We start from the raw sequence: 72089 nt of genomic DNA on the forward strand, positions 1-72089 counted from the left end.
AAGAAAAATTTTGTTCATCCTTTTTCATCTTCTTTTGGTCGAAAATTCTAAGGAAGGAGGAAGGAGTTCTTGCTTCATGTTTGGTTTGGAAGAGGATTAGGAGGAGGTTTGGCCATACTTGTATCTAGATCAAGGTATGTTTGAGGTTGTGCCATGAGATTCATGCATGTTTTTTTTTGTTGCTAGCTTGAGTTCTAATTAGCCCATGGTTCAAATCTTTGCTATGTCATGGGGATGATATTCGGCCTAGGTGGATTTTGTGTTAATGCCATTGCATGCTAAATATGAAGCTTGTTAATGATGCATGTGATGGTGGATTGATGATTCTTAAATCTCCTTTTTAGCATTTTTGAGTGAGCACATATGTGCATTGGTTGCTAGATGGAGAAGAATCGGCTAGCAAGTTGTGTGCTAAGGCCGAATATAATTTTTGTATATTAATGAGTAATGCATGTGTTAAATTGATGGAAAGGGAGAGGATGCTTTACTAGTGTATATATGTGTGTATTAGCCAAGATTTGAACTTGAAACAAAATGGTGTTTAGTCAATACATGTGACCATACTTGTAGAATGTATTAAGTGTTGCAATCGGCCCCAACATAGACATGCATATTCGGCCATAGGAAGGAGATTGGTGTTGCATGTATTCGGTCAGAGGCAAGCATATTGATGCTTTTGTCTTGGCTTAGAAAATTCGGCCAAGGGGGAAAATTAGCCAAAATGTTGAGTTTGATTCATGATTCCGTACATATGTGACTTTAATGTCTAATGTATAAATATGGGCTAAGTGCCTTGTGTTCCTCTTTTCGATGCTCAAATGATTAAATCAATTTATTTGTTTAATTAAGCTCAAGAGCAAAGGGGAACTAAATCCGATAAAGGGAAGGAAAAAGTGGTCGAATAGCTATCGGAATCGTTCGACAACATCTGAGGTAAGTTCTTGAGTAAAAGAGCTTAAATTATGATTTGATTAGATCATGTTTTAAGCAAATCAAAATCATGCTCTTTGTGTGTGGCTATTGAGCCGAAATTGCAAGAATGATAAGTGTCTTGTGTTTGAGTTTTGCTAACGAAAACGAAATACGAATGTGCCATGATTTATTGTTAAATGTGCATGGTTATTTGAATGATGTCCGGGCTAAGTCCCGAAGGCTTTGTGCTAAGTGACCATATCCGGACTAAGATCCGAAGGCATTTGTGCGAGATACTAATTCCGGGCTAAGCCCGAAGGCATTTGTGCTAGTTACTAAATCCGGGTTAAGTCCTGAAGGCATTTGTGCGAGTTACTAAATCCGGGTTAAGTCCCGAAGGCATTTGTGCGAGTTACTAAATCCGGGTTAAGTCCCGAAGGCATTTGTGCGAGTTACTATAACCGGGCTATGTCCCGAAGGCATTTGAACAAGTAGCTATATCCGGTTAAATTCCGAAGGTACGTGATTTGGGAATGAATGATCTTGCTGTAAAAAAATTTTAGTTAATACGCTTGAAACATCCCAACATTGAGGTATGTTTCGTATGTGCTTTGAATTAGTTGAGCCCTTACAAATAAGTATTCGCTCAATTGATAAATGAGCTACCGGCCTTTGGCTAAGTTGATCTTTGTGTATGAATAAAAGGGTTGGTAATGTGAAGTAAGTATGATATTGAAAATTGTGCATATGAAATTATCCGTTTAGCTACATGAATGCTATACTTTTGTTGTGCTGGAATCCCTTGCTCAAAACTTACTAAGCATAAATTGCTTACTCCGTCTCCTTGATTCTCTGTTTTATAGATTTTGGTTCTCCAGCTATCGGACTCGGGATTTTGAAGTCGAAGTCGCCCACACTATCAAAGCCCCCCCCTTTTGGTACAATTTTGGTTGAACTTCGAAATGGCATGTATAGGACTACCCTTTTTGTTGGGGGTCATGGACCCTTTGGACTTGTATAATTTTGGATAGCCATGCGAAAATGGCTTATATATGTTTGAGTATAATGTTATAATCATTTGGTATGGACATGGTTATTGAGAGGTGTGGATATGCTTAACAAAGATTGGCCATGGGAATGGTTAATCACTATCATAATTTGTGCTATTTATGCTAAAAGGGCTAGTTGAATCATGGAAACTATGAAATAGGTAAAGTCTACCTTAAAGGCAGATGCTGACAGCAACAGTGATGTAGATTTGGAAAATCACTAAAAATATTAGGAAGGGAATTAAATAGTGAATAAATTATGTAAACGAACCTTGATGAATCTATTTTCATAGGAAAGTAACGAAACGGTCATATGAACAGTATGTTAAGAGATATTCAGGTTCTCGTGAGACAGGGCCAGAACGGTTTCTAGATTTCCTGTTCCGACTTTGGAAATTCATTATAAATTAACCAGAGACAATTAGGAGTCACGAAATATATGTATAGATTCCTCTCTGAGTCTAGTTTCTATAGAAACAAACGGCATCAGCATTGAAGCTCTGTGCAGGGAGATATCCAAGTCGTAATGCGCAAAGGGCAGTCTAGTCAATCCCTGTAACATGGGAGACTTTGATTAATAAAATGTACTAATTGGCCCAACCAAAAATTCTAGAAAAAAATATGTAGATGGGCATATGAGTCTAGTTTCAGGGAAAATTTACGAAACTAGATTCCGAGTTTCTGAACTCAAGATATGATTTTTAAAGCGACTAGTACGCAGATTGGCAGTGTCTGGGAAATTTTTTTATAAGTGGTTTAAAGTCTGTTAACACCTCGTGTTCGACTCTGGTGACGGTCTCGGGTTCGGGGTGTTACATTTGATTGGTATCAGAGCTACGGTTTAGTCAATTCTAGGACTACCGTAATGCGTTGGGTCTAGCTATACATGCCATTTTATGTGATTATTTGATAGTGTGGTGATTTCTGACAATTGTAAATGTGTTTATTTATAGTAATGGATCCCGATCCCGACCGAGCGATAGCTGATGATCTTGAGAGTGTAGCGCCTGCTCCCGCACAAGGGACAGCGCCGGCGGACTCTCAACCTAATGCTAGTAACCCGAATGATGAAGCTAGACAAGCTTTCTATAGCGTGATGAATGATTGGTTCAACCAATACATTCGAACTAATACGGCTGTTCCACAACCTCCATTCCCGACAAATACCACCCCCGCACCTACAATACCTCCGGTAACTGACCAAATAAGGTCAAATAAGCCCCCAGTTGACAGAATCTGAAAACATGGGGCTACTGAATTTAAAGCTACGGATAGCGACGATGCCGAGCAAGCTGAATTTTGGTTGGACAACACTATCCGGGTACTCGATGAGCTATCTTGTACACCCGATGAATGCCTAAAGTGTACTATCTCCTTGCTACGCGATTCTGCCTACTATTAGTGGAGTACTCTAACTTCTGTTGTGCCCCGAGAGCAAGTAACTTGGGAGTTTTTCCAAACTGAGTTTCGGAAAAAGTATATCAGTCAGAGATTTGTTGATCAAAAATGGAAGGAATTTCTTGAGCTTAAGCAAGGTTCTATGTCAGTTACTGATTACGAGTGAAAATTTGTTAGACTTAGTAGGTACGCTCGGGAATGTGTTTCGTCCGAGGCTATCATGTGTAAACGCTTCGAGGATGGGCTGAATGAAGATATAAAAATATTCGTGGGCTTTCTTGAAATACGAGAGTTCGTAGTACTTGTCGAGCGAGCTTGTAAAGCCGAAGAGCTTAGAAAAGAAAAACAAAAAGTTGATGTGGGAACTGGAGAGTTTCGTAAAAGATCCTCGGGAAAGTCTCTTCAACAGGCATCGAAGAAATTTCGAGATGATGTGGGCCGGTCTAGAGGCACTTCGGGCCTTTTTAGACGAGATCGTGATCGACCCCCTGTGGGTACACGAGGCACTTCGGTCGCCAGTGTTGGGAATGAACGTCGAGATAGAACGAAATGTCGATATTGCGGTAAATGGCATTCGGGGAGTTGTAGATTCCCTGACCGCTCCTGTTACAAGTGCGGATCAGTTGACCACTTCATTAAAGATTGCCCGAGGTTGTCTGAACAGAATGTAAATTAGAGTGGGAAACCGGGTGCTACCACTGCTCGAGGTAGACCATCTGGAAATACGGGCAATGCTAGTGGTGGTCAGAGAGGATCTAGAGATGCTACGACCAGATCCGAGGCTTGTGCGCCTGCTAGAGCTTATGCTATACGTGCCCGCGATGATGCTTCTTCGCCTGATGTTATTACCGGTACTTTTACTCTCTTTGATACTAATGTAATTGCTTTGATTGACCCCGGTTCTACTCACTCTTACATATGTGAAACCTTAGCATCCAGTAAGACTTTACCTATTGAGTCTACTGAGTTCGTAATTCGGGTGTCAAATCCCTTGGGTCGTTACGTGCTTGTCGACAAAGTGTGTAAGAAATGTCCCCTAGTAATTCGAGGTTCCTGTTTTCCGGCGGACTTGATGCTTTTTCCGTTTGATGAATTTGATGTTATTCTTGGTTTGGATTGGTTGACCGCACATGATGCGGTTGTGAATTGCAAAAGCAAGACTATTGATTTGAGGTGCGCAAATAACGAGATGATCCGAGTTGAGTCTAAGGGCTTAAAGGGGTTGTCAGCTGTAATATCCTCAATGTTGGCCCAGAAATATGTAAGAAAAGGGTACGAAGCATACCTTGCGTATGTACTTGATGACAAAGAATTAGAAAAGAAACCCGAATCTGTGCCGGTGGTTTGTGAATACCCAGATGTTTTTCCTGAAGAATTACCGGGTTTACCACCTGTTCGGGAGATAGAGTTTGGTATTGAGCTTGTACCTGGGACTACGCCGATTTCGATAGCTCCGTATCGTATGGCACCAACCGAGTTAAAAGAATTGAAAGCTCAGTTGCAAGAATTGACGGATAGAGGTTTTGCTCGACCAAGTTTCTCACCTTGGGGTGCACCAGTATTGTTCGTGAAAAAGAAGGACGGAACCATGAGGTTGTGCATTGACTATCGTCAACTGAATAAAGTGACGATAAAGAATAAATATCCGTTACCGCGTATTGATGATTTGTTTGATCAACTGAAGGGAGCCTCAGTGTTCTCAGAAATAGATTTGAGATCGGGCTATTATCAGTTGCGAATTCGAGATTCAGACATACCCAAAACTGCCTTCAGAACGAGATATGGTCACTACGAATTCTTAGTGATGCCGTTTGGACTCACTAATGCCCCTGCGGTATTTATGGATTTGATGAATCGGATCTTCAGACCATATTTGGATCGGTTCGTAGTTGTGTTCATTGATGACATCTTGGTCTATTCAAGATATGAGACCGAACATGCTGAGCACCTGAGATTAGTGTTGCAAATTTTGCGGGATAAGCAGTTATATGCTAAGTTCAGTAAGTGTGAGTTCTGGTTAAGAGAGGTTAGCTTCTTGGGTCATGTGGTATCCGCATCGGGTATTCGAGTTGACCCGAGCAAAATTTCAGCCATACTTAACTGGAAGCCTCCAAGAAATATTACCGAAGTTCGGAGCTTCCTGGGGCTCGCCGGTTATTACCGACGATTTGTAAAAGTTTCTCGATGATAGCCACACCAATGACGAAGCTACTTCAAAAGGATGTTAAGTTCGAATGGACGGAGAAATGTCAGAAAAGTTTCGATCAACTGAAAACTTATTTGACTGAAGCTCCAATTTTAGTGCAACCCGAATCAGGCAAAGAGTTTGTCATTTATAGTGACGCATCCCTACTTGGGTTGGGTTGCGTATTGATGCAAGAAGGTCGAGTGGTAGCCTATGCGTCGAGACAATTAAAGCCACATGAGAAAAATTATCCGACCCATGATCTTGAACTAGCTGCCATCGTATTTGCTTTAAAAATATGACGACATTACTTATTTGGTGAAAAGTGCCATGTATTTTCGGATCACAAAAGTCTCAAATATTTGATGACTCAAAAAGACTTAAATCTGCGACAAAGACGTTGGCTTGAGTTGTTGAAAGATTACGAGCTTGTCATTGATTACCACCCGGGAAAGGCTAATGTGGTTGCGGACGCCTTAAGCCGGAAATCATTGTTTGCTTTACGAGCGATGAATGTGCACTTGTCTGTTCTACCCGACAATGTGTTAGTAGCTGAATTAAAAGCCAAACCATTATTGATTCATCAAATTCGTGAAGCCCAGAAAGTTGATGATGAATTGGTTGCAAAACGGGTTGAGTGTGTTCCGAACAAGGAATCGGAGTTTCAAATTGATGATGATGATTGTTTGAGGTTCAGAAGTCGTTTGTGTGTTCCAAGGAATTCAGAACTCATTTCGATGATTCTGAACGAAGCCCATTGTAGCCGAATGTCAATTCACCCGGGGAGTACGAAAATGTACAACGATTTGAAACGTCGGTTTTGGTGGCATGGTATGAAACGAGACATCTCCGACTTTGTTTCGAGATGTTTAATATGTCAACAAGTGAAAGCAGAACATCAAGTGCCTTCAGGATTACTTCAGCCGATCATGATACCCGAGTGGAAATGGGATCGAGTCACAATAGACTTTGTGTCCGGACTGCCATTGTCAGCAAGTAAGAAAGATGCGATTTGGGTTGTTGTCGATAGACTGAGTAAGTCGGCTCACTTTATCCCCGTGCGTACGGATTTTTCATTGGATAAACTAGTTGAATTGTACGTTTCTCAGATTGTGAGATTACACGGGGTACCTATTTCTATCGTGTCGGATAGAGATCCGAGATTCACCTCACGATTTTGGAAGAAATTGCAAGAAGCTTTGGGTACCAAGCTGCATTTTAGCACTGCTTTTCACCCCCAAACCGATGGTCAATCCGAGCGGATAATTCAGATACTTGAGGATATGTTGAGATGTTGCATCCTCGAGTTCAGTAGTTCATGGGAACGGTATTTACCTTTGATTGAATTCGCTTACAACAATAGTTTTCAATCAAGTATTAAGATGGCACCTTACGAGGCTTTGTATGGTCGTAAATGCCGTACACCATTGTTTTGGACCGAGCTCGGTGAAAGTAAAATTTTCGGAGTTGATTTGATTAAAGATGCCGAACAGAAAGTAAAGGTAATCTGTGAAAGTCTGAAGGCAGCCACAGATCGTCAAAAATCGTATGCGGATTTGAAACGAAAAGACATTGAATATCAGGTGAGAGATAAAGTGTTTCTTAAAGTTTCGCCTTGGAAAAAGGTACTCAGATTTGGCCGTAAGGGCAAGTTGAGCCCGAGATTCATTGGGCCGTATGAAATCTCTGAACGAGTTGGTCCGGTTGCGTATAGATTGATTTTGCCCCCTGAACTTGAAAAGATTCACGATGTCTTTCATGTTTCGATGCTTCGACGCTATAGATCTGATCCATCACACATAATTAGCCCATCAGAGGTTGAAATTCAAGCCGATATGAGTTATGAAGAAGAACCGATGCGTATCCTAGCTCGTGAAGTGAAGGAGTGGCGAAACAAAAGGGTTCCGCTAGTAAAGGTGTTATGGCTCAAACACGGGATCGAGGAAGCTACTTGGGAAACCGAGAGCTCGATGAAAGAACGATACCCAAACTTATTTACCGGTAAGATTTTCGGGGACAAAAATTTCTTAAGTGGGGGAGAGTTGTGACAGCCCAAAATTGACCCTAGTCGGGAAGTGGTTTCGGGACCACTAAACCGAGTCACCGAAATGTTCGAATGTGATATTTATGGTCTAGAATATGTAATTATGAATGTGTGAAAATTTCAAGCTTCGATTTAGTCGATTGCATGTGAGTTTTAGTAAATAGGACTTATGTGAGAAAATTTTGAAATGTGATAGGTCAAAGCATAAGGACCTATTAGTGCATATTGAAAAAGGGGGGACTTGCATGTCAATTTCCCCCCTCTATTAGTAGTGGCCGGCCATGACAAGCATGGTAGACCAAGTGTGATGGGCAAGAACATGTCATAAACATGTTGAGTTAGTGTGTCATGGGAAGTATGATAAAATAAGGAGCATGGGCATAAAATAATGAAAGGGAATATGATGAAAACAAAAAAAAAAAGTGTGTGGTTGTTTCCCCCCCCCCATTGCCGTGAGTTAAAGAAAAGAAAAGAAAAATTTTGTTCATCCTTTTTCATCTTCTTTTGGCCGAAAATTCTAAGGAAGGAGGAAGGAGTTCTTGCTTCATGTTTGGTTTGGAAGAGGATTAGGAGGAGGTTTGGCCATACTTGTATCTAGATCAAGGTATGTTTGAGGTTGTGCCATGAGATTCATGCATGTTTTTTTTTTGTTGCTAGCTTGAGTTCTAATTAGCCCATGGTTCAAATCTTTGCTATGTCATGGGGATGATATTCGGCCTAGGTGGATTTTGTGTTAATGCCATTGCATGCTAAATATGAAGCTTGTTAATGATGCATGTGATGGTGGATTGATGATTCTTGAATCTCCCTTTTAGCATTTTTGAGTGAGCACATATGTGCATTGGTTGCTAGATGGAGAAGAATCGGCTAGCAAGTTGTGTGCTAAGGCCGAATATAATTTTTGTATATTAATGAGTAATGCATGTGTTAAATTGATGGAAAGGGAGAGGATGCTTTACTAGTGCATATATGTGTGTATTAGCCAAGATTTGAACTTAAAACAAAATGGTGTTTAGTCAATACATGTGACCATACTTGTAGAATGTATTAAGTGTTGCAATCGGCCCCAACATAGACATGCATATTCGGCCATAGGAAGGAGATTGGTGTTACATGTATTCGGTCAGAGGCAAGCATATTGATGCTTTTGTCTTGGCGCAAGCATATTGATGCTTTTGTCTTGGCTTAGAAAATTCGGCCAAGGGGGAAAATTAGCCAAAATGTTGAGTTTGATTCATGATTCCGTACATATGTGACTTTAATGTCTAATGTATAAATATGGGCTAAGTGCCTTGTGTTCCTCTTTTCGATGCTCAAATGATTAAATCAATTTATTTGTTTAATTAAGCTCAAGAGCAAAGGGGAACTAAATCCGATAAAGGGAAGGAAAAAGTGGTCGAATAGCTATCGGAATCGTTCGACAACATCTGAGGTAAGTTCTTGAGTAAAAGAGCTTAAATTATGATTTGATTAGATCATGTTTTAAGCAAATCAAAATCATGCTCTTTGTGTGTGGCTATTGAGCCGAAATTGCAAGAATGATAAGTGTCTTGTGTTTGAGTTTTGCTAACGAAAACGAAATACGAATGTGCCATGATTTATTGTTAAATGTGCATGGTTATTTGAATGATGTCCGGGCTAAGTCCCGAAGGCTTTGTGCTAAGTGACCATATCCGGACTAAGATCCGAAGGCATTTGTGCGAGATACTAATTCCGGGCTAAGCCCGAAGGCATTTGTGCGAGTTACTAAATCCGGGTTAAGTCCCGAAGGCATTTGTGCGAGTTACTAAATCCGGGTTAAGTCCCGAAGGCATTTGTGCGAGTTACTATAACCGGGCTATGTCCCGAAGGCATTTGAACGAGTAGCTATATCCGGTTAAATTCCGAAGGTACGTGATTTGGGAATGAATGATCTTGCTATAAAAAAATTTCAGTTAATACGCTTGAAACATCCCAACATTGAGGTATGTTTCGTATGTGCTTTGAATTAGTTGAGCCCTTACAAATAAGTATTCGCTCAGTTGATAAATGAGCTACCGGCCTTTGGCTAAGTTGATCTTTGTGTATGAATAAAAGGGTTGGTAATGTGAAGTAAGTATGATATTGAAAAATTGTGCATATGAAATTATCCGTTTAGCTACATGAATGCTATACTTTTGTTGTGCTGGAATCCCTTACTCAAAACTTACTAAGCATAAATTGCTTACTCCGTCTCCTTGATTCTCTGTTTTATAGATTTTGGTTCTCCAGCTATCGGACTCGGGATTTTGAAGTCGAAGTCGCCCACACTATCAAAGCCCCCCCTTTTGGTACAATTTTGGTTGAACTTCGAAATGGCATGTATAGGACTACCCTTTTTGTTGGGGGTCATTGACCCTTTGGACTTGTATAATTTTGGATAGCCATGCGAAAATCGCTTATATGTGTTTGAGTATAATGTTATAATCATTTGGTATGGACATGGTTATTGAGAGGTGTGGATATGCTTAACAAGGATTGGCCATGAGAATGGTTAATCACTATCATAATTTGTGCTATTTATGCTAAAAGGGCTAGTTGAATCATGGAAACTATGAAATAGGTAAAGTCTACCTTAAAGGCAGATGCTGACAGCAGCAGTGATGTAGATTTGGAAAATCACTAAAAATAGTAGGAAGGGAATTAAATAGTGAATAAATTATGTAAACGAACCTTGATGAATCTATTTTCATAGGAAAGTAACGAAACGGTCATATGGACAGTATGTTAAGAGATATTCAGGTTCTCGTGAGACAGGGCCAGAACGGTTTCTGGATTTCCTGTTCCGACTTTGGAAATTCATTATAAATTAACCAGAGATAATTAGGAGTCATGCCATATATGTATAGATTCCTCTCTGAGTCTAGTTTCTATAGAAACAAACGGCATCAGCATTGAAGCTCTGTGCAGGGAGATATCCAAGTCGTAATGCGCAAAGGTCAGTGTAGTCGATCCCTGTAACATGGGAGACTTTGACTAATAAACTGTACTAATTGGCCCAATCAAAAATTCTAGAAAAAAATATGTAGATGGCCATATGAGTCTAGTTTCAGAGAAAATTTACGGAACTGGATTCCGAGTTTCTGAACTCAAGATATGATTTTTAAAGCGACTAGTATGCAGATTGGCAGTGTCTGGGAAATTTTTTTATAAGTGGTTTAAAGTCTGTTAACACCTCGTGTTCGACTCCGGTGACTGTCTCGGGTTCGGGGTGTTACAATTTAGGTGTGATTGGATCACCTCGTGAAGTAACCATTTTAATAAAAGTTTAAATTTATTAAAATGGACCTTTTTTTTTGTCTACGAACTTTAAAAACGGGTTCGGGAGTCGGTTGCTCACGAGGAAGGGTTAGCACCCTCGATGCGTCCAAAATTGGTACCTTAGTTGATTATTTAATGTCTTTATGCCGAAATTTGAAAATTTGAAAGAGCCAATTAAAATACAATCCATTTTTATTGATGTATATTTAAAAATCGTTTAAGTAAATTTGAAAATGAGTTAAAGACCCGCTTATTCCAAAGTAACGAAATGTTACACCCCGTAAGTTGGGACGCGATATTTGAAACTTTAGAGGATAAACTTGACTTTAATTTTTATTGAAATTTCATAATTTAAAATTAAAGGGAATATTTCACCATTTAAGTATAATGAGAAAAATCGAAACCCCGTAAGTTAGGGTACGACTTCTCGAATTACCGAAAACGCGAAATGTTGCCTTATATCAGAATTTCTTTGATTTTGAAGCTTAAAAAGGGTACTTTTCTATTTAGGTTTAACGAGAAAATCGAAACCCCGTAAGTTAGGGTACGATTCCTCAAATTACCAAAATGCAAAATATTACCTCATTTAGCAAAATTCCATTTTGAACAATAGCGGGTAATATATTTGAAGGTTTGCATTTATCTTACTTAGAATAAAACAAAGCAATCTACGTTGGACAACTATGTTGGGTTTAATTTACTATATAATGACGAGAAATAACAATATCATAATAAACATGGAATAATGATACATGGATAAAATTACACAAATGTATGACAATAATATGAAAATACGAGTAAACTAATTATGGTACATATAATAGCAATAATCACACAATGTATACCATTTTTAATATTAACATTAACAATAAAAAAACAAAGCAAAATATTATGCAAAACAATTTAAAGTAAATAATAATTTAAAATAAATAATTTACAAGAACAACTCAAAAATAAATAATAAAAGGTTTCAAATAAACAACATATAAAAACTTAAAGTGAATAATAATAGTTTAAAACAAATAAATGAAAGACATATAACAGTTTTTTTTTTTAAAATACATATGTAGGAATTTAGAAGATTATGTACATATAATGGTTTAAAAATGAATAACATATTAAAAGAATTATAAAAAAAGCATGTAAAACAGTTTACAATAAATGATAAATAAAAAATTTTAAAACAAATAATAATAAAAGAGTTTTTAAATAATAATAATAATAAATTAAATGGACTAAGGATGATACTGAAATCGAACCAGAATTTAGGGGTCTAAACTATAAATAAATAAAAGGTGTGACTCAGGACTGAAATGAAGTAAGCGCAAAAACATGGGGGCAGATTAAGAAACGTAAAATAAGGAACAGAAAGGATCAAATTGAAAGCGTGCGACAAAGCGGAAGGACCCGCAGCGCAAATATCCCTTTCACTTTGAAAATACGCGAATCCCTTGCCATTCGAGTCAGGTCAAACTGGGTCCCCCCAAAACGACGCTGTTTTGGCATCTGGGGGGCCAAATCGAAACGACGTAGTTTCGCTTTCATTATTTAAACCCCCCAAAATTTTTTTACTTTCATTTGCACTCCTTTTCACCAAAAAAAATAATCAAAAAATGCTCTCAACCTCTCATCTTCTCAACACACACATTCGGCCAAGACTCCGGCGACCGCCGTCGCGCCAGCCACCGGCGAAGGCACCCCCGTGCGCGGTTGCCAGAAAATTCAAAAAAACTCTCCTTTTACTCCTTTTTCAGCCTAAGTTTAGATCCAAGGGTTAAAACCCTGAAAAAGAAAGAAAAGGTCCGGTACACGCCCCTTATGCCCTCTCGTGTGCCTTTTTCGAAGCTTGAGCGAAAATGCAAAGGTTTTCCAGGGCTTGCGCGACGGTGGGAACCTCCGGTGACGGCGACGTACAAAGGAAGCGGGTAAGTTTCAACGCTTCTCCTATTTTTCTTTCTTATTTTCGTATCTAAAAATGAAAGAATAGAATAAAAATAAAATAAAACTTAAAACAAAAGTGAAGTAAAAATAACCTTTAGAAAATTTTCTATTCTTGATTGATATTATTTTTTTGAAAGAAAAAGCAGAAGGAGAAATATAAGCAGTGCTTGGGGCTTTTATAACCCGATTACAAACGCTTTAATCTTTGTTTTGTTTTTTCTACATTGTTTTTTCTTTGTTGTTGCGTGTTGCCTTGGTCTTGCAGGTGTCAGACGCGTGGAGGAGCGGGAGCGGCGCACATGGTGGTGGCAGGCGGCGACAGAGGCTAAGGGCAGGCATGCGGCGCCTAGGGTTTCTGCCTTTCTTTTTGTTTGGCTGAAATTGTTTTAGATTTTGGGCCATTTGGGCTTTAGGGTTTTGGTTTATTTGAGCATTGTAATTTGGGTAGTGGGTTTATTTTTGTTTTGGGTCTTATTTGTTTATTTTTGGGCTTTTAGCCCGAGCAAAAATTGGGCTACTACAAGAACTTTGAAAAATTTTGCAAATTAATGTAATCAATTAAATTAATTATCCCGTTTTTAATTATCTCAAGCAATAAGTCACTTTCCTAATTAAAAGAGAGATTAAATAGGAAGGAATTTTAAAGAAAAGTAAATATCCGATCTAATTTTTTTAATAATTTTATTATAGATTTTGATCCTATTTTTTTTAATATAATGATTAGAATTATTCATAACTCCTCTCTAATCCTTAAATAGAAAGATAATATGTTTCAGCGCACTCGAATTTACATCCTTCTGTACTAATAATAATACTCATACGAATCGAATTAAAACTCAATCCACCTTATTTTTAAAATAAATTCAGATTGCATGAAAATGGAGGTACAGAGGCATGATGGCATCGAAAGCGAAAACATTTTGCGCCTCACTTTTGCTTTTGGGAGAAGTATTCGCAACCTTTAGCTTAAAAAAAGAAAACTTATTTTTGTGATTTAAATTTTTTTATTGTCAAATAGATCCAATATTACTATCATATCAATCTAAAACAATATATTTAATATTTATTGAATGATTGAAAATTTTTACATAAAATAAATAGCTAAAAATATTTAATATACATTAAAACTTAACATTCATAATTTATATAAACCGAAAATGAAATATGACAATTGGATCATTAAAATGTTAATTATCCAAAAAAATACAAAAAGTGTAATTGGATCCCTTCTCTTTTCAAAAATTTAAATTTTTTAAGCACATTTAATAATCTATAATTTAAAAAAAAACGATGGAGTTTTTCTATAAAAAGTATAGAAAATGTCAAGTAAATAAGTGCTGTTTATTATAATTTTTTAATTATTTTATTTCTTTTAATATTATTTTAAAGATTTGCCTTTAAAATTTACATTTATCAAACTGTCTAATTATATTCGCTAGTTAATTTTAACTAATATAACAAACAAAATTTATAATTAAATTCAATACTTAATTTTTCATCACTTGTTTTTTTTTAATATTTAATTTTTCAGTTTATCAAATAATATCTTACCCTCATAAAGTTTGATGAAAATTTCAGTAATTTATTTATTAAATTAATTTTAAATGAAATGTCCAATTTTCTCTTTATTAATTAATTATTATTTTATTTTTTATCTTTAATTTATATATTCAATAATATTTTATTAAAAATAATAATAAAAACTAATTAGAACAATACTTTAGTTATTATTCAACTAAATTATAAATCACATTATATACTAATACATACTTCTACATTAAATATAATGTATTTTTAATTAATATATGTATGCTTCTTTTTTTTATAAATTACACATACAATTATAAAAAATACATTCGAATAACTATGACCAGAATTAATCATTATAGAGCATGATCATAGTAATAATTGGAATATACCTAAACATATACCTAAATAAATATATAGGGTCAACATATAATGAGGCATAAATTAGAACAAATATATATTAAGAACCCACACATAATTTATATAGAGTGAGAATCCAACTTGAGATCTTAAAGTTCATTTGCTATAAATTTATTTTAAAAACGGTTATTAGTGACAATTATATTTTATTTTTGTCTTCTCATTTACTTTTTTATTTTATGTTTAATAGTTTTTTTAATGTAAATACATGTTAAAATTTAAATACTTAATTAAAATATTAACTTTATAATGATTTTTTTAATTTTAAATTTTAACCAATTTTTTGTTAGAATCTTTTAAATAATGGTAACTAATTAACTTTATATAAATTTTTTAATGAGTTAGTCTTAATATTAATATATAACTGAATTGAAATAAATTTAAAAGAATTTATTTTAATTGAAGATAAATATATTTTTTATCAAATAAGTCAAATATGTTAAATTTTAGGGTGAGTATTTGATACATTGGCAATGTAATTTTTTTTATTTCACAAGCAGCTTTAAAAAATTGACATGCATTTAAAAAATATATATCTATTGTTTTAGGGTGAGTATTTGGTATACAGGCAATGCATTTTTTTATTTCACAAATAACCTTAAAAAATTAACATGTCTCTTTTTTTAAAATATTTTTTTATATTTTACTATAGCTTTATAGGATACTTGTCAACCCTTAATTTTACTTATGCAATCTAAAATCTCCACTAGTAATGTATCAAATAATTTTTCTATTTTTTAAATATTTTACTATACCCTATAGAATACTTGTCAACCCCTAACTTTGCTTGTGGAGTCTAAAACCTTCACCGACCATGTGCCAAATAATTTTCTATTTTTAAAATATTTTACTATACCATTATAGGACATTTGTCAACCGCCTAACTCTCTTGTGGTGTCTAAAAACTCCACTAGTAATGTACAAAATATTTTCCCTTAATTTATAGTATTTCAATATATAATTTAAAATAGATAAATGAATAAACTAAACAAAAAAATACATAAATAAATAATAACAACCATATCATTATTATTTATTTAAAATTGTAAATACATCTTTAGGGTTTATGAATTTTAATTTAAACAGCTATAACTGAGAATTCCGAAATCAAATGTTACATGTATTTTACAAAAAAAAAAAAACATGAGAGGGCAAGTGCTTGTTTGTTTGTTTTTGCTTTTTTTTTTGTAATATATAAGAAAATGACATGATAAGAAATCAAAATGCAATATATATATATTTTAATTTTATAAGTAAAGTTAAAGAATAGTTTTACTTCCCATATATAAGTAAAATTATAATAGCGATACGATTATAAATAATATATCTAAATAATTATAAACAAAATCAATAATTATAAAACATGATTGAACTCATAATTGAAAGAATATTCAATCAATAACATACATTATAATACTTATATAAAATATTCTTTTTAAAAAATCCATACATAAATTACCTAGAATGAGACCAAAATTTAAGATTTCAAATAAAGACGATAATAGAGCAAGGCAGGGATAGATTTTGCTAAATTTATCATCGCTTCACAATTGGCATACTCTGTTCCACCACCCGTCCTGTTTTATACGAATGTATAATCTTAAATATCACTACTACTTCCATAGATGTTTGATGCATCCATCTCCACCCCACTTTGCTCCAATTTCATTTTTGTTACTTATCTTTAATATTTTCAATCTTTTTAAAATGTAACAAATATTTAAACATAGAATATCTTGATGCGATCTTGTACTCATTGGTTGATTCGAGTCGCTTGTGTTCCCGATCGTAAAATTAAGAAGTATAGGCTTAGTTCTTAGAAGAGTTGTAAACGAACAAAGTTGGCTTGAAACAAAGGGATTTTTAATGGATAGAGATGGTAAAGATAGGTTTGGCTTAAGGCTAAAGAGAGAACCAATATCATATGGTAATATTGACCCAGTTCTTATAGTAGCTCTTAAGTTGAAAATGGAGTTGATAGCTTAACCATGACCCACTATCTATAAGAGATAGGAAGCAGTCGGTATAGGTTGAACGCCACATTTCAAAGAAGTGATAAGTTTAAGAAGAATCAGATTGACGCCACAAGATAAAATTGATAAGTCAATTTGAGTCAAGAGAGAACAAAGAGAGTTGAACACTCACAAATAGTTTAAAATTCATCAAAGGTTCAAAAGTCCTTCCAAATGTTTACAAAATAACTATTTATAGGAAAATATAAAAGAAGATGAATGGCCAACATTCAGCCATTAATGTAGTTCATGTACACAAACCATACAATGAACCGAATGATTCATGAACTCCCTTAAATGCATATAAATGGATGTTCGCTCCCCTTTGATGGTTCATGGACGTTCTTACCTTGTATTGGCATGTATTTGGACGTTTATGCACCTCATTGAATGATTTCATGTATGAACTTTAACTTGAAGAGTCATATTCTTCCTCTCTTTGTTGTGCATAAATTCTTAGTATAGAAGAAAGCTTCAAGTGCCTTTAATTCCTCTCTTGCAGATTCATCCTCTATGATGTTCAGCCTTTAATTCCCCTTTAATCCCTCTTGGTCGAATGATAGATGCATGGGACATGCATCTCATTTACTTGAGGCTTTAATGCGTCTTGAACACGTGAATGGGCAGTTTGTATTTAGCTGATTCATCCCCTAATTTCGATGCATGTATGTGCTAGTGTCACGGGGCTAGACCTTTCGTCTCACAATCCGTGCGGCCTTAGGCGATCTGTTCGTCCAAACTCGCCCAAGTCAGCCTTAACTCAAGTGAGGATTCTTTTAGAACTCCTCCAAGGCACCAAATTGAAGAGCAGAAGTGATTTATGCCAAAAGAATAACAAAAAAGTGTTGAATCGTCGGCACCCCTACGGCACAGCGGAAAAATTAAAAATCGGCGACCCTAACCACGGATCCATGTGTGAGGAACGAATCGGGGTGATAAAGGTTACGAAATTACTGAATGTTTATTCTGAGTAGACAGTGACACCTTAACAACGAGTAGTCTGATCTGCTGTCGAACCTAGTCGCAATCTATCTGACCCCGGCCTCTACGTAATCCACCCAGTTGGTTATGAATGGAAGGAATCCCCAAAATAGTTTTAAAAAGAATTTTCTTTGACTGCTGCTAGACATAATCAAAAGAAAAACGAGATTCTTATATATCTATTTTTTTAGGGTTTTAGAAATTAAATAAATATAATAATATTTTAAACCGAAAATTATAATTACATTAATTATAATATAATTTCGGTAAACCATATATTTATTTAAATATGAACCAAAAAAATCATATTCTCATTATGTGTACAACAATCTTGTACATATAATGTGTTCGATATTTGATTACCCAATTAAATTAATTCTATAATTAATTTAATTCATGTGACAACCAAACACAATACCAATTATGTTTTATTCCGTTCATTTCAACTATAGGGTGTGACCCTGTATGTTCTTATAACGTTAGCAGTAATACTAGAATGATTCCAATGTTACAAACAATGAGTGGCATCTAGCAATGCATCATTGTTACCTAAGTCACAAGAAATCATGATTCGACATAACCTTTTATAATTAACCTTTTATGCAATAATCCTTAAGTCCTTTATCTCTGGATTGGACACAAGTCATGGAATAGTCACACTTGCATAGTCCATTCCATGTTCCTTGATATCTTAAGTAGACTACGATATACAAATAAGTATGACATCTCATATCAACTTATTTGAGCATGGCCATGCATTTCTAGTCTCACTTAACCAAGTGGCCTAAGATATTACTCCCATTATGTAGGTGAGGCTTATCCTATCTCGATCAACCATATCCCTCTACATAGATCATGGTATATCCAACATCAGCTTTTATAAAACAACTAGTTACGGCGTACGTTTGACTGTATCAAAATATACAACTCATGATGTTGGGATTATGATGATCTCAAGTCTAAGGATCATATACATATTAATTACTATGAGTAATGTTGTGACAATTACATAATAATCCAAGACACATACTCATAACGGGTCAGTCCAATATGTTGTTATCTAACACACATATTCATGCATTGATTTTGACATTCCATATCAATGACAACTCTTTATCATCAATCAACTACATGTTAGTCTTAATGCATTATCGTTGTCCTATCCAACAATAATACTTGACTAAGGAACTTTTAAGAATAATCATATTATTCTCAGGACATTATTATAAAATAGTTTATTTATACACACAGAAAAGAAACTGAAATAACAATGGTAACGCCTTATATTAATAAACATGATAAATCAAGTATGTTATTACAACCATCTCATGATTGATCTTTGGGCATACTCTAACACAAAGAACAACAGAAAGAACACTCGCAAAGTGTTTGAGTAAATGCTCTCTATTTCTCTTATTCACAAAGAATAATGAAACAATGAATGGAGTGAGTACAACTGAGGGGGAGGCTCTCTATTTATAGTTAAGCTCCCCCAAAATCGACGGTCAAGATACAATTACATCGACGGGCGAGATTAACCATATCCTTTTATTTTAAGGATTTACAAGATATGCCATATCAAATCTAATCTAATCTTTACAAAATAGGATTCCCTCTATCTTCTAATATTAGTTGCCATATTAGCCTAAGTTACATTTTCTTCCTTATCGGGCCAACCAGGCTTCAATTTGACAGGCTTCTTCAATAACTCTTTGAATCGGGCCAGTTCTCGTAGGCCAAATGATCCCCATATGAGCAATAGACCCCCATTGGATGTATTTGGTGCGATGGTCACGAGCTTTAAACTACGACCCATGACATTCTCCTCCACTCATTTTCGCAACATCCTCGTTGTGACTTCCGAACGGCACTGACTTGATTCACCTCGGTCTCGTCTCGACGCCTTAGCCTTTCCTTTCCTTCGGGACTTTTGCCTCAACTTACGTTGTTTCTTAACTCGAACCATCCTATTCGTTTGTATATCTCGATGGCAAGAAGTTATGTCACTCTCTTGTCCACATTCTAACTCACTTGAATAGAATCCTCGTGATTCGCCACCATTGGCTTCGCTTTGCCCACAGTCTCTCGGCCTCTTTGCTCAAGAACTTCGAAAGGGCCCCCTACGTTCTTGTCAAGTTAACAAGTTAGAATGCAAAACACTATCACAGTGTTCGGAATGTACCTTCGCATTTACTCTAGTCAACTGTCCCACATGTATCACTTCTTTTTCCTTGAAGTCCGGTGCACCACCCACCTCTCCCATAGGTGGAAGCCTAGTCGATGACTTGGCCAACTCTGGCGCTTCACTCAACTTGAGCCTCATTGGTCCCAGCTTCACTATTTTCATCGCAACTCTTTCCTCTAAGTCTGATGACAAACTCGTCTCTTCCTCAGGTGGAAGCTCCTCCGATGCCTCACCAAGCTCAGATGTTGCCTTTCTTTTGACTCCGGCTTGCTTTGGATAGTTCCGCAACTCATGCGGACCACGACACAAGAAGCACTTTACTCACTTCTTTTTGCTCCTCTTTGCCCTCTTGGCTTCGGCTTTTCCCTTGCTCGAACTAAGCTTCTTGGGCTCCTTGTCTGCTCTATCGTTCCCCTCGATGACAGACTTCTTCGGACACTTCCGCAACCTATGCAGACTATGACACAAGAAGCACTCCACTGGCTTCTTCTCACTTTTGGCCTCCTTGGCTTCGACTCCCCTTGCGCTCGAACCAAGTACCAAGGCCTTACTCACCGGCTTCTCCTTAAGCGCGGATTTCTTTGGACACTTCTTCAACATGTGTGGACCATCGCAGAGAAAGCATTTCAACTTATCCCTTTTCCTCTTGGGTTTCTTCTTCCCAACTTGTGGTTTCCTATTACCACCATTGTCGCCGTTGCCATTTCCATCAACAATATCTTCCTTGTGATCCATTTCACGTACGCCCCTTTCCTCGGACTTGGAAAACCCAAGCTTGTCTTTCCCTAGACTAAGCTTGACCACGGACTCAACTACCGTCATGGCTTCCGACAGCTTTTGGGCACCTCTTTGTTCCACTTCCTGTATGACCCACGGCTTCAATCCATCCTGAAAAGCAAGCAATACCTCTCTTTCGGTCACCTCTGAAACTTGGAGCATGAGTTCCTTGAACTCTCGAACATACTCCCCTACTGTGCCCCGTTGCGTTATCCCTTGCAACTTTGCCCGAACTTCTTCCTCGGTAAATTTTGGGTAAAACTGTTCCTTCAATTCGCATTGGAACTTTTGCCACGTCCCAATCTCACTTTGCCTTTTATCTGTGGTCCTACCTCGCCACCACAAAAGCGCAATATCAGTAAGAAACATTGAAGCAATGTTTACCTTAACCGCATCATCCATGATGCCTTTGGCACGGAAGTAGTTTTCTATCCTTCATAAGAAATTGTCCACATCGCATGCAGACCTTGTACCCACAAACTCTTTCGACTTCGGGACATCCTCGTTACTGAGTGCTGCATTTTCCACTCATTTCCCCACAGCTGCTCGACACAAGGCCAGCTCTCCCTCGAGCTCCTATATTCTTGTGTTCAAAGCCCTCGTCGTGGCCATTATTTCCTCTTTCAAAGCCATCATCATGGCCTCGAGAGCATCATTCCTTTTCGACAGCTTATCCCTGTGTGAATTAAACAACTCGTTTACCTTATCCATGGTGGAATCAAGAGACATCTTTACATAGTCTCTAGACTGCTCCTTCTAGTTTGCTATGCGATCCTCAACCCCATCGAGTGCCTCCTTTACATCCTCTATGGATCCCTCGAGTTTACTCACACGTACCTCTACTACCGATAATGTCTCCATCAAAGACTTCCTCGCCCACCTTTGTTCGAACTTTTCTTTCGACATCCCAATGGTGCCTTCGAACCAATAACTCAGATATCACTTGGTTCGAACCAACAGCTCGGATACCACTTGTCACGGGGCTAGACCTCTCATCTCGCAATCCGTGAGGCCTTAGGCGATCCGTTCGTCCAAACTCGCCCAAGTCGGCCTTAACTCAAGTGAGGATTCTTTTAAAACTCCTCCAAGGCACCAAATTGAAGAGCGGAAGCGATTTATGCCAAAAGAAAAACAACAAAGAACAACAGAAAGAACGCTTGCAAAGTGTTTGAGTAAATGCTCTTTATTTCGCTTATTCACAAAGAATAATGAAACAATGAATCGAGTGAGTACAACTGAGGGGGAGGCTCTCTATTTATAGTTGAGCTCCCCCAAAATTGACGGTTAAGATACAATTACATCGATAGACGAGATTAACCATATCCCTTTATTTTAGGGATTTACAAGATATGCCATATCAAATCTAATCTAATCTTTACAAGATATGATTCCCTCTATCTTCTAAGATTAGTTACCATATTAGACTAAGTTACATTTTCTTCCTTATCGGGCCAACCAGGCTTCAATCTGACTGGCTTCTCCAATAACTCTTTGAATCGGGCCAGTTCTCGTAGGCCAAATGATCCCCATCTGAGCAATAGACATCCATTGGATGCATTTGGTGCGATGATCACGGGCTTTAAACTGCGGCCCGTAACACTAGTACATTGGCTGAATTAATGAGCTGCTTATTCATGAACTTGAAGCATGTATCTTGTGGATTCAATGTGTGACATTTAAACCGTACAAGCCCCTTTTGGAGTGCATGAATGGAAAAATTCGACCCTCTTGAATAATTGCATGTATGAACATAATTTAATGCTGCCAATTAAATGTGGAACTCCTCCCCTTGCTTCTATCCATCCTTGCACTTTGTGAATGGCTATGAATCTCTCCAATTTATGACTTGCATGAATACATGAATTCGGTTTGATGGATGGAGCTTAAAAAGCCAAGCCTTGCCCATTCAAATAGCCACCTTGAATATTACCCGAATGTGCATGTAGTTCATTATTGATGCTTGTGACGCATGAAGCTCCTTAAATACGTTTGTGCCACACGAATAGCTTGAAGGAAACTTCCTAGCAGCAGCCAATGTGAGCAACCTGTTACACATTAAAGAGACGAGTAAATGTCACATTAAACAAAGTTTGACACACTTTAAATATGTAGGAAATTAAACAAACATTAAAGATGTCCGAATTTAAACATACTTAAAACATGTATTAAAGATGTCCTAAACTATGACATAATTAAAACCCTGATTAATGTTGTTCAGATTATGACATAATTAAAAACTCATATTTATGATGTTCAAATTATGACATAATTAAAGACTCAAACTAAATTAACTAAAGTAACTAAAATGGTTAAACATCCTTATTTTCCAGCAACCAAATTAACAAGCTGAAATTAAAACTTCATTTTGCACTTGGGCCCCTCGTGCTTGGGCCAATTCCGATGTCGTCGAATTGTATCATGACATGATGCGGCCGTGCTCACATCATGTCTATAATACGTTATACATTGTTCTATTTTAATAGTTATAATAATTTTATAAAGTGAAGCGGGGTGAGATAAGACAAGCAATTATCATAATCATTTCATATCCACCGTTCAAAAGAAAAAGTCCACCCGCCCCTCCTCACATCTACTTTAAAAAAAATCGCTCCATTAATAAAATAAAACAAAAAATGATACAAATAATTGGTATAATTTTTGTTTTCAAAAAAGCGCTTGATTTATAAAAGATATAAAGTAGTATGGGGTAAGTACGTGGCGCCTAGGTCTCGCAGTTGGAGCACTAACTATTTTATACCCCAAGGCATATTCTTTAGAATGTACGCTTTATTCCCCTCCTCTTCTCTTTCTCTTTCCCATATCATATATTTTATTTTTATTGCCTGCCCATTTCTGAACTTGTGTTTTTCTTTGGTAGCTTAATATATATATTTTTTGGGACTTACTAACTTATATTTATAAAGTTTATTTGTTTGTATATTTATATGATGTTTATGTTACTATTATCATATTATTTTTATAACATATAGCCATTTTTTTTTTGTTTTTACTCAAATAGTGGATGTCAATTTTAATACAAATTCTTAACTTATAATCGAATTAATTAATGTAATTTTCAAGCATAAAACAGAGCAAAAAAATCTTGCGGAAAAGACAAATCAACCTAAAACTTTCACAATCAAAACAAATTTGACAGGTTAAACCTCTTTGTTATATTCAAATTTCCTAATCAGATTAAATAATTAAATTAGACAATTTAAATATATTATTTCAATACAAAATTTACCAGCAACAACAATATTTATATTTTTAAGTTAAAAAAACAGTATTTATAAACGAAAATTTGTAAACTGAATTTCAAGATTACGTAAATCAATTACTAACGAGATCTTAGAATTTTAAAGACTTGGTCCGGATTCCAATTGCGATGTATAAAAGTTTTAAATTATGGGTTACTCAATTAATTAAAAAAATATTATTTGGTGTATTTCATTTAAGTGGTTTTCCTATTTAAAAGTTTTTAATTAAATTACTAGTTGTTTAAAAAACATTCTTACAATAAGTTCCAAGCGAGGATTCAACGGTCGGTAATAACAAAAAAATCATATAATATCGATTTTAATAATAAATAACATGAATAAATTTTTTAAAATAATTTAATGATGAAATTATAATTTTTTAATTATTTCAACGAAATAAAAATTTACCCGCTTACTCCAAAGTGTTTTTTATTGGAAAATATGTGTTCCTAATCATAAAAGAATAGAAGTTTTAAAGCCCAAAAACCAACCAGTGAGTTCCATGGCGTTCCCGTCCGTCGCTCTCCTTTTTCACTTTTCGTACTCAAGCTTCTCTTTCTACATAAAAGAAATTAAATATAAATAAATTAAAAGAAAAACATTTTGTTGGATTATATAAGGAAACCATGTTCATGTTCATCTCCAATCTCCATCTTCCTTTTAACTCCCTCTCCCTCCACTTTTAACCACCACCTTCCTCTATCCGCACTTTTAACTGTCGCCGCCGCCCCACTCTGAACAAAACCCCACATTTTCATTCATGAAAGAAGACAGTTATAATACCAAACTAAGCCTAAACCAACAGCCAGCTGGTAGCCAACAGATGTGCAGAACCATAGAAGAAGATGCCCTCGCCGTTGACCACCACGTCGACATGTCGTCGTCGACTTCAGATGACCTCAACTTGATTCCTCCTTTGAACTTTGCTATAGTTGACAATGGCATCTTCAGGTCTGGTTTCCCTGATTCTGCCAACTTCTCTTTTCTTCAAACGCTTAAGCTCACCTCCATCATGTAAGACCGAACTTTCTTCTTTTTAACATGCAAATTAATTCTTTTCTACTTTGAGTTAAAAGGGTGTCCTCTTTTCTCACTCCTTTTTTTTTTAAATGCTAGATATCTGTGTCCTGAACCATACCCAGAAGCCAACACTGAGTTTTTAAAGTCCGATGGAATCAAGCTTTTTCAGTTTGGAATTGAAAGTTACAAGGTAACACTTTCTTAAATTTCGCTTTGCAATTTAAGCTTTTGATTGCAAATCTGATGATGGCGTTTGATCAAATCATTCATTTAGGAGATATTATATATAAAAAATGCATACAAGCTATCATTAATTCATTAGCAAGAAAAGGGAATTCTGGTTCTATATGCTTATGAATGCTTGGGAGTTTGATTTGTACAATTAGGCTTATTTGATATGATACAAATGGTGGCCCTTTCCTTTTCGGGTGTTAAGAGTTAATGATGAGAAATGCATTCGAGAAGGTGCTCAAACGTTTTGCTGTAAATTCCTTGAAAATTATGGTTGGAATATTGGAAAGACAGTTAATTTTTCTTCATTTCCTAAAATTTTAGTTGTTTAATGAGGAAAATATTTGATGATTTTTTATTAAAATTCTGAATTGACTAATTTTTTTAGCTATGCATATAGTCATAGATGGTATTATCATGATTTTCTATTAAAATTTTCCAAATCTTGCTTGAGATTCAAATCAAAACATTAGTGATAACTTGTGCATGTATTTTGAGATTGGAATATAGTTTATATATTCATTTGTGAAGAAATTGAACTCTAATGTGAAATTTTCCTGAATGAACCATAATACGAATCATTTTAAAGTCTAGCCTCTTTCTATGAATAAAGTGAACCTCTAAGAAGTAATAAAGCCTCACGGTTATGTTTCCTCTTTCATGTGAATTTCAATCTCTGAGAAAAGCAATCAGGAAGTAGAAACTGCGCCTTGGTCATGCTTTTGGCGTTCGTGATTTGTTTGAGCATGCAACAGTAGCTATAGCTTGGTGTGAATTTCTTTTTGTTTGTGTGTGTGTGTTTTGGAACATTTGTTTACTAAGCCGCAAGTAAATCCGAGTAAGTAATGGTATACTCCTTTGTGCTTCAATATTTGTAAGATATCAAGTCACTTGTTTTTTGCTTTGCTTGTTATATCGCCTACTGCCTTTTCCGTTTTCTTTCAAGTATCTACATCCAACACCAAGGAAAAAAATTGAACATTACTCATATTGGACATGTATACGTCTTTGACACTCATCTCTAAGTTCGAGCCCTATGTAACTAACATAGGTCATTATTAAAAAAAAAAAAAGACACAAAACAAAACAAAAACCTAGTAAATCCCGCTCTAAATTTAACAACTTGTTGGTGTTGTCTTTAAGTAGGTAATAATGACCACAACCATGGAACGAGGCCTCTTTTATCATTAATGCAAGATTAAGTGATGAAAAATTTTTGTATTTTGAATTTTTGATTTTACAAACTTGTTAAGCCTCGCCATCTGCTTTACATTTACTTTATAGCTAATGGAAATATTATAGTTGGCTGTCAATATATCCTTCTCATCTTTAATACCCTACCGGGTTATTTGTAAAACTCGTTTCATTTTTCCGTGTACTTCTTCTCATGTCAGTGAATTAGTAGGGTCGTATCTGAACCGGGCTTGAATGAATAAACTTCTGTTTTATGTTTGTTTGCTTAGTCATGTTTGGTTCATGTTCCTTAAGAATTTTAAATTTGTTTTTTTTTTGTTTAAAATTATTTGTGTTTTTGTTAGTTCATTTAAGTTAAATAGATATGTTCTTGAACATTAAACCTACATATTTGTAAACATGTTCACGAATAATGTTCTTGAATAATAACAATAAATAAACATACATTTTGTTTTTTTAGTTACAAATAATTAAATATAAATATTAATAATTATATTATAAATAAAATAAATACTCACACAATAATATTATTAATTTATATAATAATTGAATAATAAACAAGTTTTAAATAATCTATTAAAAGAATATAAATGAGCTTATTCATAAACATAAATAAACTGAACAAGCTTTGTTCGTGTTCAATTCGTTTAGTAAACGAATTTCAAAATCTTGTTCATTTATTTAGTTTGGTAAACGATCAGAAACCAAACTATTCTTTGAACGTTCTATTTATTTACAACTTATGAATCACCATAGTGCTAGAGAATAACTAAAAATATACCAATTTCAATCCTAAAACAAAATAAGATAATTACTCTAGAAAGGTGGTAATTGGTAAAATTATCTACTGCAGCATGAGCTTTACACAATTGTTGGAAAAAGAGTCCGTTTGTATCATCACATCACATGTATCCCCGAGGTTGCTGAAATTGCAATGAAGCTTACTTCCTCATAGAAGGTTAAATAAAGTGCAATGCAATGTAGGCTATATTATACTGTGATTGTTTAAAGCGATCGATATCTTCATGTCGTATGGCTTCTAGTTGTGGGTTATATATATATATAACTAGAAGCAGTAAGTAGTGATACTGTGCTACTTTGACTCTTCATTTTTCGTAAGGTATTTGTCTTTGATGCTTTTGTTTGATGCATATCTGGACATGGGTATATAAGGATATGGTCTTTCAAAAACCCTTCAAATATATCGAAAAATACATTACCTGTTTTCAAGTAGCATAGCAGTGATGAACGTAGGAGTGTTGGTCTCGACAAAAAGGATTCCATTTAGTTTCTATCCTTCACCAGTTAAATGTCGAAAAGCTCGGTTCTTGCATGGAACCTACTTTGAAATGATGTATCCAAAGATAGAAATTAACTAATATACACATTTCATCCAGGAGCCATTTGTAAATATTCCAGAGGATACGATTCGTGAAGCTTTAAGACTCGTCCTCGGTTAGACTTCATCTCTAGCTATTTTAAACGTGGTTCATTGGTTTCAGGACTTCTAATTTTGCCTTCTCTACTATGCAGATGTTAGGAATCACCCAGTTTTAATTCATTGTAATCGAGGGAAGGTATGTGCATGTTGGTTTTTTTCCATTGTTTCATACCTGAGTTCGACTGGTCAATACCATCTGAGACTCATGATATTGCTTTGCTTTATTTTCCAGCACCGAACTGGTTGTCTGGTTGGATGCCTGAGGAAGTTGCAGAGATGGTGTTTGTCATCCGTGTTCGACGAGTACCAAAGGTTTGCTGCCGCAAAAGCTAGAGTTTCGGATCAGAGGTTTATGGAGTTGTTTGATGTTTCTAGCTTAAAGCATCTGCCAATGTCATTTTCTTGCTTGAAGAAGTAAAAGAAAAAAAATGAAACCCCATGTAATTGAACAGCTTGTGCTTTTCCTGTGGTTTGCAGCGGAGAATGCTCGGTCCTGCATAGGATTAATTAGGAGAAAAGGCGATGAGTTCCGGAATAGCATTTCGTCGGTTAGGGAATTCTTCTGCTTCTTATTATTATTATTCATCATTCTGTTTTCGACACCAATAAAAGGGGTAGCTAGAAGAAGCAATGTCCCACTGCAATGTTGTTTGGTGTTTCGGATCTCCGTTCCGATCTATTTCTTCTGTTCTTTACTTGTTTGCCATGGCGGATGTAACAATTATCAAGTAGCTATTACATCTCCTTGTTTATTTGACAGTTTTTTAGACAAATTGACTGTGAACTTGAATCACCATCATTGCAGGTTTCGATTAGTGAAAATTTTACCTGTCCAATATTCGGGTCCCAAAAATCTAATTTATCATTTAAAGTATAATAAAATGATTTTATTTCAGGTTTCTGGATTGGAGTTATAGGTCTTGAAATTTTTGTAATTTAAATATTGAAGTTGTTCATGGATATGCTGCTTCTTCCCTTTTACATTTTGATTGCATGGGTTAGTGATGGTGGATCTCGTTACTCATGTGGCGGTGGCAGCGGTTAAGGTGTTTTAAGGTTTGAGTGAGCTTCGGGTTTAATGGGTTTGGTTGTTAGTGTCTCATGCTTTTTTGTATTATTAGGAGTTTTTAAAAAATATTTTAAAATATGAAAGTGGAATGAAGTAAATGCCTTCTTTTCCAAAATAAATCATTAATTATTCTAATATTTCAAACTAATTGATTAATAACATATTCAAATGTTTATTCATTATTATTTTTATGAATGTTGTTAGTGATTTTACATGTAATATTGGTTCGATGGTTAACTAATATTAATGTAGATGACAATTTATATCAAAAGATAATCATGAGATCATGATAAGCAAGTGATTTAGGTTAGAACTATTATGTTGACTATAAATCTAATTCGAGAGATAGTTTGTCTTGACTATCGAAATTCAATTGACTCCCACGATAAAGACATGGATGTGATTGTCTGGACTAACAACACACTTGAATGGACCCAAGATTAATTAATCTTAAATTCATTTATGGATTAAATCTCGTGTGATGTTTGTTGTGTAACTTACCTTAATTATGAGCAAGTAAATGACTATGTATGTATGACTCATATATACTTTGATGTATTGATAGTCAATGCATCTCAAAGTATTAAGCAAAAGGTTGACATATTGGGTATATGATTATGTATGACATAGCTTTACTTATAAATAGTGGGATTATAGCTCAAATAAAGAGTTAATAGTATCCTTTCGAAAGCATTATATGGATTATGAAAAATAAACATGGTCAATGGTCATTTTTTGTGACAAATGATTTAATCATAATTGGTAGAGTAATGATCATTTTCATAATAGAAGATATAATGGAAACCTTGAGATAAAAGTGATTAAATTAGGTGGACGGATATAGTCTTAAGGAATTACAAATATCATATGAGGGTAACACACAAATAACAAGATTATTGAACTAAAACTTTATAACATATGTAGCTCTTGTAATGGTCTATAATTAGGAGCTCAATCATGACACTTTTAGTAATTTGACTCTATGACTAAATAACTATGTAGTTAATGGACAAAGAGTTAAAACTTAATTATATGTTATTGTATATGTCAAATCGGTCTCTTTACTAGCCCACTACAGCTTTGTATTAATTGCATGTAAAACTATAAACTAAAGGATAAACCAATTGGTGAAATAGATTGTATTAATTACATTTTCTTAGAAAGGAAAGAGTTTACTTTGGGTTAATTTAATTTTTTTAGATTGTTATTAAATTAGAATAATAAATTAAATAATTGGATTTAAATTAAAAATTAAATTAAAAGGTTATTATAGTTAATTTAATTTAAAATTGAAATAATTCATAATTCTAATATGGCAAATTGATGTGATTTTAAGGGAATTTAAATTGGATTGTGCAAAATATTTAATTATGTAAATTAAGTTTAATTTAATAATTAAAATTGGTTGGAGGTATTATTTGTTAATGGGTTTGTGTTTTAATCTAATTCAAGAAATGGCATCTAGATCCACATGATCGCCAGCTACCATGGCCTAAGTCTGCCTAACGGAGGTATCATGAAACTCCCAAGGAAGTTGTTAGCCTCCCCTTATGTCCCAAAACAACTAAAACTCCTCCAATTTGATTTTTTTAGGTCTCTCAACTAAAACTAAGCTTAATAGAATATACACATTGGGATTACTTACGGAGATTTATTTAAGTAAAATATCCAATAGTCAAATAAATTTTACTTTTTAGATCTTTTTCTAGATTGGTGAAAGAAGATAATTATAATAATTTAGTAATTATTATTCAAGATTCAGTGTTTTTTACAAGGTGATGCGCATTTTAAAGGGGGAATTATGCAAAACTTTAATTATGATTATTTTGGTTTGTTTTGTGTCCGAGTTTCATATTGGAGTCCACTTTGTGAATTTGAAATTAGAGAAAATTGTTTAGTTGAAAAATTGAAGCTGTCAAACTTTGGTTCGGATTGTTCGAAAAGTCCAAAGACCTCTTTAGAGGCAATTTACATTTGAATTAATCTCCCCATGGCATTGGACCTACTTGTGTCACGAGGTTAGATCTTTCGTTTCGCGATCCGTGCGGCCTTAGGCAATCCGTTTGTCCAAACTCCCCTAAGTTAGCCTTTACTCAAGTGAGGATTCCTTAAGAACTCCTCCAAGGCACCAAGTTAAAGAGCGGAACCAATTTATGCCAAAAGAAGCTACAAAGAACAACAGAAAGAGCACACACAAAGTGTTTGAGTAAATGCTCTCAATAATCTCTTATTCACAAAGAATAATGAAACAACGAATGGAGTGAGTACAAATAGGGGGAGGCTCTCTATTTATAGTTGAGCTCCCCCAAAACCGACGGTCAAGATACGTTTACATCGACGGACGAGATTAACCATATCCCTTAATTTTAAGTATTTACAAGATATGCCATATCAAATCTAATCTAATCTTTACAAGATATGATTCCCTCAATCTTCTAAGATTAGTTACCAAATTAGACAAAATTGTCATATCTTCATTATTGGGCCAACCAGGCTTCAATCTGACAGGCTTCTCCAACAGCTTCTTGAATCGAGCCAGTTCTTGCGGGCCAAATAATCCCCATCTAAACAATAGACCTCCATTGGATGCATTTGGTGCGATGGTCACGAGCTTTGAACTGCGGCCCGTGACACTTGCACACATATACTTTATTTGATCAAATTTATTGCATTAGATATCACGACTTAATCTAGTTTAATTTTTTTTAATGTCTCGCTATACTACTTAACCATGTTCTTCTAAAATGATTTCTAACAATTTTGTATCTAATTATGAATACTTAATTAGATTTTATACCTGGCAATGCTCAAACTTTTTTAAAAAATTAATTATTAATTAAATATTTTATATTTTAATATTTTGAATCTTCAAAACTGGGTGGTTGTTCAACATACACTTCTTCATTTATAAAACCATTTAGAAAATCATTTTTAACATCCATTTGATATAATTTGAAATTATTAAAACATGCAAAAGCTAAAAGCATCCTAATGACTTCCAATTCTAGTTGTGGGAGCATAAGTTTCATCATAATCTTTTCCTTCCTCTTGAGTATAACCTTGAGAAACAAACCTTGTTCCTCACTATGTTACCAATCTCATCTAGCTTGTTCCTAAAAACCCATTTAGTACTTATACTTGATTTATTACAAGGTCTTTCAATTATGGTTCATACTTTACTTCTTTCAAATTGATTTAACTCTTATTGCATAACCAATATCCAATATTCATCATTTAATGCTTCTTTGATATTTTTAGGCTTAATGTATGAGATAAATGTAACATAATTACACGTATTTCTAAGAGAAGATATAGTAGTTACCCCTTTGGATGGATCTCCCAAAATCTTACTAACCTTCATATAGTTGTATTCCCTTGGATGATTGACTCTACTTTCCTCTAGAGTAAGCTCCTTTTGAGCATTTTGAGTTTGTTCATGTGTCTTCTGACTTGATGATTGATCCACTTTCTCATTATTATTAAAAAAATTTGCATTATCATCATCATCAATAGAAGATTCCTTTCTAGGAAGAAGGTTAGAGTCATTAAAAACATGGATAGAGACTCTTTTAATACTAAAGCTCTTTTATTAAAGACTCGAAAAGCTTTAGAATATAAAGAATAATCAAGAAAAATTCCTTCATCACTTTTTGCATCAAATTTGAAAAGATTATTTTTTCCATTAATTAAAACAAAACACTTACATCCAAAAGGATGAAAATAGTTAATGTTAGGCTTTTTGTTTTTGAAAAGTTCATATGGAGTTTTTTTTTCAAAATAGGCCTAATCATTACTCGATTTACAATATAACATGTAATGTTTGTGGCTTTTCCCCAAAAATACTTTGATAAAGTATTTTCACAAAGCATGGTTCTAGCCATTTCTTCTAAAGTTTTATTTTTCCTCTCAACAACTCCATCTTGTTGAGCGGTTCTAGGTGTAGAAAATTTATGGCTAATACCATTTAAGTTGCAAAAATGATCAAAACCAAGATTTTGAAATTCAACTCCATGGTCACTTCTAACATTTGTGATAGCATAATCTTTTTAATTTTGACTAATTTTTGAAAATGTGATGAATTTATTTAAATATTCATCTTTGGTACTTAAGAAAAAAACCCAAGTAAATTTAGAATAGTCATCAACAAGCACAAATCCATATTGTTTTCCACCTATGCTAGTTGTTCTAATAGGCCCAAAAAGATCTATGTGAATTAGTTGTAAGAGTCTACTAGTAGATACATCATTAATAGGTTTAAAAGATACTCTTTCGTGTTTGCCTTTAGTACATGCATCACAAACTTTATCTAAGTCAAAATCAATTTTTGGTAGTTCTCTTACTAAGTCATTTTTATATAGTTTATGCAATATGCTCATGCTAGCATGTCCTAATTTCCTATGCCATATAACCAAGAAGTTTTTTCATTCTTGGCTATGAGATAAACATTTTAACTATGTAAGTCATCTAGATGCACCATGTATATGTTTCCTATCTTATGACCTACAAGCATAATCTTATTAGATACAATGTCAATGACTTTATAACCATTTGACTAAAAAATGACTTTTAGACCTTTATTGCACAATTGACTAGTACTTAAGAGATTATTCTTAATACGTTGACATATAAGACATTTTCAATTAAGATTGAAGAGTTTTTACCAATAGAGCCAATTCCTTCAAAGAGTCCTTTGGGTTGTCACCAAATGTAACTTCTCCTTCACTTTTTGGTTTTAGATTGATAAAGTGGTTATTGTCACCGACCATATGTCTTGAGTATCCACTATTTTAGTACCATGAATTTGTACTTAAATTGTCCACCTTGAAGTAATGCTCCTTTCCCTACAAACATAGAATTAAATTTTGGTTTTTGGTACCCAAATTCTTTTGGGTCTATAAATATTAGTTCATAAAATTCTTCTCCCTTTAGGTATCCATTTTGAAATAGCATTTTGGTCTTGAGTAGCACTAAGTCCTTTAGGGACCCATATACTCTTAACAAGTTTTCCCTTATAGAATCTTGAGAAACTTCTATGTTTATAGTAATTAAAGCTAGTTTTAACAAAGTTTTATTTTGAATTTTCTCCATTCTCAAATCTTTTTGGTAAAACTTTTTTAGAATGAGGTTTTTCACTCTTGAGCGACTCAAGTTGCTTTTGATGATCATCATGAACTTTGGAAAGTAAATTACACAAGTCATAATTATTTTTCTCAAAATCATTTATAATAGCTTGCATATCATTTATTTTACTTTCAAGTTCATGTTTGATTTTAGAGAGTGAATCATTCCCATGTTTTAATTTTGAAAATTTTTCCTATATTTTGAAACCATTAATTCAAACTCGAAGCCTAGTTCATCATAGGCATCTTGTAACTCATCAAAAGAATACAAATTTGAAATAGATAAGTTATAAGTTACCCTAGAGTCTTCTATGACCATAAGGAAAATATTAGCTACTTCATGCCCCTTTTCATCGAAAGACTAATCATCACTCAAGGAGCCGTATTAACCTTGAGTTTTTGCTTTCTAGATCCCTTTTTCTTTCATTGAGGACAATCAAATTTCAAGTGTCTAGGCTTCTTGCACTTATAGCAAATAATGTGATCTTTCTCCTTGGTTGATTCAAGTTTCAATCCTTCATTCCTTTGGAATCTTTTACCCTTGTTGGAATCTTCTACCCAAGTTGCAAACATGGCCATCTCTTTATGCTCATTCACATCATCACTTTATTTGATTTTTTCAATTGTTGTGGATTTGAGGACAATACCAACTTTCTTCTTTTCAACCTTTTCTTCTTCGAACCTTATTTAATTCTCATATCATGAGTGAGTAAAGAACGAATCAAATCATCTAGTGAAAGTGTTTCCAAGTTCTTTGCTTATTCTATGGTAGTCACTTTAGCTTCCCATGACTTTGGTAAGCTTCAAAGAATTTTTATCACCACTTCTTCATTATGATAAGTCTTCCCATATGACTTGAGCTCATTGATAATAATTACGAACCAATCGGACATAGCCTTGATATCTTCCTCAGGCTTTATCTTGATTGTTTTATAATTAAGCGTGAGAATTCTAACCTTTGACTTCTTGACTTGGCTTGTTCGCTCATGAGTGACTTCAAATTTATCCCAAATTTCCTTAGAATTGGAAAATGATGAAACTCTACTATACTTTTCTAGACCAAGTGCACAAAATAAAATCTTCATGGCCTTGACATTTAGTTGAATACTTCTACTATTCTCTTCATTTCACTCCTTACTTTTCGGTACTAGAAGCTTTCTTTCTTACTTAAGAGGTATGGAGGGACTATCCATGATGATATCCCATACCACAAGATCATTGGCTTGAATGAATAACATCATCCTAATATTCTAATATGAGTAGTTGACGCCGTTGAAGTAAGGAGGCTTGGAGATAGATTGAGATTCTCCAAGAAAAAATTATCTGCATGTGGACGTCATCTGTTGTAGATTGATTTGATGAATGTTGAGCTACCTCGAGGATCTTCTCTTGGTTGTTAGATCATTTTTAGAGACTAGCTTTGATACTAATTATTAGCTAGATTAATCAATCCGTTGATTAATATTATTAGCATGTAATGCCTAATTTAGTGACTGTTAGAGCTATCAATATCGATACCGAATAGAAGGTATCGATACCGTATCGATACTTGATAAATACTTTGAAAGTCAGAATACCAATTCCGCATCGAAAAAGGTACAGGTAAAAGTGTATCACTATCGATTCTCGAAAAATTTTATCGATACCAAGCAAAAGGTATCGATACCGTATTGATACTTGGTAAATACCTTGAAAAACAAAATGCCATTTTCGTATTGATACCGAAAAATGTATCGATAAAATTGTAAATCTATCGATACTTAATTAAATCTATCGATTCTTGACAAAAAGTATCAATACGAAATCGATACTTTTTGGCTTGGAGCATTTTTAACTTGTTTGAAAGATGTTTGAAAGTTTTTTTTTAACTAACTTGGCCTTAAAAGATTTTCTAAGTATAAGTTCAACAAATTTTTCTTTTTAGATATCATTTGAAATAGAATTTTTGTCAAGTTTGGTTTAAAACGATTTTTATTAAAAAAAACATCATATTTGTTATATCAAAATAATTTGTCAAATAAAGCTTGGTTCAACGAAATGAAAAAATACAAAATAAATACCCTAATATATATAGATAAATAATTCATACAAAGTCTGTTGACATGTGGAATCAACAATGAGGAGTCATAAAGGAGGACGTGGTGGTGTTGATAGAAATCAATTCACCATGTTTGGGCAAAGAGTCGGGGTGTGTTGAGAGTGGAAGTAACAAGGTAAAAGTTGAGAGTAGAATGGTAGGGTGTAGGAAAAAACATTGAAGCATCGATCATTTCTTTATCACCTTGGGAATTATTTATAGGCGAGGTCTCGTTTTAGGTAGCATTAATGTGGCAGATCTGTTATCAGACCATCATTGTAGGACACGTGGGGTGGATGTCCTCGATGACACGAGGATGTTTGTGATGAGATGTATTTTGTCATTCATTCTGATTCATGGTACAATATGGTTGAACCCACGTGGGGTTTGTGACCAAAAGGATCATGCTTTTAATAGAAGATCGATTGTTTATAGGAACAACTGGTGGTATCCTCTAGGAAGGAATGGGTGGCTAACTTCCTTGAGTAGCTCCCTCCCATCTAGTCGGGCAACTAAATTGGAAGGTGAAGCTTTTGATGGCCTTTCGATCCATTAGAAATAGGGGTTCTCCTCAAATGACCTGCCATTGTGTCACATGTCCCAAGTTAGGGAACTATCTGGTCGAGTAGCTAAATTAGAAGGTAAAGCTTTTGGTGGCCTTCCTATCCTTACGAATAAGGGGCACTCTTGAAATTACCTACCATGCTGCCACATGTCCCAAGTTGGGGGAGGCATAACAATATTTATTTCTTAAGTTGAGAGGGAGGTTATTAGTGGCCTCTCTAGAGACAAACTTTTTTTTTATTTTTCATAGGAGGGGTAGCGGTGGATGGTGAAGATCATTGGTATGACTTGCTATGGAAAATGAAAAGTCATCATAAAGCCTATGGAATCTTTCCATAAATACCCTTTGAGGACTATTTCTAGGGAATCGAGGTAATGATGATAAACAACCTACATCAACATGTGTTGAAATGCCATTGGTTCCTGGACTGTTGGTGGGACAGTGTGTTTTGAGGATGCCTCTATATATTTATCAAATGTTCCTCGTTTGAAATCATTTTGTTCATGCAATTATTGAAGTTGTCTCTGTGTTTTTCCTATACGGGTGTGCCTTTTCTTTTTAGGCTTCCTATTTTCTGAGTTCTTTGCTTGATTTTCATAGTGGTTTACTATTTTTCTGGGCCATTTTTGGTTTGATTTTTGGTCTAATTGTTCATTTGGGGCTTTGTTCTAGTGATTTCTAGTGCTTCTTTTTAAAAACATAGCCAAAGGTGGTGGAAGATTTGGTAAAACTCCACCAAAGGGTGGTGGTTGCTCTAGAGATGCCCTATCAAGAGAGGTGGTGACGGAACAAAGGGTTATTGTTAAGAAAGCCAAGAGGATGGAAGACAAGATAGTGGCAAGCCTTAGCTATTCGTGTAGTACAAAAAATTAGAAATTCATAGTTTGTTGAAGTGTCCCAGGTCGACTAGTAAACACTATAAATATGACTTTAGCATTCCGAACTATAGTGGTGGGAGGCCCAACTTGTACCTCATGTTATTTTTTTAAGTGGGGTTCATGTTGGAACTGATGCCTTGAGTGTAGTATATTCCTTTGTAAACTTGTAATTTTTTCAAATAGATTGGTTAATGAAAAAAATGGTATTATGTGGTTGTATTGTAATACAAAAAGACAGCTTGTATTAGTAGACAAACCTAAAAATGTCCTTAGTTTAATTTGAAATGGGCAAATTGATTGAAAGACTAATATGTCGTCTATTAAGTCCAATTGGGGAGATGTTTTGTCTTGGGCATCAGAGTGGATGACTCCTAGAAGATAGAAACATATATATGACTGATTGGAGTAACAATACATCAGACTGGACCCATGAAAAATAAATCTTGAATCTGTTTATGGATTTATTCACTTGTGACGTTCATAGTGCTACATACCTAAATAATAAGTGGATGACAAACTATGTATGCATGACTTGTATACTTTGATGTAAGTAAAAGCCCGAGTTCAAATAGATAAGAAACCGAAAGCTAATGTGTTGGGTATTGACTGCCTTCAGATGTACTAACGTCCAGAGTGTGAATACTACAAGCTAAAGATATAGATTTGAGGCGATGTTCGCAAGTATAAGGGTTAGGTTGTAATATAGTTTTACAATGAAGTAAGTAAGTACTCCGAGGATCATACCCAAGGGAGTCGAGTACTAAATTAAAGTTAACCTAAATACAAATAGAATTAAATAGTAGTTTAAATAAATTATATTACGATAAGACATAAAGGAAAGATTTTTGGGTTTTTATAAATAAGGAATTAAAAACTTCATAAATAAAAGGGACTTCGAAAAACTAATTTCTAAACTCAATTAAATGAAGACATGGGTGATTAGCTTGCTTTGGTGATCATAACTAATTCCCATTTCGGGTTTCTATTCAATCAACTAGTTGTTACCCTAGCAGAATCTCTCGATCTTCCACTAAACTAACGAGTAAGCAAGAACTACTTATCTCTGGACCTCACAGTCCAGATCGGTTCGGGACTAAGGTGTTTAAGGATAGGCCATACCAATTTTAGGTTAGTTTCTACCTAAATGACTTCCTAGGGTCGTCAAACCTAGGGTTTAAGTTATTCCTCTCCCGAATAGCTGATCTGCTAAGAAAACCCTACATAACAATTAATTAATCACTCACCCACTCGCTAATCCCCCATAAGAGGATTAATTCCTCATGGAATTCGTAAACATAATAAACTTGATAATAAAGATATGCATGAAAAATAAATCAAGAATAAAGTTTAAAGAATCCTGATTGTATTCGATTGATGAAGTGCAGAAATCCTCAAATGTTTGATTGCGTCTACAAATCAAGTTCTCTGAATAACACAAATGAAAAGAACTGAATAGAAATCTAAACCCTAAAAGAAAGAAAAAGAAATTAAAAAATAAAAACTAAAAACTAAATTACAGGGAAAAATTGAGAGTCTAAAAAGCTGTCCCTAACAAGTGCTAAATGAGCTTATTTATAAAGTTATGGTTGTCGTCGACCTCAAACCTAGGTCAGCTGGCGTTCTTGTGTTAAATATTTGATTGTGCAGACCAAAATTCCCCTGGCTCATAAATGTCTCATGTACAGGGTTGATGTAGCGACACCCTTGTGCCTGTGTCGCGACATCAAATGCAATATGCTCATACTCAAGGTAGCTGTAGGGGTGTGCTGCGACATCCTTTGGCTCTATCACAACACTGAAGGCAGCCTTGGAATTCTTGTGCTCTGGTGCGTATGTTGCAACATCAAACTTTCCGCGTTGCAACACAACGACCAGTATTGAGTTTATACGCCCTTTGATGGTCTCCTGCACACTCACTAAGTATATTTGTAATAACCTATTTTTCAATGGTGATGGAACAATGGTTTTGAGACCACAAATTTTCATTGTGTCAGCCTGTAAATATTATTTATAGAATATTTATGGAGTTATTAGAACCGTATTAAAATTTGGTTAAGAAATTTTAATGTTTAGATAGCTAATTAAAAAAGGACTAAATTGTAAAAGTTGTAAAACTTGTTAATTATTGCATTTGGATGATTTAATAGCTTAATTAATAAATGTGGGAGGACCAATAATGCAATTAGGCCTTATTAGTAAATAGTGGATGGTAATGGGGTTAAAAATCAAAGAAAAATTTAAAGAAAATTGATTTAATGGCAAATTTGTAATCAATTCAAAATTAATAAAACAAATTGAAACAAAAGGAATTTCTCTTCATTCTTTTCTAAAAACCACCATTGGAGACCTAGGAAGCTTTGGTCATCTCTTTTCCTTGCATGGTATGGAAATTGACTTGTTTTCTTGTAATTTTTGTGTTTTTGAGATCGTTGCAACTAGGTCCAGCTAACTTTTACCTTCGTTTTTAAATATGTTAAAAATTTTGGAAGTTACTATTGATGAATCTTGGTTGCTTGTGACGATAATTACATGTTTGAAGCTTTGGTTATAATTTTTTGTTGTTTTGTGAAGTGATTTTAGTTAGTTTTTAATTTAAGGATTAAATTGTTAACATATCAAAATTTCAAGGTTTTGGTGAATAAGAGGTATTTTTGGAATTTTTAAGCACTTAGAATATTCGGTTGTAGTCTAATTTTTAGAGAATGGTCAATTTGATGATTTTCGGGTTAAAAGACTAAATTGCATTAAATGTAAAAGTTTGGGGTAATTGTTTAATTTTTAAAAATGAAAGGGTAGAAAATGTAGAATAAATTTGAATATGACTTGTAAGCTAATAATTTAGAAATTTTACATTTTAGATCAAGACCCTATTGATTTACGTAAAAAAGGAAACATTACAGAATAGTCCCTAAACTTCTGCAACTATTACAAGATAGTCCAGGTAAGTTTTTCCGATTTATAATTTAATATTTATATGAATTGTAACATGATATAATGTGAATTATTCGATTTTAATTGTTTAATTGATGTTATAATGTTGTTGGAAAATTATTATTGAAATTCGGTACTTGGGCCGGATGAACTTGAGATAGAGTATGACTGAATGATGATATGTTAAGAAGGGGTTGGAGTGGAGATTGATATGGTGTAATATATGTTTTCCCAAGTATACCGAGGTTCAACATTTTTTGTGAACTCCCGTGTTATACTATCCTGATCTAGCGTGTTTCGGTTGGATTAGCTCTTATGAGCAATTGGCATGTTATCGGGTGGATTAACTCTTATGAGCATTGACATATTATCAGGTGGATTAGCTCTTATGAGCGACTGATGTGTTTTGGTTGGATTAGTTCTTATGAGCGATTGGCATGTTATCGAGTGGATTAACTCTTATGAGCAACTGGCGTTTTCGGTTGGATTACTTGTGTACTCGTATCTGTAAGTCATTCATCAGGGCATAAATCATTGTATTATAACATATTTAATGATTCTAAAAGAGATGATGTGTTTGAAACCTTGAATTAACTCGTTGTGGATATATATGTTTTCCTAGATATTATTGTTTAAGCTTTGAATTGAATTATGAAATTCACTGGTTTGATATTGTGGATGAAAGGAAACAATTGTTGTTGAATGATTTTTGATTGAATTGTTATATTTACATCGGTAAGATTTATCGTTTTTGTACAACGAACTTACTAAGCTTCAATAAGCTTACTTGTGTTAATTTCTATTCTTGTAGATACTTTTGAAGGTTGGAAGATTGGATCAATACTCAAATCGCATTATCCATCCATTTTTGGTAGTTTTTGGAACATTTAATTTTGGATTATATGGCATGTAATAGGCTTGTTTTGATCTTACTTTTGTTTTGGGTATGTATATATGTAAAGAGTGAACCTAATTGCAATTTGGTATCATGAACACCTTTACATGATTTTGATGTTTGCTTGACAAAAGTTTAGATAATGACTTGTTATGGAATGTGAATGAATAAAGATGTTTTTAGTGCAAGTTTATAGTACATGTTATATTGAAACGTTGTGATTTGAGGTGCCTATGATAGACATATTGGTTGAGTGTTAAGTTGTGTGAATTGACCTGTTTTGGTTGAGGATTCATATTGTTGTATAATTGTGTATACTTGTGGTACCAATGAGGGTACATTGGTTAGGCACTTAGGATGGTTGATTTAGCATGTTTTAAGCTTGTTTAATGTCATTTTGAATAAGTCTAATGGCTGGTAAATGGATTATTTAGGATCCAAGAAATATTGAAAAGGTAAACTTGGTGTTTAAGGTTCATTTTGGTACATATGGCCTGGGACACGCCCGTGTCACTTGGCCGTGTGCCACACACGGTCTTAGGCACGACCATGTGTTCTAACTCAGTGTGTTACACGGTCTAGCACATGGCTTGCGACACGGCCTTGTGTCACAAGTCAGAGAGCTACATGGTCTGGCACATGGCCTGCGACACGACCATGTGGCTCAACTCAGTGAGTTACACGGGCTAAGACACGACCGTGTGTTCTTATTTCGTAAGTTACATAGCCGTGTGTCCCCTATTTTTGAAATTTTTCATATTTTCCTAAAATTTTCTGATTTGTTTCAAATTAGTCTCGAATTGCTTCTAAGCTATTTTTAAGGTCTCAAAGGCTCGATTTAGGGACCAAATGCTTGTGTTTGATATATTTTGAATGAGATTAAATGATTGAATATTATGTTGATAAATGTTTTTTGATTGATCGGTAATGCTTCGTAACCCTAATCTAGCAACGGAGATAGGTTAGGGGTGTTACAATATTAGCTCACCCTTAGGCCTCATTCAGCCCCTAAGGTCAATAAAAGACTCAAATAACACTTTTTATTGAATGTAAATGAAATTATATAAAGTCAACTAAAATGTAACAAAAGTGCTCGTATTCAAGCTCCTTAAACACGAAAAGTAGTTTAATTTGCTACACCAAATTACGACAGATCAGGTATACGACTTATGCAGTATGTAGCGTTATTCAAAATAGTTGAATTCTTATCCTGAGTCATGGGTAAATGATATCCTCTCATTGGCATTACATGGTTGATAAAAAGTAGACGTGGTTACGAGTTGTTAGTCTTTGTGATGAATGACTTGATTAATACTTGATAGTAATTGACTTTTCATTAAGGAAAATGTAATGGTTACCATGAGATAAAATATGATAATATTGGGAGAACGAATATTATCTCAAAGAGATTAAGGATATTCTATGAGGGTAACACACTTATGACAAGGTCATTGGACGGGCACTAATCGAGTTGCTTTCGTAATGGTATGCCGTTAGGGAGAGCTTAGTTACGATACTATAGTGAAATGACTTTGTGACTAAATGAGTTTATAATTAATAGACAAAAAGCTGCAATTTAATGATAAATCATTTGGGCCTTAATCGTATATGTCCAATCGGTCTCTCTACTAGCTCATTGAAACAAAAAATGAATTGCATGTTTAATCAAATGAAGAGAAATGTATAGAAATGGAGAAAATGGGGAAATGGGAATTAATTGAAAATGATTATGGTTTTCTCCAAAATAAAAATGAAAATGGAGAAATGGAATCATTTGGAAATGAATGTGGTTTCTCCAAGATGAAAATGAAAATAAAAATGAAAAAAGAAAAGGACTTGGAAATGAATTTATGTTTTTCGAATTAAATAAAGTTCAAAAATGGAAATAAATCATTTCGTCATAGTAAACCCGTTTAATGTAGAAATATTAAATATATTTCCTAATAGATTCTTTTATGGTATAGTCGTCATGATTTTAAATGAATTAGAATTAGGTTGAGAAGATTATTTAATTGGAAATAAATATCTTTATTTTTGGAAATAGAAAAAAAATACTGGGTTGGATTGAATTATAAATTATTGGGCTAAAAGTTCAAGAAGTACTTGTAATTGAACCCAATATGGGTGAGGCCCAAAAGCCCCTCATGTTAAAGGGAGGGACGACAAACCCTAGTATTATTAACTAGGGTTGTAGCCTCCTATACTTCTCGTTAGACCAGGAGTTCATTTTTCTAGTTGAAATAAGCTTCTATAATTCAACAAGGGTTTTATTTCTTATTCTTATAAGGACAATAAACTTAACTTTAAGATATTGTTACTTTGATAAAAAATAGAGAGAGTTTTAATCTCTAAGTATTAAATCTAATTTTTAGAATAACAATTTTGTTGATTTCTATTGAGAAGAGATATTTTGTTTTTCACTCTAAAAGTAAATAAAACTATTTGTTATTTTATGCTTGGTTCGAATTACTCGAGCTCATACTCGAAGCAGTTCGTGGTATAAGGATAGCTAAGAAAGTCATTCAGTTGAAAGCCAAGAACGACAAGGATCCGTCTAGCCGAAAACATAGGTGCACTTTTTGTAAAGGGTTTATTGCTATAAATATCACAAACTGACTCGATTTTTAAAATTTTTATTTTTTGCTGTACAAGAAAACTATTTTCGAAGTGGTTTTTTTTCAACAATTGGTATTAGAGCCATGTTGTGCTATGTCTATAGTATAAACTGAAAACAAAATTCTCTCACTTTTTCATGTGTGATTAATTTTGATAAGATGTGACATTCTTGTAATTGTATGCATGTTTAAGAGAATGTATGCGAATAAACGTATGATATTATTTTATTATTATGCACGATAAGGTAATTTTGCTAAAGTTGTGATTCCTAAAAAATTAAATGTAATTTATTAATTTATTGGGAATGTATATTCTAGATCGTGGACTATCATCTCCACACAGGATTTAAATTTATTATTCTAGAATAAAAACGGATATAGAAATTTTGTAACCTAAATTTTTTGATGGAACTCGGAGAACAAAGACGCATCTAGACCGACCGAGATGATGCAAACCTGTCCCAACCAAATTGGTGCGAGATCGATAGTGGTCTGAAAGTAGGAGGTTGTTGGTGGTCTGGCGGTGGCTAATGGTAATCCGACGAGGACGACGACATGAAAACAACAATGGAAAGATGATGACGATGAAAATGTGAACTAGTACCACAATAGATGTTTATGGTGGCAAAATTGGAGACCCTAAGTATGCTTTTAGGTGAATTTTGTAATTTATATTTTGTAATTTATTTTTCTAGGATGGAATCATGAAAACTTTAATTGTTCAGAGTCATTTAAATTTTTAAGATTTTATTTATAAGATAAGCATGATGATATTTATATTACTATGAATGTATGTTCATGCACATGTATGATAAGCATGCTATATAGTTGAGGGAATAATTCCATATGTACTTGTCATGCATATATTGATCATTCATGTTGAAATTGGATATTAAAAACCTTGTATGTTTTTAAAATATTGAGTGGGAGAAGGTCCCTAAACAATACTTATGATCTCCATCAATGGTCTCTTGTGATGTCATGACAATTTAACCACCCCACAATAGGATTGTCATATGGATCTCACTAAGGACATTACCAAAAAAAAAACAACTAGAACTGTCTTCTTACCGTATGATAGTTGAAACGACCTTTGTGGTAGGTATTATCATGCGATATAGGAAGAAATTTTGTCTTCAAACAGGACAACTGGTCATAGCATGCTTGTAACACCCCGAACCCGAGACCGACACCGGAGTCGAACACGAGGTGTTAACAGACTTTAAACCCCTTATAAAAATATTTCTCAGACACTGCCAATTTGCGTACTAGTCGTTTTAAAAATCATATCTTGAGTTTCACAACTCGAAAATCAGTTTCGTGATTTTTCCCTGAAACTAGACTCATATGCCCATCTAAATATTTTTTTCTAGAATTTTTGGTCGGGCCAATTAGTACAGTTTATTAGTCAAAGTCTCCCATGTTACAGGGATCGACTACCCTGACCTTTACGCATTACGACTTGGATATCTCCTTGTACAGGGCTCCAATACTGATGCCCTTTGTTTCTATAGAAACTAGACTCAGAGAGGAATCTACCCATATATGGTATGACTCCTAATTATCTCTGGTTAATTTGTAATGAATTTCCAAAGTTGGAACAGGAAATCCAGAAACCGTTCTGGCCCTGTCTCACGAGAACCTGAATATCTCTTAACATACTATCCGTATGATTGTTTCGTTACTTTCTTATGAAAGTAGATTCATCAAGGTTTGTTTACATAATTTATTCACTATTTAATTCCCTTCGTAATATTTTAGTGATTTTCCAAATCTACATCACTGCTGCTGTCAGCATCTGCCTTTAAGGTAGACTTTACCTATTTCATGGTTTCCATGATTCAACTAGCCCTTTTTGCATAAATAGCACAATTTATGATAGTGATTAACCATTCCTATGGCTAATCCTTGTCAAGCATATCCACACCGAATGATTATAACATTATACTCAAACACATATAAGCCATTTTCGCATGGCTATCCAAAATTATACAAGTCCAAAGGGTCCACGACCCACAACAAACGGGTAGTCCTATACATGCCATTTCGAAGTTCAACCATAATTGTACCAAAAGGGGGCTTTGATAGTGTGGGCGACTTCGACTTCAAGATCCCGAGTCCGATAGCTGGAGAACCAATCTATAAAACAGAGGAGCAATGAAACGGAGTAAGCAATTTATGCTTAGTAAGTTTTGAGCAAGGAATTCCAGCACAACAAAAGTATAGCATTCATATAGCTAAACGGATAATTTCATATGCACAAATTTTCGATATCATACTTGCTTCACATACCAACCCTTATGTACATACACAAAAGATCAACTCAGCCAAAGGCCGGTAGCTCGTTTATCAACTGAGCGAATACTTATTTGTAAGGGCTCAACTAAATTCAAGCACATACGAAACATACCTCAATGTTGGGATGTTTCTAGAGTATTAGCTGAAATTTTTACAGCAAGATCATTCATTCCCAAATCACGTACCTTCGGAATTTAACCGGATATAGCTCCTCGTTCAAATGCCTTCGGGACATAGCCCGGTTATAGTAACTCGCACAAATGCCTTCGGGACTTAACCCAGATTTAATAACTCGCACAAATGCCTTCGGGCTTAGCCCGGAATTAGTATCTCGCACAAATGCCTTCGGGCTTAACTCGGAATTTGTATCTCGCACAAATGCCTTCGGATCTTAGTCCGGATATTGTCACTTAGCACAAAGCCTTCGGGACTTAGCCCGGACAGCATTCAAATAACCATGCACATTTAACAATAAATCATGGCCCATTCGTATTTCATTTTCGTTAGCAAAACTCAAACACAAGACATTTATCATTCTTGCAAATTCGGCTCAATAGCCACACAAAGAGCATGATTTTAATTTGCTCAAAACATGATCTAATCACATCATAATTTAAGTTCTTTTACTCAAGAACTTACCTCGGGTGTTGTCGAACGATTCCGATAGCTATTCGACCACTTTTTCCTTCCCTTTATCGGATTTAGTTCCCCTTTGCTCTTGAGCTTAGCCTAGCTACATGCATGGCCGAACCTCTTCAACCTTTCTTCTTCCTTCCTCCTTAAAATTTTTGGCCAAGGATGAACCAAAGGATGAGCATTTTTTTTCTTTGTTTTTTTCTTTCTAGTTTCGGCTAAATGAAGATGAGAAAGGATGAACAAAAATTTTCTCCTTTCTTTTCTTTAGCTCACGGCAATGGGGGGGGGAACAACTACACACATTTTTTTTTTGTATTCATCATACTCCTTTTCATTATTTTATGCCCATGCCCCTTATTTTATTTTTTTCCTACATACCTCACTAGGCCAACATGTTCCCAACATGTTTCCACCCATAGCATGGCCAACCACTAGCTCAAATTTTGGGTAATTTGACATGCAAACCCATCATTTTCACAACATGCATTAATAGACCATTTTAAATTAGCCTATCATATTTTCACCATGTCTCATATCAATCCCTATTTAATAATTTCTCATGCAATTGGCAAAATTGGAGAATGAAACTTCCACATACTCATGTACACACATAATAAGCATAGAATATGGAAATCAATTATTTTTATGACTCGGTTTTGTGGTCCCGAAACCACTTCCCGACTAGGGTCAATTTTGGGCTGTCACAATGCTACTCGGTGAGATTATCCCATGATCACTCATTTGTGGTGCTTGATGCGATAGCTGTTGAGTTGATGGTTATAAACTTAAGATCTTCTAGCTAAGTAACTTCCCACGAAGCTCTACTTAAGTTAGAATGACGGCCAAACATTACATTATTATTAGTATGTTTGAATGCATAAGGAATTAGTTTCATGTACTAATTGGATGCAAATCCATGTTCTTACTAGTTGATCATGATCACCCCACGGTGGCTTAATTCAATAGGTGTAAGAATTATCGTTGCAACGACTTACAAATTTTTTCAAAGTTTAATGTAAGACGCATGCATCATCTTAATGGATATCGTAATGTTGCAAAACATTTTCAAAAATTTGCTTAATACAAAGATATTAATGAATGAATGTTTTATTTTCAGTTTGAAAAAGATACCTACTCCTTTATTAAACATACTTATTGAAAACAAACTGAACAAAAATAACTATAAGGAATGGAAAAGGAACTTGATGATTGTCTTAAACTGTGAGAAACTTAAAACAGTCCTTGATAATAAATGCCCTCCAGCCACTCAAGCTAAGGCTAGAAAAGGCTGGTAGGAGTCTGAGAGATAGCTCGTTGCTATACGCTGGCAAGTGTGACCAACACCCTATATAAGCAACTAGAGGGTTGTAAGACTGCCAAAGTGATTCTAGACAAACTCGAAGACACGTTTGGAGGCCAAGCTGCCTTGGCCCAATAGTCGGCTATTATTAGTTAGATGAATGCCCAACAAAAGCCCGACACTATAGTCAACAAATATATGATTACTCTTATGGGATACTTTTTCGAGGCTGTGGATAATGAAACTCTTTATGATGGAAGGTTGTTTAATGGGGGATTTAATAGTGTAACACCCCTTACCCGAGACTGTTGCCGCAGTCGAGCACGAGGCATTATTTGACTTAACTTACTAATTCAGAGTATAAAAATTTGCTTTTAAAATTAATTCGCTTACTTTCATTCAATATATCCCTAAAAATGACTCTCGAGACCCTAAAACATGCAACAGAAATGGTTCGGGTCCAAACCGGGAGCATTAAAAATTTTTCGAATACTTAAACAAATCAAAATAATTTATTTTACTGTTCATAATAAAACTATCCACTCGCATAACAATCACTACTTTAATTATAACTCGAGTTAAGAAACTTGAAATTTAGACCCTTAAATTTTCCTTAAAACTATACTCATATATCTTACCATAAAATTTCAAGAATTTTTGGTTTAGCGAAATAGTACAGTTTATTCGTTAAAGTCTGCCCAGTTTCACTGCTCAATAGTTCTAACCCCTCTTCACTAAGAATCAATTATCTCATTGTATAGAAATTAGATAATGTTCTAGTTTGTTTCTTTTGAAAATAAACTCACTAAGGAATCTAGACATATAGATTATGACTAATAATTATTTCTGTACAGTTTTTAATGATTTTCTAAATTCAGAATAAGGGACTTCAAAAAATATTCTGATCCTGTCTCACTAAAATTCAAATATCTCATAATATATAATTCCTTTGCCTACACCGTTTTTTTCACGTGAAAATAGAGTTGATAAGCTTTAATTATATATCTCATTCACTCTCTAATTCCATTTCTACTATATTTTGTGATTTTTCAAAATCACGTCAATGCTGCTATCCAAAAACTGTTCCATTGCAAAAAAAATTTTACTCGTATATAATTTCTTTGTATTAACCATTATTTAGGCACACATAACATCAAAACATGTTCTTAAATAGCCATTTAAATATCTATTCATTAGCCATATCATAAGAACACACACAAAATGACTAAGTCCCTATACATGCCATAACTTAAAATGTTTCGAATCATTTAATACCGAGATGGCCTGATGATAGTGTGAAACGATCTCCGACGTCTTTACGATCCTCGAATTAGCTTGGTGATACTATAAAAATAGAAGGAAAATAAAGGGAGTAAGCGTAAAGCTTAGTAAGTTTACAAGCAAATAAATGACAACATTTATCATGAATAAGTATACTCATGATTTAGCATCAAGTATCATGGTCTTCGCTTCTTCTTTACTTACTTTCTTACTTGTTTACTTACTTGCTTACTTAAATAACTCATGCTTATAACTTACTTCTCCCTTGCTGAAATCTCTTTCTCAACTGATAACTGAGATATTCTTAACTCTTATAACTCATCTGAATCTATTTATTATGCTTTTACCTGAACTTTCATGTAACATAGTCTGTTTACTAGCCCGTTGAACCACTTGGAATACTAAGGATAGTTGGGTCTCCTGTCTGATAGTAACATGCCAATGCCATATCCCAGATATGGTCTTACATGGTAGTTCTCATATCGATGCCAATGCCATGTCCTAGATATGGTCTTACATGGGAGTTCTCATATCGATGCCCATGCCATGTCCCAAACATGGTCTTACGGGGGACCTCTCATCTCGGTGCCAACGCCATGTCCCAGACATGGTCTTACGTGGAACCTCTCATAACCTCAATAAAGCCAATGCCATGTCCCAGACATGGTCTTACATGGGATCTCATTCCCTTAATGTCATGACATTTGTATCTGATACATTCCTAATGTTTCAACGAGACTTTTTAACACTGATTCTCTATCATCTCATACTTGAGTCAACATTAAATAATTTCATGAAGTAAGTACTTAATTGGTGGAAAATAACAAAATTAATAATAATTAGTGAAATATTGCATTTATTTACCGTAAACTTACCTCGGTACGAAATACAATCAAATCTAGCAACTTAGTCCTCACATTTTTCTTTCCCCAATCTAACTCTAAATTTCATTCTTCTTGATCTATAATAGAAAATTTAGCTTATTTAATACTCACATTCATCAAAACAGTCCTTGACTCGAACTTTGGCAAAATTATGATTTTTCCCCTAAACTTTGCATATTTACAATTTTACCTCAAAGCTCGGAAATTAAACTTCATCCCTTATTCTTATGTTTTATGACATGCTGAACATCTTTCCCTTCTATGGCAACATCAAATTCCCACTCTAACATTTACTTATGAACATTAGGTGTTTTTACTGATTATGTCGTTTTACTCGTTTTCACTTAAAATCACTTAGCAAAAGTTGTTTAACATAATTTCAAGCTTCATATTCTACCATAAAACATCAAAATAAACACATTTCACCTATGGATATTTTTCTAAATATGAACTCTAACATGAATTAATGGTAGAATAAGCTAAATTGAGCTATGAGGACTCCAAAAACTTAAAAAACATTAAAACGGGGCTTGGATGCACTTACTATGAGCTTGAGAAAGTGAAGAATCCCTAGATATGGTTTCACCTTGTAAGATTCAGCCATAGCTTGAAGATGAGCACATGTTTCCATCTTTTTCCCTTTTTAATTCTTTTTATTACCAAATGACTTAAATGCCCTTCATTAAAACTTTAGTTATTTTTATCTATGCATGCCCATTTTTGTCCATGAAAACCTAATGGTCTAATTACCATTTAAGGACCTCTACTTCAATTATGCACTTCAATTAAATCCTTTATCATCTAAAACTCATATTTACCCACTTTTGAAATTAAGCCCTAGTATGCAATTTAGACATGCAATCACTGAAACTTCGTATCGGTATTGTAACACATGTATCCGATCAATCGGTAAATCATAAAAATTAATCACAATAAACTTTTCTATCTGAAATTCATGGTTTTGCAACCACTATTCCATTTAGGCCCTATTTCAAGATGTTACAAATAGACCACTGGGTCATTAATTTGGGAGCCACTAATCATGTATGTGTTTCTTTATAAGGGTTCGAGTAGAGGAAAGATCTTACAGAAAATATTCTATCGTTGCATATCGAAAATGGGTCAACTTTGGCAGTTGAAGCAGTAGGAGATGTACATTTTTATTTTGATAACTTAGGAAAATTATTTTGAGAGACATTTTCTGTGTACCAAGTTTCAAAAGAAACTTGATTTCTATTGCATGTTTATATAAAGACGGCTTGACTGTAACTTATAATAATAGTATTGAAATATTTAGAAATCACAAACTTATCTATAATGGATGAATGTCAAATGGTCACTACTTTATCAAACCAAAGATGTACACATTTCTTGAGATTGAAATTATGAATAAAAGACTTAAAACTTCTCAATCTAATGAGACACACCTTTGGAATTTGAGACTTGGTCATATTAACCAAGAAAGAATCAGTAGACTTGTGAAAGATGTCAATTTAAGTTCACTTAAAGAAGTCGGTCTTCCACAATTTGAATATTGCTTGGAAGGTAAGATGACTAAGCGATCTCTTAATGCAAAAGGAATAAGGGTCGAGAAAGTCTTAGAACTTATGCACACTGACGTATGTGGCCCCATGAGCGTCAATCCAAGAGTTGGTTTCGAGTATTATATAACCTTTGTTGATAATTTTTCCAGATATTGGTATGTGTACCTAATGCACCGCAAGAGTGAAAACTTTGATAAGTTCAAAGAGTTTCGTGCGAAAGTGGAGAAACAACTAGGTTTACCCATAAAGGCATTTTTGTTTGATCGAGGTGGGGAATATTTATCAGATAAGTTCTTAGGGACCTTATAGAGAATGAGATTTTTTCCCAGTTAACTGAGCTGGACACTCCATAATAGAATGGCGTGGCAGTAGAAGGAATTGAACATTGTTAGACATGGTGTCTACAAGTATACAGGTCAAGTTGTAATATAGTCTATTTACAATGAAACACTTGATAAGTATTTTGAGGATCGTACCCTAAGGATTGCTGTTTGGGGAAAACTGTTATTACGACAATTACTAAAATAACTACTAGTCTAGTTGAGTCACGACTTACTAGTGTTAATATGAAAGAAGGATGATGATAATAGTAACGATAAACTAAATGAATTGGAATAAACCTAAATCTACTCTTAAATTCATGCATCAACTTCTACTATTCCTTGTTTCGTCTATGCAAGTTCCTTTAGCCTAGATCCAATTGTTGTACCTAATTAACTATTGATGTAAGGTTCTAAATAGTTGATTAATAATTAACCTAGCAGGGCTTCTCAGCCTTCTACTAACCTAACTAGTCAGCAAGAACTACTCATCTCTCGATGACATAGTCAAGGCCGGAGTAGGGTAAGTTTTTCATGAATAGGCAATACTAATTTCGGGTTAATTCCCACCTATATGAATTATTAGGATCGTCAAGCCTAGGGTTTAAGTTCTTCCTTCCTTAACTATTGATTTGCTAAGTGATGCTTGGTAGGCAATACCGATTTCGGGTTAATTCCTACCTAGATGGCTTTCTAGGATCGTCAATCCTTGGGTTTAATTGCACTCAATGAAATCTGACCAGTCCAAATAAAACTCTACCTTCCAATCTATTAATTGAGTGAATACAATTGAAACACATAGAATATATATATACAGCATAAATTGATTCTAGTCTTTACACAAACATTCAATTAACAATGTTAATGAAATAAATATAAAGAATGTAATAAAGGAAAGAGATGCTCATGGATTTATTGATGTAAAAGTGCGGCTCCAAAGCAATCTCCGCTCGCGATCTCTAACATCAGAATAGGATCTTCCGATTACACAAACATAAAATGAACTAAGTAAAAACTAAGAACGAAATAAAAACCTAATGGCAAATGATGTCTTCCTCCAATCATGTTCTTAGTAGTAATAAAATCCAAGGACATCTTCTTTGTGCATGCTATATGTTTAGACTTAGTTTGCTTGAGGTGTTCAAGTGTGGGCGTGTGATTTGCCATGTTCTTGAATTTTATTTACATCAATCTTACATCAATGTTCACTAACTCTAACTTGTTTAAAGAAATAAATCAAGTCGTTTTCGTACTTAAATTTTTTCTCTTTGCTCTTTTTTCCCGTATATGTGTTTTGGTTGCTTGAGGACAAACAACAAGTTAAGTGTGGGGGAGTTTGATCTGCCACAAATTACACTATTATTTACATCTCTTTTTACACATAACTATAGCTTGTTTAATAGTAAATCAAAGCATATTAGTATATATTTAGGTTTTTATGCTTCAAGTAGTAATTTATGGTTTTTAGTAGTTTTTTTTATTACATTTTAGATATCTAAATAAGATTACATTTTATTGTAGGATAAATGGGAAGCTAAACATATTTGGGCCAAAACTATTGCCTATGTCGCGACACCAAGACACCGATGTCACAACATTGAAGACAAAAGCAAAAACAAGTCATAGAGTGAAATTGCTTGCTATGTCACGACACCGTATCCTATGTTGCAGCATTGTAGGTAGTCAAACTCTAAGTACTTCAAGGGTAGTTTTTGCACTTTAATATTCTGAGTTTAGCCTATATAAAAGCCATTGTAATCAATTTAAACACACAATTTTAGGGAGGAAAAAATTATTCTTAGATTTTTTTTAGTTTACGCCATGTTCTTGTAACCGGAAGATCCTATTCTAAAGTAAGATTTTACGCGAGCGAAGATTGTTCCGGAGCAACGCTTTCATCGATAAATCCATCAGCATATCTTTCCTTTATTCTACTCTTTATATATCTTTCTTTAACATTGTTTATTTAATGTTTGTTTAAAGATTAGAATTAATTTATGCTTTATACATATTCCACATGTTTCATCTGTTTTAATCTAATTAATCAATTGTTAGGTAGAGTTTTATTTGGATTAGTTGGATCTGGTTGAGTGCAATTAAACTCTAAGATTGACAACCCTAAGAAGTCATCTAGGTAGGAATGAACCCAAAATCAAAATTTCCTATCAAGCACCACTTAGCAGATCAGTGGTTAGGGAAGGAAGAATTTAAACCCTAGGATTGGTGACCTTTAGGAAGTCATATAGGAAGAAATTAACTCAGAATCGGTATTGCCTATCCATGAAAACCTAACCCTACCCCCATCTAAACTATTTCATCGATGTTACTAACCAGTTAGCCTGAGTGCTAGATTTGGTAGGGAATGATAGTTGCTAATCAGCTTAGAAATAAAGGGTGTTGCCTACAATAGAACATGTTAGCCATTAACCATAGCAAAGAGCCTTGAACTCATGGGAACATGTATGTGCTTGAAATGTTAATAGATGTGATATCTATTATGATATGTGATTGGGGGATCTGAGGTTTAACCCAAGGAAGAATTTGAATAAAGTATGTTAGTATAATTGTAACAACCCATTTTTAGAGGTGTTGGAAACAGTGGTTTTAGGATCACAATTCTGACAAGTAAATTATTATTATTTTAAGGTCTATGGGATTATATTAAGTTCGTATTAAAATTTTGTTAAGAAAATTTAAAGTTCACTTAGTTAATTAAGTAAAAAGGACTAAATTGCAAAAGGTGAAAATGTTGTGTTCTATTAGTTAAAAGAGTCAAATGGCTATAAACCCTTAAGCTAAAGGACTCGAAGGGTAAATAAAAAGTTTAATGAGATAGTGGATGTGCATGACAAGGTTTTATTGTAATTTTGATGATTTTTAAAGGTTAAAATGGTAATTGAGCAATTAAACCTAAATTAAGTAAAATAAAATTTACTTCATCGTCTCCAAAATTCATTCTTCATCGAAATTTGAAGAAAGAAAAACCATTCTTAGGGTTTTAAGGTTCAACAACTTAGAAGCTTGCATGGTATGTGATTTCAACCCTATTTTTAATGATTTTTATGTTTTTGAGTTCGTTTTAGTTTAATCTAGCTAGCCCGGGGGTTACTTTGAAAAACTGTTAAAGGTTGAGGGTTATGCCATGAATGTTCTTAAATGATTTGATGTTACTTTATAGATTATGAATCCTTGTTGAAAAATAAACAAGTTTTGTTAAGTGATTTTTGATGAAATTTCATTTAGGGATTTATTTGTAAAAATAGTAAAATTTCATGCTAAATTTATGAAATGATTATTTAATTGGGTTAGTATAAGTCCCTAGGAAATTTGGCTAGCTTGAATGGAGGATTAAAATGGTTAGATTTCAATTTATGAGCATAAGAACTAAATTGTGAAAACTTAAAATGTGAGGAGCAAATTGGTAATGTTGCATAAATATAAAATGTGGATTAAATTGAATACTAGAAGTGTCTAATTGATTGAAATTACCTATTTAGATCAAGATAAACCACGTTCGGACTTAGATCGGGGAAAAGCTAAAGCTTCAAATTAGTTTGAGCTAACTTCTACGCCCTTAGTCATTAAGGTAAGTTCGTATGAACGATTATCATGTTAATGTTATTTAAATTGAATGTTTACTATGTTATGTTTAATGTAAATGATCGATATATAAACGTACCAATGCTATGAAAAATTGGCGGATATTGAGTCCAGGTTGAACTTTAGGAATTCTTAGGATACAAATGACAGATCATTAGGGATTTCATGTTTCGGGTGCTGGTCTTGAATGTCCTACCGATGGCTGAGATCTTGCATTTGTTGCGGATTCTCCATAGCTTGTGTGAGTAATGATGTAAAGGAAAGGTTACGGCTATATGTAAGGGCACACTTCGTGTGAGCTTTTCTGAGTATCCGATGTAATTCTAGATGGTTAAATGGGTAAGAAAACAATATGAAATGGTAAGTATTAAAATGAAATTAAACATAATCTTATAGAAATGATTTATGAATTGAATGATGTATTTCATATGGAAATATACTTATCTTATCGACAAATTCATTTGGATCATGTACAAGTGTACTAACTTGTGAATTTGATGATGTTGTATAGGCTTATGCCAAGCTTATGACTTTGGCTGATATTATACTTATGCTTTATATTATGCAAATGAAATGGTAAGTTATGTTTTGGTTTATATTAGCTTATTAAGCACTCATTGCTTACGTAATTTCTTTCTTATGTTTTATACATTATCAGAAGCTCGATTTAGTTGGAAACTTGTTGGAGACCTATCACACTATCCAAGCATTTCAGTAGTTTTTGAGCATTTTGGTCAAGGTTTATAATGACATGTATATGATGTTGTGTAGTAGTGTTTTGATACATTTAGGTATTAAAGAATATGTTTGGTTGATGCACTTTTATGTTTATCAAGTGTGGTTATCTTGGGTACTTGTTAAGGCTTGTAAATATTACTCTTATGGTATGTTTTTGAATGGCTTGGAAAAGGTTAAATGTGGTATGTTTTAGTACCTAAATGGACTAGGTTTGTAATTATGAAATGAGACATGTGAACATGTTTAGATTAGTGATGTTGGATGCAAAATATGGTGCCTTTGAATGGAATATTGGTTAGGTGATCTAGGAAGCTTGAAATGGTATGTTTATGCAAGATTTAGATGGTGTTTGAACACCTTGAATGTGTGCTTAAATGGTTTGAAAAGTTATTCATGAAATGGTTTTGAAATGGCTTGATTTTAGGTAAATTTTGGGTTCACACGGCAAGAGACACGGGCGTATGACTCAGCCGCGTGAGACACACGGCCTGGTGACACAGTCGTGTGTCATCTAAGAATTTCAATGGATTTAAGTCAGTGAGTTACACGGCCTAACACACGGCTTGACACACGGGCTTGTTTGGCAACTCAAAGAGTTACACGTCCTGGTAGTAGCTTATTGGTTCATCTTGGTAGTAATAAGATGTAAGGTGGTTTGAAACAAATGTACTGCTGGGCAAGTATGAAAAGAGAGATTTCAGAGCTCTTATCAAAATGTTTGATTTGTTAGCAAGTTAAAGCTGAGCATCAGGTACCTTCGGTTTATTACAACCTGTGATGATTCCATAGTGGAAATAGAAACGTGTTACAATGGATATCGTATCGGGATTGCCTTTATCTCTGAGAAAGAAAGATGTTGTATGGGTCATTGTAGATCGTGTGATGAAATCCGCATATTTCATCCAGTGTGTAAGGATTATACACTTAAGAAATTGTCAGGATTGTATGTTTCTGAAATTGTTAGACTACACGGTGTACCAATTTACGTCTCAATTTTGGAGTAAGTTACATGAAGCTCTAGGTTCTTAACTGCATTTTAGTACAACGTTTCATCCACAGACCGATGGTTAGTCTAAGTGAGTAATTCAGGTACTTGCGGATATGCTTCGAGGTTGTGTTTTAGAGTTTGATGGTAACTGGGAGAAATTTTTTCCGTTAGTTGAATTTGCATACAATAATAGTTATCAGGCAAGCATTAAAATGGCACCGTATGAAGCTTTGTATGGTCGAAATGTTGAACTCTGTTATACAGGACTAAGCTGAGCGAGAAAAATTTATTCGGTGTTGGTTTGATTAGAGAAATCAAAGAAAATGACAAAGTAATACGTGACAGGTTGAAAGATTCTTCTGATCGTTAGAAATCTTATGCGGATTTGAAAAGAAAATATATAGAATTTCAAGTCGACGACAAGGTATTTTTGAAAGTGTCACCTTAAAGAAAATTTATCCGTTTTGGCCGAAAAGAAAAGCTTAGTCTGTGATTCATTGAGCCGTATGAGATTATCAAGAGGATTGGACCAGTGGCTTATCGATTGGCATGACCGCCAAAATTAAAGAAAACACATAATGTGTTTCATATATCGATGTTATGAGTGTATCGATCATACCCTTCACATGTGATTTCACCTTTAGATGTTGAGATTCAGCCAGATATGACGTATAATGAAGAAGCAATCAGAATTTCATCTCGGGAAGTTAAAGAGATGTGAAATAAAAGAATAAATTTAGTTAAAGTTCTCTGGCAACGTAATGGAATTAAAGCCTGGGAACTGAAAGAAGCATGAAAGTGCAAGACTAGAACATATTTTCTGGTAAGATTTTCGGGGACGAAAATTCCTTTAAAGGGAGAGTTATAACAACCCGTTTTTAAAGGTGTCAAAAATAGTGGTTTTGGGACCACAATTCTAACAAGTAAATTATTATGTTATTATTATTTTAATGTCTATGGGATTATATTAAGGTCGTATTAAAATTTCGTTAAGAAATTTTAAAGTTTACTTAGTTAATTAAATAAAAAGGACTAAATTGTAAAAGGTGAAAAGGTTGAGTTCTATTAGTTAAAAGGGTCAAATGCCTATTAAACCTTAAAATAAATGGGTTGAAGGGTACATAAACCATTTAATGAGATAGTGGATGTGCATGGCAAGGTTTTATTTTAATTTTGATAGTTTTTAAATGTGGTAATTGAACATTTAAACCTAAAGTAAGCAAAATAAAAATTACTTCATCTTCTCCAAAACTCCTTCACCGAAATTTGAAGAAAGAAAAACCATTCTTAGGGTTTTAAGGTTTGAAAACTTGGAAGCTTGCATGGTATGTGATTTCGACCTTGTTTTTAATGATTTTTATGCTTTTGAGTTTGTTTTAGGTTAATCTAGCTTGCCCGGGGGTTACTTTGTAAAACTATTAAAGGTTGAAGGTTATGCCAGGAATGTTTTTGAATGATTTATTTATTAATTTATAGATTATGAATTCTTGTTGAAAAATAAACAAGTTTTGTTAAGTGATTTTTGATGAAATTTCATTTAGGGGTTTATTTGTGAAAATAGTAACATTTCATGTTAAATTTAAGAAATGATGGTTTAATTGGGTTAGTATAAGTCCCTAGGAAATTCTACTAGCTTGAATGGAGGATTAAAATGTTTAGATTTCAATTTATGAGCAGAAGGACTAAATTGTGAAAAGTTAAAATATTAGGGGCAAATTGGTAATTTTGCATAAATATGAAATATGGATTAAATTGAATACTAAAAGTGTTTAATTGATTGAAATTAGCTATTTGGATCAAGATAAATCACGTTCGGACTTAGATCGTGGAATAGCTAAAGCTTCGAATTAGTTTGAGCTAACTTGTACACCTCTAGTCATCGAGGTAAGTTCATATGAACGGTTATCATGTTAAAGTTATTTAAATTGAACGTTTACTATTTTATGTTTAATTTAAATGATTGATATATAAACGTATCAATGCTATGATGAATTAATGGATATTGAGTCCCGATTGAACCTTAGGAATTCTTAGGATACAAATGACATGTCATTAGGGATTTCATGTTTTGGATGCTGGTCTTGAATGTCCCACCGATGGCTGACATCTTGCATTTGTTATGGATTCTCCACAACTCATGTAAGCAACATTGTGTAGCTTACATTCTGACCCACAGGTCATATGAGCAGGCCCATTTCACAGCTCATGTGAGCAATGATGTAAAGGAAAGGTTACGGCTTTATGTAAAGGCACACCTTGTGTGAGCTTTCCTGAGTATTTGATGTAATTCTAGATGGTTCAACGGGTAATAATGGGATATAAAATGGTAAGTATTCAAATGGAATTAAACATAATCTTATAGAAAGGATTTATGAATTGAATGATGTACTTTATATGGAAATATACTTATCTTATGGATAAATTCATTTGGATCATGTACAAGTGTACTAACTTGTGAATTTGATGATGTTGTATAGGCTTATGTGAAGCTTATGGCTTTGGTTGATATTATACTTATGCTTTATATTATGCAAATGAAATGGTAAGTTATGTTTTGGTTTATACGAGCTTACTAGGCACTCGTTGCATACATAGTTTCTTTCTTATGTTTTATAGATGATTGGAAGCTCGATTTAGTTGGAAGCTCGCCGGGGACCTAGAACACTACCCAGTAACCATTTCGGTAGTTTTTGAGCATATTGGTCAAGGTTTATAATGGCATGTATAGGATGTTGTGTAATGGTGTTTTGATACGTTTAGGTCTTAAAGATTATATTGGTTAGGTGATCTAGAATGCTTGAAATGGTATGTTTATGCAAGCTTTAGCTGGTGTTTAAACCCCTTGATTGTGTGCTTAAATGGTTTGAAAAGTTATGCATGAAATGGTTTTGAAATGACTTGATTTTAAGTAAATTTTGGGTTCACACGGCCAGTGACATGGGCTTGTGACTCAGCCGCGTGAGACATTCGGCCTGGAGACACGACCTTGTGTCATCTAAGAACTTCAATGGGTTCAAGTCAGTGAGTTACACGGCCTAACACACGGCTTGACACACGGGCTTATTTCGCAACTCAAAGAGTTACACGGCCTGCCACTCGGGTTAGGGGTGTTACATTTAATGCTATCAATGCTACGATTTAATCGATTCTCAGACTGAACTTAGCATGTATGGAGTCTAGAAATTGATGCCATTATATAACCTGTGATAGCGTGATAACTCCTGATTCAAATTGAACTGTATTTCATATAGATAATATCTCATCCAACTGAGCCGATTTTGATGAAGTAGAAAGTAACACACAAGCCTCTATTTACGGAGCAGCTTCTAGTTGTAGTGGGCCTGTAGTTGAGGGCCGGAGAGGTAAGGCTAAAGAAGCCTTCTTCCAGATGATGTCTGAATGGTTTACAGAGTTCGTGAAAGCAAACTTGTTGGCTCAATAACCTCCGCCCCTCTCGTACGCCAACCTGTTCTCGTTATTCCTCAAATTTTGGAACCAATACGTGCAAGCAAGCCTCCAGTTGATGAAATCCAAAAATATGGGGCTGAAGAATTTCGTGGTACAACTGAAGATGATCCAAAAAGGGCCGAGTTCTAGTTAGAAAACATAATGAGAGTTTTCTATGAATTATCCTGTACACCTGTAAAATGTTTAACATGTGTTGTTTCTCTATTGAAAGACTCGACGTATTAGTGGTGGAACACCTTGATTATGGTAATACAGAAAGACCGTGTGAATTAAGAATTCTTTCAAACCAAGTTTAGAAAGAAATATGTTAGCCAATAGTTTCTCGATAAGAAACGCAAATAATTTCTAAAATTGAAATAGGGTCGTATGACAGTAGCCGAGTACCAGAGAGAATTTGTGCGACTCAGTAAATATGTTCGAGAATGTATACCATCAGAAGTTGTTATGTGTCCCCAGTTTGAGGACGGTCTAAATGAAGATATTAAGTTGCTAGTTAAGATTCTTGAGCTGAAAGAATTCGTAGTTCTAGTTGATAGAGCACATAAGGTCGAAGAACTTAGTAAAGCGAAAAGAAAAGCAAATTCTGAGGCTCGTGATATGGGAAAATAACCTATGGGAAAGTAATTCTCATCTCTAACGAAGAAATCAAAGGAATTTCACAGTCGTTCATCAGCGTCAGTAGGTTTTTTAGGGAGAGAGAAAGGAAAGCAGTATTCAAGTTCGAGACCTCAAGCTACATCTGTAGCGAGTGTGGGTAGTGTCAGAAACAACAAGCCCGAATGTCAACAATACAATAGAAAACACTTCGGTGAATACAAATTAAAAAATGGATCATGTTTTAAATGCGGTTATTATGATCATTTTCTCAGAGATTGTCCTGAAAGGTTTGATAAAGGGAAGACTCAGAAGACTCTTTTGAGTAATACGACTACGAGAGGGAGACCACCCCGAAATATTGGAAATGCGGGTAACAGTCGGAATGGACCAAAAGGTACTGCTATTAGATCTGAGCCACAGACAATAGCTAGGGCTTATGCGATTCGTGCTCGAGTGGAAGCTTCAGTAATTGATGTGATCACTGGTACATTTTCTATCTTTGAAACTGATGTTAATACGTTTGATTGACTTGGGGTCAAGGCACTCATATGTATGCACAAATTTAGTGTTGGAGAAGAAATTACCTTTTGTGTGTACCGAATTTGTAAATAAAGTAATGAATCCTTTAGGTCAGTATGTGTTAGTTGATAAAGTCTGGAAAAACTTTCCTTTGATGATATAGGATTGCAACTTTCCGACTGATTTGATGTTGTTACCATTTGATGAGTTTGACGTGATTCTGGGTATGGACTGGTTTACTCTGCATGATGATGTTGTGAACTGTAGAAGAAAACATATTGTGTTAAAGTGTCAAAGTAGTGAAAATATTCAAATTGAATAAAATATATTGGATGGTACATCTAATGTTATCACAACTATGACGACATAGAAATATGTTAGAAAAGGCTGTGAAGTGTATCTAGCTTACATATTTGATTCTAGGGTTTCAGAGTTGAAATTAGAATCGGTCCTGACTGTATATGAATTCACAAATGTGTTTCCAGAAGAGGTACTAGGGTTATCATCGGCTAGAGAGGTTGAGTTTGCTATTGAGTTAGTGTCGGGGTCATCTCCGATATCTATAGCTCCGTATAGAATGACACCTACAGAGTTGAAAGGATTAAAAGCATAGTTACAAGAGTTAACAGATAAGGGCTTTGTTCGGCCTAGTTTTTCTCCTTGGGGTGCTCCTGTTTTGTTTGTTAAGAAAAAGGACGAGTCTATACAGTTCTGTATCAACTATTGACAGCTCAACAAAGTCACGATGAAGAACAGATATCCTTTGCCATGTATAGATGGTTTGTTTGATCAGTTGAAAGGTGCGGAAATGTTTTCAAAGATTGATCTCCATTTTGGATATTATCAATTATGGGTTAAAACTCGAATGTGCCTAAAACTATTTTTAGAACCAGGTAAGGACATTATGAGATTATTGTTATGCCATTTGGTTTGACCAATGCACCTGCTGTGTTTATGAATTTGATGAAAAGAATATTCAGGGCATATTTAGACAGATTTGTTGTTGTGTTCATTGATGACATACTGATTTATTCTCTAAATGAAGCAGAGCATGCCAAACATTTGAAAATTGTTTTACAGGCTTTACGCGAAAAACGGTTGTTTGCTAAGTTTAGCAAATGTGAATTCTGGGTTCGAGAAGTTAGATTTTTTGGACATGTGGTATCGGTAGACAATATTAGGGTTGATGAGTAAAATATCGACTATAGTGAACTGGAATCCTCTGAGAAATTATTCAGAAGTTAGAATTTTTCTAGGTTTAGCCGGATATTATCAAAGATTTGTTAAAGGTTTTCTAACATCTTGATTTTGAGCCTAGTCGGAACAGTGGTTTTGGGACCACAAATCCGATGAGGAAAAAAATTTATTTTATTATATTTTTATGGTATACGATTTCACAAAATGATTTCGTGAAAATTTCATTCGAAAATTTCGACGTTTGGGCACTTAATTTAGTCAAAAAGACTAAATTGTAAAAAGTGCAAAAGTTGAGTTCTACATGTTAGAGGTGTCCAATTGTTATGAAATTTTAAATTGGAGGTTCTTATATGGTAATTAGACCATTGGTTAATTTGTAAGATAAAAATGGACATGGTTAGGTATGTTTCCAAAGTTTTTTATTAAGGGCATTTTGGTAATTTAGTTATTAAAATGAATTAAAAACAAAATTAAAAGCCAATTTTTGTCCATCTTCAACCCCATGGCCGAATTTAACAAGGGGAAACCATGGCTAGGGTTTTTCAAGCTTCCAAGCTCGATTGTAGGTCTGTTCTAGCCCCGGTTTTAATGTTCTTTACGTTTTTGGAGTCCAAGTAACTTGATTTAGCTTATTCTAGCAATAATTTAACCTAGGGTTCATATTTGGAAAAATACCCACAGGTGAAATGTGTTTATTTTGATTTTTTATGGTAGAATATGAAGCTTGAAATTATGTTAAACAACTTTTGCTAAGTGATTTTAAGTGAAAACGAGTAAAACAACATAATCGGTTAAAATACCTAATGTTCATAAGTAAGTGTTAGAGTGGGAATTTGATGTTGCCGTAGAAGGAAAAAATGTTCATCATGTCATAAAACATAAGTATAAGGGATGAAGTTTAATTTCTAAGCTTTGGGACAAAAGTGTAAATATGCAAAAGTTTAGGGGCAAAAATGTAATTTTGTCAAAGTTCGAGTTAAGGACTGTTTTGAGGAATGTGAGTATTAAATAAGCTAAATTTTCTATTATAGATCAAGAAGAACAAAATTCAGAGTTAGACTGGGGAAAGAAAAAGGTTGAGGACTAAAGTGCTAGATTTGATCATATTTTGTACCGAGGTAAGTTTACGGTAAATAAATGCAATATTTTGATAATTATTATTAATGCTGTTATTTTTAAGCATTTATTTATTTATTTCATGAAAATATCTAATGTTAACTCAAGTATGAGATGACAGAGAATCAGTGTTAAAGGGCCCCGTTGAAACATGAGGAATATATTGGATACAAATGTCATGACATTTGAGTAAAGAGATCCCATGTAAGACCATGTCTAAGACATGGCGTTGGCACCGAGATAAGAGGTCCCATGTAAGACCATGTCTGGGACATGGCGTTGGCACCGAGATGAGAGATCCCATGTAAGACCATTTCTGGGACATGGCGTTGACATCGAGATGAGAGGTCCCGTAAGACCATGTCTGGGACATGGCATGGGCACCTATATGAGAACTCTCATGTAAGACCATATATGGGATATGGCATTGGCAATACAAGAAACATCCCATGTAAGACTATGTCTGGGACATAGCTTTGGCATGTTATATTCAGACAGGAGACCGAGTATCCTTAGTATTCAAAGTGATTCAACGGGCTAATAAATAGACGATGTTACATGAAAGTTCAGGTAAAAGCCTAATAGACAAGTTTAGGTGAGTTAATAAGATTAAAAGTATCTCAGTTATCAGTTGAGAAAAGAAATTTCAACAATGAAGAAGTAAGTTAAGCAAGCAAGAAAGTAAACGAGTATGAGAGTAAGTAAAGAAGAAAGTAAAGATCTTAATGCTTAATAAAAATTTATGAATATAATTGTTTATGATAAATGTTGTTATTTATTTACTTGTAAACTTCCTAAGCTTTATGCTTATTTCTTTTATTTCTTTTTCTTTCATATAGTATTATCAAGCATAGCCGGGATCTTGAAAACGTCAGAGAGCGTTCACACTATCAACCATCACAACTCAGTATTTTAAGACGATAAATGTTTTGAGCTATGGCATGTATAGGGACTTGGTCATTTCGATTGTATATTCTTAAGATATGACCAAAAGATGATACGTAAATATTTGATGAATAGTTATTAAAATGGCTAAGTATGAAGGTGTTTGTTGTTATAAATGTCTAGGTGATAAATTATGCATAGAAATCATGAAAAAGTAAAAATTGGTAGTGAATCAATTTTGAGACAATAGTAGTGATGTGATTTTGAAAAATCACCAAGGATAGTAGAAAGTTAATTAGAGGGTGGATGAGATATATAATTAAAGCTTTTCCAATGGATGCATTTGCTTTCCCCCTTCTACTTGCCCGTGCTGTGACCCACTGCTCACTTATTCCGGTGACGTTCATCAACTTCTTTACAAAGGTTGGGACATTAACAGCTCTAAAGTAGACTTTATCAGCTTAGATCTTTGGGCAACGAAGCAAAGTTGTATATTCCTCTATAGTGGGCACTAAATCAACCCTTCCGAAGGTAAAGCAACTATATGCAGGGTTCTAATACTGAGCGAAGGCCCGAAACAGATGCTCATCTACCTTAATGTCGAGTAGATACGACAAATCCCCATAACTAGAGTTGAACAATTGCTTAGTTTCGTCATTCCAATGATTCCATATTACCTTTAATTCCTGAAGGTTATTTTGCGTTACACTGATACGGGTGTAGTCCCACAACTCCGACGTGTATCCCTCGGCTAGGCTATCTCCTTTCTCTAATTTTGTTTTCTCTGACCACATACGGATAGCAGCATTGTCCTCTACTTTATCAAGAAATCCGTTCTCCATGTCAAGCTTCCTAATTTAGTAATCGAACTTGAATCGGTGCTCTTTTGAATATGAAATGACATGCAAACATAGCAAAATACCATAGGTTAGTGCAACATACAAAAACACAACTTCAAGTAAGTAAAAAAAGAAAAAGAAAATCCAACACCTATCGGTGTAACTACTAGGGTTTCCGCCATACGATCAAGGGTGGGTTCCTAGTGTTTTCTATATGCAGTTCGGTTCTAAAATTGAGGTACTCGAACCAGCAGATTCCTCGATCTTCACCCATTATAGGCTCATATAGACTGAGTTCGGTTCAAGGGAATACATTTCCCTATGGCTGGACGGAGATGAAAATCTCACGAAGACATAGGTACGGATGTATCCCGGAAGCGGTCCACTATCCTGCACGGAGGTGAAAACCTCACGAAGAACTAGTTTCTCACTCTCCCTTAAAAAGGTAAGACTAAACAGTTTTTATGTAATATGATGCCAAGATATAAAACTCAATTTACAGCAATCACACCACACACAAATGCAATGAGAGGATCGTAAATTTTTAAACTAAATTTTCAATTTTCAATAATAAAACAAGAACAATCAATTTTACGGCTTTACTCTCTTAAAGTCCCCAGTGGAGTCGCCAAGCTGTACAAACCATTTTTTTGAAAGACAAAAAAACAAAAAAAATTAATTGGTTGTCAACTTAAAAGACGAAAATTTGGAGTCGCCACCGATCCTTTCTTGAGGTGTGATCGGCTCACCTTGAAAACGATTTTGAGTCTACGAATTTTGAGAAAATAGGTTCAGGAGTCGATTACGCACGAGGAAGGGTTAGCACCCTCGTGACGCCCAAAATTGGTACCGAATTGATTGTTTAATGTCTTAATGTCGAAATTTTGAAAAGATTTTAAAATACGATCCTTTCTTTTTATTTATGTTAATTTTATAAAAGATGCTTGGATAGATCGAGGCGAATGCTAAAGACCCTATTGTCTCGGAGTAATAAAATATCATACCCAATACATTAGGACACGACATTTTTAGTTCTCGAGAATAAGCTTGTCTTTGATTTTCAAAAGGCTTACGATGAGGTTAAAAAGGGATATTCAATTGCTTGAAGTCAGATGAAAAATTGAAACCCAATACGTTAGGGCACGATTCTTCAAAATTCCTAGCATTGAACATAACCCTTATTTTTTTAAATCTTCATTTCAAGAAAATGACATGTCACATCCAATACATTAGGACATGTAGTACCAAATTCCCGAGAATGAGTTTTTATTTATGCGTTTTGATTATAGAAAAATTTTCGATTATTTAGATTCAACGAGGAAAATTAGAACCCAATACATTAGGGCTCCATTCTCTCGAGGATTCCAAATTTCGAGTATTTGCGTTATTTTTGAAAACTTTTGTAAAAAAAAAGTTATAATGCTTTAATAAAACTAAATATTTTAGATTAAAACGATGGGATATTAATATACAACACAAAACAATAATTGACGAGCTAAAGTATATACTAATAATCATCAATAACCAGCAAATACTAATAAATAATATAATACATATGCGGGCAATAATCCAACACACATCATGCAAACACAAATATCAACATTCAACAACTAAATGAGTTAATCATCAAATTTGGAAGAAGAGCTAAGCGAAATAACATAAATAAAATGTGATAAGTTTTCGAATAAATAAAATGAATATTGAAATATATCAAAAGGTTAGAAATGAATACTATGTGAAATAATAATATATAAATGAATTTTTAAGTAAATATTTCATGAAAAGAAACTCAAAATATATATACATATGCTAATTTAAATAAACGATACATGCAAAATGAAAAGAAAACTTTATAACAGTATTTGTATGCTAAATTTATTTAATACCAATTTAAAATAATAATATATTATACTATTAAAAAATTCTAATGATGAACTTTAAAACTATATTAAAACTTTAATATTAAAATAATACTAGGTTTATAAGTAAATATATATACTAAAGACAGCAAAATCGAAATAAATTTTTAGAAAATGAATAAATTAAATTATGGATTAAAATAAAATAAAAACGGAATTAAAAGGAATAAATGAAAATAAAATAAAACAGAGGGGGGCCGAATGCAACATACGGATAACTTGAGGGACCAAGTGGGAAATAATCCCCGTCCCTCCAAAACGCAGTGCATAATCTATGCCGGGATGAAACAAAAGCAAAATGCAGCGTGAAATTCACAAAATAAAGAAAAACTGATTTGAAAATGCCACGGAAGAAGGGGACCGAATACGCAAATAACCCTACCAAGGACACAGCGCGCAGATCTCAGCCGCCTCAGGGTCGGGTCATCGGGTTGGAGATTAAACGGTGCCGTTTTGAGGGCTATTAACCCTAGCTCAAAACAACGCCGTGCGACTATACTATTTAAACTAGAAAATTTTTTTGTATCTCAGTTTGCTTAACAGAATAATAAAAAGAAAGGGTCGCCCCCTTCTCTCGTCTATGCTAGGGTTTCAACCCTAGCCTCAAATCACCGAAAGCTCCGCTGATTTCGGCCTCATAGCCCTCGCCCGAACTTCGATTGAGACGAAATGAGCGAGGTTTCGGTCGACGCCAACACAGAGGTCAGTCTTTCTTCCCCTATTTTTTATTTTACAACCGTTAATAGCAATAAACGAACATCGAAGAAATAGAAACGAGGAAAGAGGAGGAAGGAATCACCTTCAGCAAACTTTTTTTCTTTTTTTGATTTGTTTTGCTATATTTTTTGTATTTTTCTTTGTCTGTCCATCTGTAAACGTTTACAAAGGTTCCGACCTTTGCTTTATAGGCCGAAAAAGTAAACAAAATGAAAAAATACAGTTTTTTGCTTTTCTGCTGCGTTGTTTGCATCCCATTTACAGGTGTACGAGGGCAGAGGTCGACGTAGAGGTACGGAGGAAAAGGCGAAAGCGTACGAAGGCTTGTCACGTGTGAAGGGGAGGGCCGAAAGCGTGTGCGGAGGAGTTGCACGCGTGTAGAGGCGCAGCACGCGCGGGGGAGCCTTGGGTTCGATTGCGGCGCTAGAAGGAGGGCTGATGCTAGGGTTTCTTTTAGTTTTGGGGCCACATAGTAATTGGGCCGGGTGTAGTTGGGTATAAGCTTGGGCTAGGTTAATTGATTTGGGCCACGTTGGGCCCATGTATTTGGACTGTAGACTGTTATTAATCTTTTGTTTGGTTTATATTTTTTTTTCTTTTGATTTGATTTTTGTATTATGGGCCAGGCAAATTGGGCCTATTTCACTCAAGATGAATAAATTATCAAAAATAGTAAAGAAGGATAATAAAGAAATTAATTGGGAATGTATATCTTGGAAATAGAAAAAGTATTCCAAGAACAACAAATTCAATATAAATAATATGAGAATTGGGTGCCCCAAATATCGCAGCTTGAACTTCTCTGTACAAACTTTTTGAAGACCATTTTGATTTTGACATGTGTTTAGGAGATCTACAGTACTTTGTCGATACCCCAAGATATCGCCTACCCTTTCCTGTTGATTCAGGTATAACAAGATTACCATATTCCCCAATCTGATCAAGATACGAGTTGCTCTAATCACTTCATACCCTATTTTGATCAATATTTGAGCCGCCTTTTTCGGGTTTTCAACTCAAATCCCCTTTGGCCTAAGGTGCCCTTTGCGGGTTTTCCCCTTAGCCTCTCCATTTTTTTACTTTTTCATTTTTTCATTTTTCATTTTTTTCACTTAGTTTTCTTTTTCTTTTCTTCTTTTTTGTTTTTGATTTTGATTTTAATTTTGATTTTTTTGATTGAATTTGAGCTCATAGGGTTAGGCAAGTCCTTGTTATCCCTTTCGAAGAATCTTCTTTGATATCGAATTTCCTTCGTAGAGCCTTCTGGGGCGAAACTATGACAGAAAAATTTTGATCTTCCTCTTTAATCAGGATAAGATCCAACAAAACTTGAAGAGATGGAAACTCAACTTCAAATGGGCAAAGCTATGCTGAGTCAACGAGAAAGTCATTGCCCCGGCAAAGGATTGCATCGTTCATACTGCAAATTTCTGACATCGCATTGCTGTGCAGATTTCATTATCAGCAGTTAACCCGGGCATATCCTGATATGATCATACAAAGACATCTTTGAACTCTAGAGGTCACTCAACAAGGTGTTGCTTCGTCTTTGCGGCCAGGTCAATTCTAATCTTCACCAAGCTCTCAATTTCTAATGATTCCTTAAGAGGTAGGATCTGTCTATCCTCTTGTTCAACCATCCTCAACAAGTCCAGAGATAAGCTACAATCTTTGTCATTTTCAAAGTCATGAGATCCCTCTAAACACATGCCCCGCTCAAAAGGAAAATCTGGGTCCGTAGTAGAGTCATTCACGTAATTGATATCTGGGGACTCATAATAAGTACCGAAGAATATACAAAAGAATGTATAAATTCATGAATAATTATTTGTACCATATGATTATGAATGAATGAATAATAATTTGGAAGAAAATCCAAAAGAATGAAAGAATCTGGAATTGTTTGTAAATAATGAAAATATTGGCTCAGTAATAATTGCAAAGATGTATTTCATTAAAATAATAACGTTCAGACATGAGCCTATTTCACAAAGGAAATTTCTATCATTTTTAGGCTAAAAACAACAAAAATGTTCTGAACATTACTCTAAATAAGTTCTAAAAACTACAGGGCTTTCTTCCGCAGCCCAATTGCTTAGAACACTCCCAAATTTATAAGGGCGGATATCTAACAAGGTCCCTTCTTCAGTTGCTTTTTGTCGATGTGAACATTTCCCACTCTTCTTCATGCATTGCATTCACTCCATTATCAATTATGATTGGGTAACGGATTTTCTGCACTGGAGTCATCAAACTTGACAACACCCATGTTAATGAGCCTTTCAACAAGCTTTTTAAAGACGGTGCAATTTTCTATCGAATGTCCCCCAATTCCCGCATGATAATCACACTGTGCATTCGTATCATACCATTTGGGGTACGGAGGTTGCAGGGGTTTTGAGTAGAAATGAGCAATAATGTGCACATCGAATAAGCGTTGATACAGCTCCTTATACGACATCGAAATTGGTGTGAATTGGAGCTTCTCAGTACTTGGTTTCACTCCAGATTCTTGTCTCAATGATCCATGTTGACTAGCGACCCCTTTACCTGGATGACTTACTGACCTTGAGTAACCTATGTTATTCATCTCATTTTCCTTTCTCATTGAGACTGATTTTTTGTTACTCTCTCCACCCTCTATTCTTCCATTTCTGATGGCGTTTTCAATCATTTCACCATTCATGATTATATCTGAGAAACTCTTTGAAGCACTTCCCAACATGTGCGTGATGTACGGGGCCTTCAATATGTTGATAAAGAGGATCGTAGTTTCTCTTTCTAGGAGCTGCGGCTGGACTTGGATAGCAACTTCCCTCCATCTTTGTGCGTACTGCCTGAAACTCTCACTCGGTTTCTTCTTCATGTTTTGTAAAGTGATTCTATCGGGAACCATATCTGTCACATGACTGTATTGCCTCATGAATGCTTGAGCTAGGTCCCTCCATGAACCAATCTTGGTACGGCTCAATTGATTGTACCATTTGGACGCTGCCCCTACCAAACTGTCTTGGAAGCAGTGTATTAGCTGCTGATCGTTGTTAATATAGCCAGTCATCCTTCTACAGAACATGGTGATATGGGCTTCAAGGCAACTAGTTCCATTATATTTTTCAAATCCAAGCATTTTGAATTGGGAGGAAGTACTAAGTCTGGGACTAAGCTTAGATCCTTAACGTCAATTCCCTGATTACTATCAGCGCTTTCTAAGGCTTTGAATTTTTCCTCCAACCATTT

At 34.6% G+C, this 72089-nt stretch overlaps 1 protein-coding gene across 3 annotated transcripts; it reads left to right on the forward strand.

Moving 5' to 3' along the window:
* The first annotated feature begins 24463 nt into the window (after positions 1–24463).
* LOC107954775 (probable tyrosine-protein phosphatase DSP4) lies at positions 24464–28755 on the forward strand. 3 transcript variants are annotated; one of them, XM_016890445.2, is made up of 6 exons: positions 24464–24984; positions 25087–25180; positions 27813–27870; positions 27949–27992; positions 28089–28204; positions 28334–28755. In XM_016890445.2, exons 1-6 carry the CDS (start codon positions 24731–24733, stop codon positions 28365–28367), a joined length of 600 nt encoding a protein of 199 aa, XP_016745934.1. In that variant the 5' UTR covers positions 24464–24730; the 3' UTR covers positions 28368–28755. The 3 variants fall into 3 exon arrangements, with proteins under 3 accessions (XP_016745934.1, XP_016745935.1, XP_016745933.1); XM_016890446.2 differs by having other exon boundaries at positions 28089–28168; XM_016890444.2 differs by having other exon boundaries at positions 28089–28755.
* The last annotated feature ends 43334 nt before the right edge of the window (positions 28756–72089 follow it).

This window comes from Gossypium hirsutum, chromosome D07, assembly GCF_007990345.1.
Source record: "Gossypium hirsutum isolate 1008001.06 chromosome D07, Gossypium_hirsutum_v2.1, whole genome shotgun sequence".
NCBI lineage: Eukaryota > Viridiplantae > Streptophyta > Magnoliopsida > Malvales > Malvaceae > Gossypium > Gossypium hirsutum.

Coding starts and splice junctions, on each gene's coding strand:
- LOC107954775 (XM_016890444.2), top strand. CDS start 24,731: ATGAAAGAAGACAGTTATAATACCAAACTAAGCCTAAACCAACAGCCA. Junction 25,181..27,812: donor TTGGAATTGAAAGTTACAAG/GTAACACTTTCT, acceptor CATTTCATCCAG/GAGCCATTTGTAAATATTCC. Junction 27,871..27,948: donor AGCTTTAAGACTCGTCCTCG/GTTAGACTTCAT, acceptor TCTACTATGCAG/ATGTTAGGAATCACCCAGTT.